The following is a 72,089-nucleotide window of genomic DNA, read 5'->3' on the forward strand; positions in this document are numbered from 1 at the left end:
ACTTGAGGTGTGGGCATCTGTTTCCTTGGCTTCACCAACATTATCCATATCTCCTTGCTCCAAGCTACTAATTAGAACCTCTAAAGCCTATTTCCTAGCCTTAGCTACCCTAATCCCAGTTTCCAACTCCTTACAGGTTTCTTTTAATTCAGCAATTAGGCCACCTTGAGAGGTTGGCTTCTTCATTGTAGATGTCATGACAATGTCATTGACATGACTGCCTTCAAATAACTTGTAATGAATTGACAATGGAGGCTTCCTTCTACTGGGAATATCACTTGTGCTTAAAATACCAGGTTGCTGGCTTAGAATTATTCCACAAATAATTGAGGGAAAGGCAATTGGCAGCTTCACTGCATTAGTGGAAGCATGTCTAACAATTTCTTCAAACATGAACCTTCCATAATCAAAGTTGAGCCTGGTTCCAATAGCATATATTATCCTTCCAAGAACATTAGAGATTGTTGATATGTGGTTTGTTGGTACCTAGTTGGCTGACCCTATCTTATGCAAGATAGCATATTTTACAGTTAATTTTCCAGCAGAGAGATGCTTTTTGCTTGGCCATTCCTTGACTTGTCCAGCAGTGATTGTTCTACAAACTTCATTGTCTGTGGCCTCTAACTCAACATCACCTTTTGTTCCTCTTCCTAGGAACTTATTGATCACAGTAGGGGAGAACCTTACACACCTTCCTCTAATAAACACTTTGCAAAACTCTTTGTTGTTCTTGTCAGCAATATCCTCCGGGATGTTCACCACAAACTCCTTCACAAGACCTTCAAAACATTGGGGTAATTCACTAATTGTTTTCTAACAGTTTGCTTTTTAATATGAGAGATGTCTGGGACATCGTCTTCAACATCATCTTCAGAATCAGAACTTTCTCTGACCTTTCTCTTCTTGACTTCCACTTTACTCCATGATTTTGAAGGACCTACAGCAGCAGCCTTCTTACTAGTTCTAGTTGTCATCATCTCAGCCACAGACCTCCCTTTACTGGTCTTCATTCTCTTTGAAACCCTTGGCTCCAAGTGATGAAGCAAGGTGTCATCTTCCTCATCTGAGCTCTCTTCTTCCAAATCAATCACATTCTCAGCAGAGTCATGCTTCTTAGACTGAGAAGCATCTACAGATTTCTTACTAGGCACGGTTTTCCCTAAAGAACACAGTCCTTCTGCAGCAATATCTTTCTCTGATCTAGATGAATCATCATCTTTCTCATTTTGAGGTTCTAGCTCAGGTGAGGGGTCCCTTCTAGATAGAGGAGTCGAAATTCCCTTGACTGAGTATCCTTTATTTAGGATCCTTGTGACCAGATTCCTAATGACACGATCAGTATAATGCATGTCATCCTTAGAGGGAGGGTTATCAGAACTGTTACCTTGATTATTTCCTACAGTGGAAGATGGACCAGGGGCGTCGCTTGGGATGACTGAAAGAGGAATAACTTCCAAAACGTCTTCATCCAGAAAATCCATGGAGGGAATTCTTGCTTTGTGAGTAGGTTTGAACCAGAAGATGAAGGATGTTGTGACATTTTGTTGAACTTGTGAAAGAATTTTTGTTGCCCTAGCAGAGATGGTCGATACAGTTTGATGAAGATGGAAGTGGTTGTGTTGAGATTGCGTGTGAAAATGGTATAGATGGTTGTTCCAATACTAGGTAATGATTTACCATAAATGGGGCACTTTCTTTTAAGTGGGCAGACAATATTTTTATTACCTTTTCCACTCCAAATTAATTGCTATAAATTCTCATGGATACAAATCCCTAATTTCCCTCTTAAACATTCAAATTGATTAGCACCCAAAGCCTTTGTAAATATGTCAGCTAATTGCATTTCAGTAGTAACATGCTCCAGGGCTATGATTTTCTCTTCCACTGGTTCTCTAATAAAGTGATGACGAATATCAATGTGCTTTGTCCTATTGTGCTAAATAGGATTCTTAGAAATATTTATAGCACTCAGGTTGTCACAGTACAATGTCATGACATCTTGTGTGACATTGTATTCAGTCAACATTTGTTTCATCCAAACCAGTTGAGAACAACTACTCCCAACAGCTATGTATTCAGCTTCAGCAGTGGATAGGGACACACAATTTTGTTTCTTACTAAACCATGATATCAAGTTGTTCCCCAAGAAGAAACATCCTCCTGATTTGCTTTTTCTATCATCAGCACTTCCAGCCCAGTCAGCATCACAGTATCCAGTCAGCATGGATCCAGAACCATGAGTATATAACATTCCATAGTCACTGGTACCATTGACATATTTCAGTATCCTCTTCACTTGGTTTATGTGACTGACTTTTGGTTCAGCTTGATATCTAGCACAAACACCTACAACAAAGGCAATGTCAGGTCTACTTGCTGTGAGATATAGCAGACTTCCTATCATGCTTCTATACAAACTTTGATCTACACTAACATCATTTTCATCTTTGGAGACTTTCAAATGTGTAGGAGCAGGTGTCTTTTTATGACTTGAATTCTCCATGCCAAACTTCTTAACAATGTTCTCGGCATATTTGCTTTGAGATAGAAAGATAGAATCTTCCATCTGCTTGACTTGTAGCCCAAGGAAATAGGTCAGCTCTCCAACAAGGCTCATCTCAAACTCAGACTGCATTTGTCTAACAAAATGTTCGACCATCTGATCTGACATCCCACCAAACACAATATCATCCACATATATTTGAGCCATCATGAATTTTCCTCCTTCATTCTTAATAAATAGGGTTTTGTCAATATCTCCCTTCCTGTATCCATTGTTAGTGAGGAACACCGTGAGTCTCTCATACCAAGCCCTAGGAGCTTATTTCAAGCCATAAAGGCATTTCTTCAATCTGTACACATGCTTTGGAAGATTTGGATCTGTGAATCCTTTAGGTTGTTCAACATATACTTCCTCATTTAAGTATCCATTCAAGAAGACACTTTTTACGTCCATTTGGAACAGTTTGAACTTCAGAATACATGCCACTCCAAGCAAAAGTCTAATGGACTCAAGGCGAGCTACAGGAGCAAATGTTTCATCAAAATCCGCTCCTTCAACTTGAGTATATCCTTGTGCTACTAATCTTGCTTTGTTTTTATTAACCACCCCTTGTTCATCAGATTTATTCTTATACACCCACTTTGTACCTATGACATTTATTCCTTCAGGTCTAGGAACCAGTTCCCATACTTCATTCCTCTTGAATTCACCTAACTCCTCCTGCATGGCATTGATCCAAAACTCATCAGTCAAGGCTTCCTTGACATTCCTAGGCTCAATCTTGGACACAAAGCAGCCATGTGAGATCACTTCCCTTGATCTAGTTGTGACCCATTTATTTGGGTCTCCTATAATGAGATCTTTGGGATGATCCTTCTGAATCCTGATGGAGGGTCCCTTATTGATTTTGTCATCTTCAGGTTCAACTTGAGGAGGTTCACTCTCATTATTTTTGTCTGAGAAATCAGCTGGGGGATCACTTGGAGATGTCTCAACATCGTCTGTGACATCAGTCTGTTGATCATCAACCATACCATTGATAGATTCCATCATTACTTTTGTTCTGGAATTAAAGACTCTATATGCCCTGCTGTTTGTTGAGTAGCCCAGAAACATTCCTTCATCACTTTTGGGATCCATATTCCTTCTTTGCTTACGATCAGTCAAGATATAGCATTTACTACCAAACACATGGAAGTATTTGGCTGTAGGTCTTGTCCCTTTCTAGACTTCATATAAGGTAGTAGGAGTCCATTTCTTCAAGGTTACTCTGTTGTGAACATAGCAAGTTGTGTTCATAGCTTCAGCCCAAAAATGGTAGGACAATTTCTTAGCATGAATCATAGCTCTGGCTGATTCTTGAAGGGTTCTATTTTTCCTTTCCACCACACCATTTTGCTGAGGAGTAATGGGAGATGAGAACTCATGATGAATTCCTTCTGAAGAATAGAATTCAGCAAATTTGCTGCTCTCAAATTCCTTCCCATGATCACTTCTAATTTTGATAACTTGACTCTCCTTTTCTCTTTGAAGTTTGAGACAAAGATCTTTGAAGTCTTCAAACACCTCAGATTTTTCTCTTATAAGATTGATCTAGGTGTATCTGGAGAAGTCATCCACCACTACATATGCATACTTCTTCCCACCAAGGCTTTCCACCTGCATGGGTCCCATCAAATCCATATGGAGGAGTTCCAGAACTTTGGAAGTGGTGTCATGTCTGAGCTTCTGGTGTGACATCCTTGTTTGTTTTCCAATCTGACATTCCCCAGAGACTTTTCCTTCACCAATCTTCAAGTTGGGAATTCCTCTAACAGCTTCAATAGATATAATCCTCTTCATACCTTTAAGATGCATATGGCCCAATCTTTGATGCCATATCTTCATTTCTTCTTCTTTGGCTAAAGTACACATTGAAGAATAACCAGTTTCTTGAGAACTCCACATGTAGCAGTTGTCTTTAGACCTGACTCCTTTCATGATCACTTCATTTTCTTTGTTAGTAATCAGACATTCAGTTTTGGTGAAGTTTACAGTTAGACCTTGGTCACATAGTTGACTGATGCTTATTAGGTTTGCAGTCAGTCCCTTAACAAGTAGGACATTGTCAAGATTAGGAACTCCATGGCAGTTGAGCTTACTAATTCCCTTGATTTCACCCTTTGCTCCATCACCAAAGGTTACATAACTGGTGGCATGAGGATGAAGACCAGTTAGCAGGTTTTTGTTTCCAGTCATGTGTCTAGAGCATCCACTGTCAAAATACCAATCTTCTTTCGCTGAGACTCTGAAGGAAGTGTGAGCTATCAGACTTGTAACATCAGTCCTAGGAACCCATTATTTTTTGTTGACAGGTCTGTGATGTTTGGGTTTAGGTTGATGATGAGAGGGACTAGGATAGCCATACAACTTATAGTATAATGGTTTTATGTGGCCAAATTTTCCACAGTAATGACATCTCCATCTTTGATGTTTCCCTTTCTGTTGTCTTCCTTTATGATGTTGTGACATATGATGTGACATCTCTGGTTTGCTCCCAGTGTGACTGCACTTGGGTTTGAACTTTGGTTTGCTACCAGTGTGGCTGCACTCAGGTTTAGATTCATTGAACCCAATGCCAGACTTGTCTCCTGTTATTTGTCCAGTCTGGAGAATTTTGTATAAGGTGTCAGATCCATTGTTTAGCATTCTTACATACTTGGTCATCTCATCTAGTTTAAAATTCAAGAATACTGCTTCAGTCTTCAACTTGGAGATGGTTTCCAAATGTTCTGCCTTCTCATTCTCCAATTGTGCTATCACTTTCTTCTGGCTTTCAACTTGTTGACACACTTCTGCACTTCTGTGACACAACTTTCTGTAGGTAGTGGCCAACTCTTCAAAGGTTACTTCATCATCACTTGAGTCTTCATCAGAACCCCATCTTCCAGTCAAGGCAGTCACAAGATTTGCAGACTCATCTGTTTCACTTTCATCAGACCAAGTGGCAGCAAGACTCCTCTTCTGTTTCTTAAGGTAGGTTTCACATTCAGTTCTAATGTGTCCATACCCATCACATTCATGGCATTGAACTCCTTTTCCTTCTTTGGGCTTTTCATTTGACCTTGTTCTTCTTCCAGCATTGTTGGATTTACTGATGTCAAGTGAGATGTTCTTGACATTAGCCTTAGATCTTACATCCATCTTTTTCAGAAGTCTGTTGAACTGTCTTCCCAACATTGCTACATTATTTGCCAGATCTTCATCAATATCTTGACCATTTTCCTCCTCTTCCTCCTCAGTGTTTGACATGAAGGTTATGCTCTTGACTTTCTTTTCAGATCCATCACACATTCCCATCTTAAATGTTTGGAGGGATCCAATTAGCTCATCAACTCTCATATTGGAAATGTCTTGAGACTCTTCTATGGCTATCACTTTCATGGCAAATCTCTTAGAGAGTGACCTGAGTATTTTCCTCACTAATTTTTCATCTGACATCTTCATACCCAGGGCTCTTGAGGCATTAGCAATTTCAAGGATGAATATTTTCATCTTCTTTCATCCTTAAATTTTCAAAGATGGTAGTGAGCAGCTGCAGTCTAGACATCTTCACTCTAGAGGTGCCTTCATGAGTGGTTTTGAGAATGTCCCAAGCATCTTTAGCCACTTCACAATTGTTTACTAATCTAAAGATATTCTTATCTACTCCATTGAATATAGCATTCAATTATTTAGAGTTCCCAAGGGCTAAATCATCCTCCTCCTTGGTCCATTGTTCTTCAGCCTTCTTATCAGTAGTAGTTTCTCCATCCGTGGTAACAATTGGATGTTCCCAGCCTGTTAAAACAGCCTTCCAAGCCTTATTATCCAGAGATTTTAGGAAGGCTACCATTCGAGGTTTCTAGTAGTCATAGTTGGATCCATCCAGAATAGGTGGTCTGTGAACGGATCCTCCATCTCTCTCCATAGTACCAGAAAGTAACGTCCCTAGATCTCACCTAGAACCAGAGCAAGATGCCGGCTCTGATACCAATTGAAATTCTAGTATCAGATATGAGATGTCGAAGGTAATGTCACGACACTAATATCTGAACAATACAAATAGGATAAAAGATAAAGAACAGTAATGCAAGAGACACAAGCAATTGTTAACCCAATTCGGTGCAAACTCACCTACGTCTGGAGGCTACCAAGCCAGGAAGGAAATCCACTAAATAGAATCAGTTCAAAGACTCTCAGTAAACAACTTCAAGTTACAGTCTTCTCACCTAATCTCTACCCGTGTGACTTCTACCTAAGAACTCTTAGATATGAGATCCCACTCATTCCCCCTCAATCACATCAGTGATATAAAACAAGAATTACAATGAAAAGAAGACACTCTTCAAAGACACACACTTGATCTTACTTAACAACTTCAATTAAGTAGACACACACTCATGCTTAAAAGCTTAGAGTGACAAATTATAACTAAAAAATCAGACTAATTCAATTGTCTATGGATGAATTGAATGGCTTACAATTCACACGACCACACAAGACTAAAACCCTTAATCTCTCTCAATATTCCGTTCGTTATTTCTTGTGTATTAAATCAGGTTTTCCTTGTCCTTTTTATAGAAGCAATTGGCTGGGCTTGGACATCATAAAACCCTAAAACTATTTTCCATTCATATCTTCTCATGACAGTTGATTAGATCTCTTTGGAAAATAAGTTAATCTCGTTGTAATTACTGATTGATAGCATGTTTAATCATCTCATCAATCAAACATAGATTTGCATTAAAAATGCAATTACATAATACATAACATTCAGACTGAATGTTCTGTATACAGATGTCATGACATCGGGTCTGACATCTCAGTAAAATCCTGCATAATCACATTTTAAACATCTAGCAGGTACATGATATCTTATGTTAAGACAACACATGTGACACCTTGTAAACACTCTAGGTTTTATCAAAATTGTTGCCAACACAAGAACCAACAAACTCCCCCTTTGGCAAATTTTGGAAAAACATATATCAGTCCATTTGTTCACAAGAGTAAACGCATATCAGCAGTTAAGTAGCAGCAGAAGCAATAAACACACAATTACTAGCTATAATAGCAACTAGTAATAAACACACATTAAACACATGTTAAGCACATATGTGTTTCTTCTCCCCCTAAGTCTGTTCAACACAAACACCTCCTTCAACAACTTCAACAACTCTTGTAACATTCAGAAACACCCCATCTGACATCTCCTTCAACATCACCTATACACCACAGAACATTATTTTGTTCAACATCAGCTGTCACTTGTTTAGCCTAGCTACTTCAGCACACTTCAGCACATATTAACTGAAGATCTCCACATTAATAGCAGACATATTAACTGCAGATCTCCACATTAACTGCAGCTCTCCACATATTAACTTCTCCCCGTTTTTAGTCAAAATAGACCAAAGTGACCAATTAGACAAAATAAATGTCAATCAGTCCAGCAGAGAATGTCACAAAGGATGTTATAACATATAAAATGTTAAAACAAAATGGCAGGTGGTACTGAACCATAATTATACACAGCTACATGAGCTGAGATAATCAGAAATCCAGAGAACTCATAAAGAGCCCAAAAATTACATCATGACATCAAAAAAGACTGCCAAAAAAAAACTATAAACAGAAAACAGAAAACATCAAAGTATCCAAGCATCCAAGCATCCAGAACACACATCATTAAAATAGGGAGACCATCATCACCACAACTTAGTTTGAGGAGGTAGCATCTTCATCACCTTCAGATCCAGAACTGCCACTAGATTGATCTTGAGAATGAGACCTCTCACTTGAGGTGTGGGCATCTGTTTCCTTGGCTTCAACAACATTATCCATATCTCCTTGCTCCAAGCTACTAATTAGAACCTCTAAAGCCTATTTCCTAGCCTTAGCTACCCTAATCCCAGTTTCCAACTCCTTACAGGTTTCTTTCAATTCAGCAATTAGGCCACCTTGAGAGGCTGGCTTCTTCATTGCAGATGTCATGACAATGTCATTGACATGACTGCCTTCAAATAACTTGTAATGAATTGACAATGGAGGCTTCCTTCTACTGGGAATATCACTTGTGCTTAAAATACCAGGTTGCTGGCTTAGAATTATTTCACAGATAATTGAGGGAAAGGCAATTGGCAGCTTCACTGCATTAGTGGAAGCATGTCTAACAATTTGTTCAAACATGAACCTTCCATAATCAAAGTTGAGCCTGGTTCCAATAGCATATATTATCCTTCCAAGAACATTAGAGATTGTTGATATGTGGTTTGTTGGTACCCAGTTGGCTGACCTTATCTTATGCAAGATAGCATATTTTACAGTTAATTTGCCAGCAGAGAGATGCTTTTTGCTTGGCCATTTCTTGACTTGTCCAGCAGTGATTGTTCTACAGACTTCATTGTCTGTGGCCTCTAACTCAACATCACTTTTTGTTCCTCTTCCTAGGAACTTATTGATCACAGTAAGGGAGAACCTTACACACCTTCCTCTAATAAACACTTTGCAAAACTCTTTGTTGTTCTTGTCAGCAATATCCTCCTGGATGTTCACCACAAACTCCTTCACAAGACCTTCAAAACATTGGGGTAATTCACTAATTGTTTTCTAACAGTTTGCTTTTTAACAGGAGAGATGTCTGGGACATCGTCTTCAACATCATCTTCAGAATCAGAACTTTCTCTGACCTTTCTCTTCTTGACTTCCAAGTGATGAAGCAAGGTGTCATCTTCCTCATCTGAGCTCTCTTCTTCTAAATCAATCACCTTCTCAGTAGTGTCGTGCTTCTTAGACTAAGAAGCATCTACGGGTTTCTTACTAGGCACGATTTTCCCTAAAGAACACAATCCTTCTGCAGCAATATCTTTCTCTGATCTAGATGAATCATCATCTTTCTCATTTTGAGGTTCTAGCTCAGGTGAGGGGTCCCTTCTAGACAGAGGAGTCGAAACTCCCTTGACTGAGTGTCCTTCATTTAGGATCCTTGTGACCAGATTCCTAATGACACGATCAGTATAATGCATGTCATCCTTAGAGGGAGGGTTATTAGAACTGTTACCTTGATTATTTCCTACAGTGGAAGATGGACCAGGGGCGTCGCTTGGGATGATTGAAAGAGGAATAACTTCCAAAACGTCTTCATCCAGAAAATCCATGGAGGGAATTCTTGCTTTGTGAGTAGGTTTGAACCAGAAGATGAAGGATGTTGTGACATTTTGTTGAACTTGTGAAAGAATTTTTGTTGCCCTAGCAGAGATGGTCGATATAGTTTGATGAAGATGGAAGTGGTTGTGTTGAGATTGCGTGTGAAAATGGTAGAGATGGTAGTTTCAATACTAGGTAATGATTTACCATAAATGGGGCACTTTCTTTTAAGTGGGCAGACAATATTTTTATTACCTTTTCCACTCCAAATTAATTGCTATAAATTCTCATGGATACAAATCCCTAATTTCCCTCTTAAACATTCAAATTGATTAGCATCCAAAGCCTTTGTAAATATGTCAGCTAATTGCATTTCAGTAGTAACATGCTCCAGGGCTATGATTTTCTCTTCCACTAGTTCTCTAATAAAGTGATGACGAATATCAATGTGCTTTGTCCTGTTGTGCTAAATAGGATTCTTAGAAATATTTATAGCACTCAGGTTGTCACAGTACAATGTCATGACATCTTGTGTGACATTGTATTCAGTCAACATTTGTTTCATCCAAACCAGTTGAGAACAACTACTCTCAGCAACTATGTATTCAGCTTCAGCAGTGGATATGGACACACAATTTTGTTTCTTGCTAAACCATGATATCAAGTTGTTCCCCAAGAAGAAACATCCTTCTGATGTGCTTTTCCTAACATCCTCCATGAGTATATAACATTCCATAGTCACTGGTGCCATTGACATATTTCAGTATCCTCTTCACTTGGTTTATGTGACTGACTTTTGGTTCAGCTTGATATCTAGCACAAACACCTACAACAAAGGCAATGTCAGGTCTACTTGCTGTGAGATATAGCAGACTTCCTATCATGCTTCTATAGAAACTTTGATCTACAATAACATCATTTTCATCTTTGGAGACTTTCAAATGTGTAGGAGCAGGTGTCTTTTTATGACTTGAATTCTCCATGCCAAACTTCTTAACAATGTTCTCGGCATATTTGCTTTGAGATAGAAAGATAGAATCTTCCATCTGCTTGACTTGTAGCCCAAGGAAATAGGTCAGCTCTCCAACAAGGCTCATCTCAAACTCAGACTGCATTTGTCTAACAAAATGTTCGACCATCTGATCTGACATCCCACCAAACACAATATCATCCACATATATTTGAGCCACCATGAGTTTTCTTCCTTCATTCTTAACAAATAGGGTTTTGTCAATACCTCCCTTTCTGTATCCATTGTTAGTGAGGAAGACAAAGTGGATACGTGATCAAATAGTACATGATACAAATCAAATATTCCTTCCACTACCTGAAAATATGAGCGAAAGACAGTACTATTCTTCACACTTGTCACTAATCCATTAGTGGACAACTGCTTTTTGGTATCCTGAAATTGCCCTTCTACGGTCCCTTTCTATGATATATAACTAAGACTTGGAGACTTGAAGAAAAAATTACAATAATTCACAAGACTGTTTTATAGGTGAAAAATCTCTCAACTTTGTTCATACTTTTCTTTAAGCGTTTGTATTTCATTTGTGTAAAATCTGCTTGTGTAGATGCAACTTGTAACATAAAAAGGTGTATTCAAACTTGTTTGTTTGTATTTCCTTAAGAAGATTAGGTTATAGTCAGATCCTTGAGAATAAAAAGAAAGTTGTTCTTTGTAATTTCCTTAACAATACTAGGTTGCAGTCGGATCCTTAAGAAGACAAAGAAAGTTCTTCTTTGTGATTTTCTGTAATCAGTTTGATTATAGTGGATTAGGTCCTTATATATAAGGCGAAATCACTTTGGCGGGTGGACTGGAGTAGCTTTGATTTCAAGCGAACTAGGATAAAAATCCTTGTGTCTTTCTCTCATTGTTCTTTTGATTGTGTGGAGTTTTTTAGTTGGTAAAAAGCTTTTATTTTTAAAAACCCAATTCAAACCCTCAATTTCTTGTGTTTTTCACACCTTCATAAAAGAGTACAATATTGATCAAGATGTCATGACATTATATTATGACAATTTAAGTGCTATTATTATTTCAAAGAATCCTATCCAACATAGTAGAACCAAGCATATTGACATTTGTCATCATTTCATCAGAGAAATTATGGAAGATAAAATTGTATACCTTGAGCATATAGCAACTGAAAAACAGTTAGCTAACATATTCACTAAAGCTTTAGATGCAACTCAGTTTAAAAAGTTGAGGGGTGCTCTTAATATTTGCATATGTGAGAATTTATAGCTGTCAATGCAAGGGATGGAAATATATTTTCTCTCTCTTATCATCATTGTTGCACGCGAAAGTAGAATGATTATTCCTATGTAAAATTCTTGTTTTAACTAGATCATTGTTACAAAAAAGAACAATCCTCATCTCTCTTTCTATTGTTCTTAGAAAACTGTTCATTCCATTTTTTTATCTAGTTCTTCAATTTCTTACAAATATGAGTAAAATTCTAATGAGGTCAGATTGCTTGAAGTTAATAATGCAACTACTAAAAAATTTAGGATTCTCGAGTCAAAGAAGGTTGACCTAGAGAAGTATGAAATAAAAGCTGAAACATATGCTGAACAATCTGTTGGAACATTTGTGACTGGGAAAAAGTCTGTAACAAAGATGAAGTCCTTGAAGAGAAAGCATGTGCAACCAAGTGACTATGACTCATATATTGATGAAGATTGGGTCAGTTGACTTTCATCGGGTGGAAGGTTTGGACGGTGAAGCAGGATGTCTTGTGTGTTTTTAGTTATTTCAATCTTGTTGTGTTTTGGCCCTTGTATTTGGGCATGTGCGATAGATCTTCTTGCACCCCGTAGAATCCGCCTATACATTTGTATTAGATATTTTAAAATTCTGCAAAAAAATTCAATAAAAACTATAAAAAAAAAAGACACGTTACTTATAAATATTCAGACAATGCTTTTTGCTATTTTCTAATAAAAAAATTGACAAATATATAATTTTTTAATACATATATAATTAAATATTAAAAAAAACATACCTAAGAAATTTAGATAAGTTTTCTCCTTTAAACAAATCATCCAAAATATATAAGGATTTAGGGTGTATAATCCTTAAAGAAACAAAAATATTTGAAGGCCTCTTTGTTTGTTTATTAAGCCCATTCTATCCATTTTAAAATTTTTATTCAATATCACTCTAAAAATATTGATTCTATAGTCAATATCACTTTATTCGAACACTGACACACATTAAAATAATAAACATATCAACGGCCAAAACTCAAACTTCACCATGAATGATACCTTTTCTCCTTCCCCATGGTATATGTCTGTCACCTTCACATGGAATCCAATTCCCATCATCTACTGCATTTTCTTGTCATTTCAGAAAAATTGAGTACAGAAAATGGCATTCTTCATGTTAAGTCACTTTGAAAATGCACACACGCTTACGTTGTTACTTGAGCTTGTCATGTAAGACTGTAAGTAAACATATGTCATATACTTTTTTTGAAGTAACATGTCATAAACAATTACTATAATGTCCCCACTGAAACCACAATGTTTATTTTAATGAGTGGTTTATTTATTCTTTTACTCAAACTTTTTTTTTCATTTTGCTTGTGGATGTGTAGATGAGCAATATGGGTTCGAATGATGATAAGTTGGCTGGTAAAGGAAAGGCCGTAGCTAAAGATGAAGATGATGGCATTGTTTATGTCAAATTTTCAATCAAAGGCTTGGTATGTATCACTCTCACTTTATTACTTATGCATTATGGATTATGGATTTAGTTTGGGTGTTATTTTTTACCTTTTTTTTTGTTGAAATTCAGGATGGAAGAGAGTTGTTTTTCAAAGTGAACCAAGATAAGTTTTTGGTAAGAGCATTTAGAAAATACTGTGAAGAGATGGAGTTGGAATATCATACCATGCACTTCATGCTTGATGATGGTCAGAGGATTAGAGGGGAACGTCAAACACCAAAAATGGTTACTTTCTTTCTTAATAAAACTTTCACAATTTCTCTTACTAATTTGTGTTTTTGATATTGATTATTGTGTTACAGTCATTAATGTAGTTTATTACTTATAGTTGTATTTTGACATTTTAATGTGATTTCAGTTGAATATTGAAAATGGTGCGGAGATTGTTGCTGCAAAACTTCAAACAGGAGGTGGGAGTTCAACTCTGTAAACTAATTGCAATTATTAAATGGTTTGTATGGAGTTATTATTATTATTATTATTGACAAATATTAATAACTAGAATATCACCTGAGCAGTTTTATTTTAACTTTTAAGACAGATTGATGATATATATCTATTGTTTTCAGTCATTATATATTATTTAAAAAGTAAATTAGCAATAAATAATATTATTTGATTAAATGAAGATATCGATAGTTAATTAAATTTAAGAAAACCTAATAATGTTCATCTTTTATTTTTATCTGTCTTATTTTTACAATGTTGTGATTTATTTGAAAACAAGTTTTGTCGAATTATATTAAATAATTATATGTTTAAGGAAAATATCAACAATGTAGAGTGCAGATTAGATGATTAACTTTTGTTTTTGACTTTTTTTTTCTACACACTTTTGTTGAAGTTTTTTTTTAAATAATCATATTTTTTTTTTAAAATTCAAAAATAACCATAATTTAAAAAAATTACAAAAATCGGCAGTTTTTTACCCTAAACTACACATGGGCGCCATCCTAGATGGCGCCTATCCTTCAATAGGAGGGCAAGTCGCCACTAGGAGTGGCGCCTTCTCCTAAATGTTTTTTTTTTTTTTTTTTATAATTTTTTTTAATATGTTTTTAAATTTTTTTAAATTTTTTTAAATTTTTTTAAATTTTTTTAATTAATTTTAAATTTATTAATTTATGTTTATTATAAATTATATTAATTTATATTAATACATATATATAAATAATATTATTTACAAGATATATATATATATATATATGAAGATTTTTTTTAAATAATCATATTTTTTTAAAAAAATTCAAAAATAACCATAATTTAAGAAAATTTATAAAAATTGGTCGTTTTTTGCCCTAAAGACACATGGGCGCCACCCTAGATGGCGCTTACGCTTTAGTTGGAGGGCAAGTCGCCACTAGGAGTGGCGCCTACTCCTAAATATTTTTTTTTTAATTTTTTTTTTGCTTTTTTTTAAATTTTTTTTAATATGTTTTTAATTATTTTTTAAATTTTTTTAAATCTTTTTTAACTTATTTTAAATTTATTAATTTATATTTATTATAAATCATATTAATTTATATTAATACATATATATAAATAATATTATTTACAAGATATATATATATATATATATATATATATATATATATATATATATATTAATTTATATATATTAATTTAATTTATAACTAAATAATATTATTTATAAATTATTAAAATATATTAATTTATATACATGTAAATAAATAATATTATGTATATATTTGTAAAATACACAAGATATATATATATAAATATATATTAATTTATATATATTATTTTTTATTAATAAACACAATATATTTATATTAAAACAATACACAAGACAAATATTATAAAATTTAATTAAAATGCATTATTAATTTGGGATTTTTTACATATTATGCGGTCCCTGGTACGATCCGCACGGAGGAGGTCTAACTACTCGTCTAGACGGCTCACATGGTGATGGTGCTTCCCTATTCCCACCCCTAGTCCTAACGCGTCCCCTTGCCCTTTGCCGTTGTGATTGGGTCGAAGTCCCTTCAATGCTGTAGGAAAGGCGGGTGCCTTCTGCGCCCTCAAAGCTTTGTCTCGGTGGGACAAACTGACTCCTGTTGGGTGCGCCCTCGAAATGTGGCCTTTGGTAGTTGAGGGTTGAATCGGGTTGGCTAAAGAACAATGTCTGTTGTGGTGTGTAGTAGTCTTGTTGGTAATCCTCTTGTATACCTGTGTCGGGGCTAAGTGGAGGACTGGAAGAGCCGGGGACATCGTCGTGATGGAAGTGTTGGGATTGGTGTTGGTGGGGGATTGAGTTTGTGGTAGGTGTTGGGACTGTTGATGGTGGTGGGAATGTTGAGGTTGGTGTTGGTAATCTTCATGATATTGGGGTTGAGTTTGTGGTATGTAGTGTTGATTTGGTTGGGGGGTGGACATGTGTTGTGGTGGTTGTTGTTGGTAATACGGTGGTGGTGGTTGTTGTTGGTAATACGGCGATGGTGGTGGTGGTTGTTGTTGGTAATATGGTGGTGGTTGTTGTTGTTGGTAATATTGTGGTGGTTGTTGTTGTTGGGAATATTGTGGTGGTTGTTGTGGTTGGAAATATGGTTGTTGCATTCGGGGATCGTCCAAATAGAACGGGTCAGACACAATCATTTCTGGATTTGTATTTGCTCTATACCAATCCACATATTCCCTTGTCGGCTTCATTTCGTTGGGCACCACCGGAAATTGTAGAACATAGTGGGCACGCTCTTTTCACATTTTACAGAACTCCTTTGCAAATGCCTTCCAATTTTGGGCATACCACTGGTGGCTAACTTTTTTAAGATGCCAAGGTTCCAAAGACATTGGGGGCCTGGGATTTCTTGATGCATTCCGAATTGCAGTTTGACACGGTCACTTTGGTGCATCTCCACAGTGGTGAACCGCATGATAGCCGTTTTTGCTGTCCAAACAGCTGCATCTTCGGGGTTGGGTTGATGTTCCAATCCCAAATATGGTCTCCAAGTAAACTGCAAAGAAAAAAATAAATATGTTATTTATTGAGAATGCTTGATATTAATAAATTAGTTAGAAGATGAATGATTTAATGGTAATACATCTTGTGCTCGGAGACGATCCAAGAGTTGACGATAAAATATTATTTTATTTTTCGGGGTAAGACTGTAATCTAGTCCAGTTGCAATGAACCTAAACAAAAAAAGATAAATAATATTATTTACAAATATTTATAAGATAAATATACAAAATGAAATAACATCATAAATTTACCTAGTTGCGTAGGGGAAGGAGTAGACGTTAGGATTTTCGGGGGCTAGCCTCGGCAATCTCCACCACCCCCATGTTTGGAGCAAAAAAGCACATCCAGAAAATGTACAGTGGTCATTTTGTGCATTTTTACACAAAGAGCTATATAGGAAAGCCAGTACAGCAAAATCCCAACTATACGTGCTTATTCTATCTATGTCCTCGAGCAAACTCAAGTACATAAAGTTTATGCTATTTCCCGTGCCTTCGGAAAATAGCAAGTTCCCAAATAATAACATAATGTAAAACCTTGTTTTATTATTTTTTCTTGTTCGGACGAATCCTCAGTCAAAATTATAGCGTCGTGGTAGAATTGGAGGCTCGAAAGTTTAATACCCTGGCCCCTTGCTTTCGCAGATCCCTCACTCTCGACTAGATCTACGCCCAACATTTGAACACATAGTTCGTTGGGCTGTTGAACATTTCCAGTCACAGGCTTACCATTTATTCGAAGACCCAAAAGCATGTAGACGTCCTCTAGTGTGACGGTACATTCACCAGTTGGTAGGTAAAAAGTGTGTGTCTCTGGTCTCCAACGTTCACACAAAGAAAGAATAAATTTCACATCAATTATGGCATTTACCACATGCATAACATGACCGAACCCCGCACGCTTTATGTAAGGTACGCACCATGGGTCTGGATAAGCCATAGGGTGTGAACGTTGACGAAATTCCTTGGGATCCTTTAAAAACAAACAATATAAACAATCATTAGATTGGAGTTTTAAAAAATAAATTATAAACATACGAAAGAGGCAATGTTCAAGAAAAACTTACGAATGAGGCAATGTTCGCCCTAGTGCCTCTGTGTTCTTGGCCCATGGTAAGAAGAGACATGATTGCAATGTAGAACGTAGGTTTGTTGATGAAAAGTTTCGTCGGTGTTCTCTGAAAAAAAAGTGTTAGTGGATGATGAAATTTTTCAAGAATGACCTGCTATTTATAACCGTATTCAAATAGTATGAATATGTAAAAAATTGGACACGTGTAACGCAGGCAAAAATTTGACACGTGTAACGCATGCAAAGTTGGATATGGCATGCATGAGAATCTTGCGGGCTAGGTGGATATGACTTTGATGGATAGGCATGCGTGAGAATCTTGCAGGCTAGGTGGATAGGTTAGCATGCATTGGTACAGGTTAGGTTGCACTTGTCTTGTCTAGGGGAAGACTTGGTGGATGTGTTGCATGCAAAAATGTGACACGTCTAACGCATGCATCACAATTGAATTTGTGTATCTAGGCATGCGTGAGAATCTTGCAGGCTAGGTGGATATGACTTTGATGGATAGGCATGCGTGAGAACCTTGCAGGCTAGGTGGATAGGTTAGCATGCATTGGTACGGGTTAGGTTGCACTTGTCTTGTCTAGGGGAAGACTTGGTGGATGTGTTGCATGCAAAAATGTGACACGTCTAACGCATGCATCACAATTGAATCCGTGTATCTAGGCATGCGTGAGAATCTTGCAGGCTAGATGGATATGACTTTGATGGATAGGCATGCGTGAGAACCTTGCAGGCTAGGTGGATAGGTTAGCATGCATTGGTACAAGTTAGGTTGCACTTGTCTTGTCTAGGGGAAGGCTTGGTGGATGTGTTGCATGCAAAAATGTGACACGTCTAACGCATGCATCACAATTGAATCCGTGTATCTAGGCATGCGTGAGTATAAGTATTCACACAAATTTTCATACAGGTATGCACAAAGTCTTCACAATATCTTCACATATTTCACACATATCTTCACATATCATGGCGTCTTCATCACAATACAAAATCAAAGCTCACGTGAATGGTGAGACTTATGAATGTGATATGTCTGGCTTCCTATTTAGAAACACCGATTGCACTCGTTTTTGTCTAAATAGAGGAGCTGACTTCTCTTATCTGAAAAAAAAGATTGAGTCCAAACTTAGACAACCTGTGTCCCAAATTTTTTATCAACAACCTTTTTTTCTGAAAATAACTCAGTCAGGTTTTATAAGTCATTGATTCAAAATGACATGGAGGCACAATACATGTTTCGTAACCATGAGTATTCTGGTTACGGTTATATAGTGTTGTACATTGTCTTGGAACAATTTCAACCAACTCAGAATATTCAGTCACAGGTTATTGATCCTGTGGTTGATGACGAATAAGATGTTGAACACCCCATTGAAGACGATGTGGTTGATGATGCAGAAGACGTGGTTGATGACTTGGTGAACCATGATTTCGAAGACGAAGACCAAGTACAAATACCTATAGCGCAACACTACTCACCGCCTGCGCACTTCACAACCCTTAACTTGCGCGAGGATGAGCCCTCGTCAGATATGTTCTACAACCCATATATGAGGTCTGATGAGGACTTAAAGAAGAGTGACCAATTTCGGACCAAGGAAGAGTGTCTGTTAGCAATAAAAAATTGGCACTTGAAAAACTGTGTTGACTACGATGTTAACAAATCAAACCCGGAAAGATACGCTATTTTATGCAAAAACCCGGAGTGTGGGTATAGGTTGATGGCATCGTACAAAAAGAAACATAATGCGTGGGTGATAGGGTCCATTTCTCAAGCTCACACTTGCGTCAACACATACATGGCACAGGATCATCGCAAACTTAGCCATGATATGATTTTCTATTCCATAATACCTCTTGTTGAAGTTGACCCGTCACTCAAGGTCAAAACTATTATCTCCCATTGCGTTGCTGTTTTCAAATATACACCGTCGTACAGAAAGGCTTGGTTAGCGAAAACCAAGGCAATTGAACTGGTATACAGTAATTGGGAGGAATCATACAAACAACTTCCATGCTACCTGGCTGCACTACATTTGTATTCACCTGGGACGGTTTCTATAATGGAGACCTTACCGACACAATCCCCTAACGGAACTCGTCTAGAAGGTAATGGAATATTCCATAGACTTTTCTGGGCATTCCGTCCCTGCATCATCGGTTTCACATTCTGCAAGCCGCTTATTCAAGTCGATGGAACTTGGCTGTATGGGAAATACAAAGGATCGTTACTGATGGCGGTCGCACAAGATGGAAATTCTAATATTTTCCCAATAGCCTTTGCATTGGTAGAAGGAGAAACGGCTGCTGCTCGGAGTTTCTTTCTTAAGAATCTCCGAACGCACGTGACTCCACAAGCTGGCATCTGTGTGATTTATGACAGGCACGCTTCTATAGAAAATGCATACAATAATCCAGCAAATGGTTGGCATGACCCCCCGTCTACGCATGTCTACTGCATCAGGCATATTGCTCAAAATTTTGTGCGGGAGTTCAAAGATAAATTCTTGAAGCAAAATTTGATAAACGCGGGGTATGCATTAAACCAACTTGGATTCCAATACTACCGCCGGGAAATAGTGTTGGCAAATTCTGATGCAGGGAGGTGGATCGATAATATTGAGAGAGCAAAGTGGACTAGGTCATACGACGATGGGGTGAGGTAGGGCCACATGACAACAAATCTTGTGGAATCAATGAACGACGTCTTTAAGGGCATACATAACCTCCCGGTAACCGTTTTGGTGAGTACGACCTATTTTCGGATGGCAACGTTGTTCGTAACAAGAGGCAAGCGCTGGCATGCAGTGTTACAGACGAGTCAAGTGTATAGTGATGCCTGCATGAAGTTTATGAGGCAGGAATCTGCCAAAGCTAGCAGCCATCGGGTTACGGAATTCGACTTGCCTCATAAACTTCATGCAGGCATCACTATACACTTGACTCGTCTGTAACACTGCATGCCAGCGCTTGCCTCTTGTTACGAACAACGTTGCCATCCGAAAATAGGTCGCACTCACCAAAGCAGTTACCGGGAGGTTACGCATGCCCTTAGAGACGTCGTTCATTGATTCCACAAGATTTGTTGTCATGTGGCCCCACCTCACCCCATCGTCGTATGACCTAGTCCACTTTGCTCTATCAATATTATCGATCCACCTCCCTGCATCAGAATTTGCCAACACTATTTCCCGGCGGTATTATTGGAATCCAGGTTGGTTTAATGCATACCCCGCGTTTATCAAATTTTGCTTCAAGAATTTATCTTTGAACTCCCGCACAAAATTTTGAGCAATATGCCTGATGCAGTAGACATGCGTAGACGGGGGGTCATGCCAACCATTTGCTGGATTATTGTATGCACTGTCTATAGAAGCGTGCCTGTCAGAAATCACACAGATGCCAGCTTGTGGAGTCACGTGCGTTTGGAGATTCTTAAGAAAGAAACTCCAAGTAGCAGCCGTTTCTCCTTCTACCAGTGCAAAGGCTATTGGGAAAATATTAGAATTTCCATCTTGTGCGACCGCCATCAGTAACGATCCTTTGTATTTCCCATACAGCCAAGTTCCACCGACTTGAATAAGCGGCTTGCAGAATATGAAACCGATGATGCAGGGACGGAATGCCCAGAAAAGTCTATGGAATATTCCATTACCTTCTAGACGAGTTCCGTCAGGGGATTGTGCCGGCAAGGTCTCCATTATAGAAACCGTCCCAGGTGAATACAAATGTAGTGCAGCTAGGTAGCGCGGAAGTTGTTTGTATGATTCCTCCCAATTACCGTATACCAGTTCAATTGCCTTGGTTTTCGCTAACCAAGCCTTTTTGTACGACGATGTATATTTGAAAACAGCAACACAATGGGAGATAATAGTTTTGACCTTGAGTGACGGGTCAGCTTCAACAAGAGGTATTATGGAATGGCATATCATATCATGGCTAAGTTTGCGATGATCCTGTGCCATGTTTGTGTTGACGCAAGTGTGAGCTTGAGAAATGGACCCTATCACCCACGCATTATGTTTCTTCTTGTACGATGCTATCAACCTATACCCACACTCTGGGTTTTTGCATAAAATAACGTATCTTTCCGGGTTTGATTTGTTAACATCGTAGTCAACACAGTTTTTCAAGTGCCAGTTTTTTATTTCTAACAGACACTCTTCCTTGGTCCAAAATTGGTCACCCTTCTTTAACTCCTCATCAGACCTCATATATGGGTTGTAGAACATATCTGACGAGGGCTCATCCTCGCGCAAGTTAAGGGTTGTGAAGTACGCAGGCGGTGAGTAGCGTTGCGCTATAGGTATTTGTACTTGGTCTTCGTCTTCGGAATCACGGTTCACCAAGTCATCAACCACGTCTTCTGCATCATCAACCACATCGTCTTCAATGGGGTGTTCAACATCTTGTTCATCATCAACCACAGGATCAATAACATGTGACTGAATATTCTGAGTTGGTTGAAATTGTTCCAAGACAATGTACAACACTATATAATCGTAACTAGAATACTCATGGTTACGAAACATGTATTGTGCCTCCATGTCATTTTGAATCAATGACTTATAAAACCTGACTGAGTTATTTTCAGAAGAAAAAAAAGGTTGTTGATAAAAAATTTGGGACACAGATTGTCTAAGTTTGGACTCAATCCTTTTTTTCAGATAAGAGAAGTCAGATCCTCTATTTAGACAAAAACGAGTGTAATCGGTGTTTCTAAATAAGAAGCCAGACATATCACATTCATAAGTCTCACCATTCACGTGAGCTTTGATTTTGTATTGTGATGAAGATGCCATGATATGTGAAGATATTGTGAAGATTTTGTGAATACCTGTGTGAATACTTATACTCACGCATGCCTAGATACACGGATTCAATTGTGATGCATGCGTTAGACGTGTCACATTTTTGCAGGCAACACATCCACCAAGCCTTCCCCTAGACAAGACAAGTGCAACCTAACCTGTACCAATGCATGCTAACCTATCCACTTAGCCTGCAAGGTTCTCACGCATGCCTATCCATCAAAGTCATATCCACCTAGCCTGCAAGATTCTCACGCATGCCTAGATACACGAATTCAATTGTGATGCATGCGTTAGACGTGTCACATTTTTGCATGCAACACATCCACCAAGCCTTCCCCTAGACAAGACAAGTGCAATCTAACCTGTACCAATGCATGCTAACCTATCCACCTAGCCTGCAAGGTTCTCACACATGCCTATCCATCAAAGTCATATCCACCTAGCCTGCAAGATTCTCACGCATGCCTAGATACACGGATTCAATTGTGATGCATGCGTTAGATGTGTCACATTTTTGCATGCAACACATCCACCAAGCCTTCCCCTAGACAAGACAAGTGCAACCTAACCTGTACCAATGCATGTTAACCTATCCACCTAGCCTGCAAGATTCTCATGTATGCCATATCCAACTTTGCATGCGTTACACGTATCAAATTTTTGCCTGCATTACACGTGTCCAATTTTTTTACATATTCATACTATTTGAATACGGTTATAAATAGCAGGTCATTCTTGAAAATTTTCATCATCCACTAACACTTTTTTTCAGAGAACACCGGAGAAACATTTCATCAACAAACCTACGTTCTACATTGCAATCATGTCTCTTCTTACCATGGGCCAAGAACACAGAGGCACTAGGGCGAACATTGCCTCATTCGAAAGTTTTTCTTGAACATTGCCTCTTTCGTATGTTTATAATTTATTTTTTAAAACTCCAATCTAATGATTGTTTATATTGTTTGTTTTTAAAGGATCCCAAGAAATTTCGTCAACTTTCACACCCTATGGCTTATCCAGACCCATGTTGCGTACCTTACATAGAGCGTGCGGGGTTCGGTCATGTTATGCATGTGGTAAATGCCACAATTGATGTGAAATTTATTCTTGCTTTGTGTGAAAGTTGGAGACCAGAGACACACACTTTTCACCTACCAACTGGTGAAGTACCGTCACACTAGAGGATGTGTACATGCTTTTGGATCTTCGAGTAGATGGTAAGCCTGTGACTGGAAATGTTCAACAGCCCAACGAACTAAGTGTTCAAATGTTGGGCGTAGATCTAGTCGAGGGTGAGGGATTTGCGAAAGCAAGGGGCCAGGGTATTAAACTATTGAGCCTCCAATTCTACCACGACGCTATAATTTTGACTGAGGATTCGTCCGAACAAGAAAAAATAATAAAAACAAGGTTTTACATTATGTTATTATTTGGGAACTTGCTATTTCCCGAAGGCACGGGAAATAGCATAAACTTTATGTACTTGAGTTTGCTCGAGGACATAGATAGAATAAGCACGTATAGTTGAGGTTCTGCTGTATTGGCTTTCCTATATAGCTCTTTGTGTAAAAATGCACAAAATGACCACTGTACATTTTCTGGATGTGCTTTTTTGCTCCAAACATGGGGGTGGTGGAGATTGCCGAGGCTAGCCCCCGGAAATCCTAACGTCTACTCTTTCTCCTACGCAACTAGATAAATTTATGATGTTATTACATTTTGTATATTTATTCTATAAATATTTGTAAATAATATTATTTATCTTTTTTTGTTTAGGTTCATTGCAACTGGACTAGATTACAGTCTTACCCCGAAAAATAAAATAATATTTTATCGTCAACTCTTGGATCGTCTCCGAGCACAAGATGTATTACCACTAAATCATTCATCTTCTAACTAATTTATTAATATCAAGCATTCTCAATAAATAACATATTTATTTTTTTCTTTGCAGTTTATTTGGAGACCATATTTGGGATTGGAACATTAACCCAACCCCGAAGATGCAGTTGTTTGGATAGCAAAAACGGCTATCATGCGGTTCACCACTGTAGAGATGCACCAAAGTGATCGTGTCAAACTGCAATTCAGAATGCATCAAGAAATCCCAGGCCCCCCAATGTCTTTGGAATCTTGGCATCTTAAAAAAGTCAGCCACCAGTGGTATGCCCAAAATTGGAAGACATTTGCAAAGGAGTTCCGTAAAATGTGGAAAGAGCGTGCCCACTATGTTCTACAATTTCCGGTGGCGCTGTTGAAAAGTATACTTTCGGCAAATACTTTAATATCGTATCCACAGAGATTGGTTGTTATTACCGCCGTTCTATAATCCAAATTGTTATAAGTTTAAAAAGTAACCAAATTGTTTTGTTTGAAAAGTTATCTTTTGAGTAAAATGTCACTAAAACAATAAAATGGTTTTAATCAAATGTAAAAGCTTGACAAGATTGGAGTTCACTATTCAAATTGCTTATGATTCTTTATTACAACTATATAGATCAAGATTATTGATGATGTTCAAGTATCCTCTCAATATCATTTATGTTTAAATGAAATTGTGATAATCACTATATTAATCTTTAGACGATTTCTCCATCTAACTATCAATATAGTAATCTTTAATGGTTGATACAAAAGAAGAGTAGTGAACGAATCTATTTCTACAACTTATTCACTACTTGAAAACATATTTTATGTCAAGACTTAAATAATCTCTTTCAATAACTACTCAAATCTAATATTCAAATTAGGGCAAAAATATCTTTCAATACATCAACAATCTTTCATCATATATAAAAGTCAAATGAAATACATAACCAAATAAGAATAGCTACTACCTTCAATCTTGACAAAATGGGGTTTAGCTCCTCATCATCATGTTGGAAAGCAAAAGGCAATGGAGAATAAAACTTTGTTTTTCTCTTACAAAATATCAAGCTATGAATGAATGAATGAACATTTTCCATTCTATTTTCTTAAAGAGTTGACGTTTTCTAAAATGCTCATTTTCATCTAAAACTGAAAAGCCCCGTAAAACAGATACAAAATTGTCAAACACAGCTGGCATTGAAAACAGCACACTTGGCAAAAACAGCTTGCTGGATTCGCAAGGTTCGCGGTGCGAAGGGAGATCGCGGCGCGAACTGAAGCTACTTCAGCTTCCTTGCCTTGCAAGCTTCATCCAATGATTCTTCCAAATGTTAATCTTCAAAAATAGGCCTCCAAATTGCATTCAACACTTCTTCCAAATTATGATTATGCATTCCGAAGCTCTCTTGTCCAAAAATTCTACAAAACTAACAAATATATGAAATAACTACTCAAAACAACATCAATTAAACCTAATTGCATTTATACAAAATAGTGAGAATAAAAGTGTGTAATCACATCAAAAATTGGTAAAAGGGACCAATAAAATTATATAAAAAGTAGTACTAATTGGTCCCTAACAACTCTCCCCAACTTAGCATTTTGTTTGTCCCTAAACAAAAGTTTCCACCAACACAACCAAAGCAATGACACAAAAGATTGAAACAAGGATTAACCAAGGACATTCAAATGGTTCAAAAGTGTATGGCACTTTCTCAATCCACCTATCTCAATGCTAGACAAAACATGAATAAGAGCAATGGTTGAGTGCAAAAATCATACCAAGGAATTCAAAGCCATATATGTCAAAATTGAATCAAACTTACACACACATCATAGTAATGATGAATAACATGAAGGGTTACTTTCACTCATCCAAGCAATTAAATTAACAACAACTCAAATCATGCGGTCATCAAAGCAAATACCAAATCATGTGAAAAATGAGAATCAAGAGGTCTTTCAAGGGTTGTAATGTGGCTTGGGTTACAAGAAAGGATATGATTAAGAGAATTTAACAAAAATGCTTATCTTAAGGGAGCATTCCCAAACATTCAACTCTACACAATTTCCATTTCTTTGATACCCGTCTTTTTTCTTCTTTTCTTTTTCTTTGCTCTATGGTTTCAAGGGTGATTTCTTTTTCTTGTTTCTTTTCATACTTTCACCCTTTCATAAATACTCACTTCTCCAAGTTTCTAATCAACCCCTTTTTTTTTTACTCTCCCCAACTTTAAATTCCACAACCAATTTTATTCACTAATGCTCCCTACTTAGACATAAGCAAAAGGCAAAATTTGCAAACAACTCGGTTTGAGGGTTCAATTGATACGAAAGAAATTTGGATTCATTTATTCACAAAATTTTCAATTGATTTTACAATTATCAATCAAATGAATCCTAAAATAAGCTCAAAGGGGGTTAACTAAGGATCACTCCTCACAAGGTTAGTTGATTCAAACTTTTTGGTCAAGTGGTTTTTCTCATACAAACAATGCCTCTATCATTTTCAAAAAAATTCACACAAAAATAGATTGATGCATGATTTAGCATGATAAGAATGAGTTGAAATAATGCTCGGTTTCCCGCATTTTAGTGTACAATGGAAAGCCTCCTCACAATTGGTTAAGTCCTATTTTGATTCAAAAATGACATATATTTCAATGAATTTATGATATGGAATTTGCAACCACCATCAAACTACTCATGTTAAGTCTAGAAAGCGATAAAGTGTACCTTGAAATTCCGACACTAATTCTTATCATCACCACTCGAAGTGTCCTATGCTTCCTTCTTTGCAAACATTTTTTGGTTGCTTTAAGTTTGACTTATGAATAAGAACAATTAAACAAACAAATGTTGGTAAACCAAATTCATTGTAACACGCTTAAATCTCACAGAATATTCATGCAATTGTCAAAACAAATTAACAAACCAAAGTTATGGCGAAACTAGAGCCACCAAAAGTATAATCATAATTAAACAAAAGCAATAATAATACAAAAAACTCAAAATAAAAACTACTCTAATTCAACAAACTCCTCAAACTTCTCCCTCATGGCCACCACCAACGGATCCAAGAACATCCTCCATCTCATCGTCATGGTTCGCACCACCTCCCGCACCCCCCATAAAAGTTGGCCTACCCTCAGGCCAATTAGCATAAGGAACGGGAAGAGAACACACATACCTTGTTGAAATTGACTTGGTTCTTTGTTAACAAGTTGGGATTTGGGAGATGGAGAGGGATTTTTTTTTTGAGTTTTGGAAGTTTTGAAAGTTTTGGAAGTGGGAGTGGAAAAGTTGATGTTTTGTGAAAATGAAAGTGGACAAAAAAATAACCTAAACAGAACTTAAGTGGTTCTGCCACGTTCAGTTCGCTAGGCGAACTTTGTTCGCAGCGCGAACTGAAGCTTTCCATTCAGTTCGCGGGGCGAACTGAAGGAATTTCTGAAAAAAAATTAATTTGCAGTGGACAGAACTCAAGTTTCACAATAAAAGACACAACAGAATATCATAACAGCAGAATTGAGAAAATTTAAAATGCAGACTTACAACGTTGGGTTGCCTCCCAACAAGCGCTTTGTTTAACGTCATTTTGAGCTCGACGATTCAATGACTCTCTTCACGATCCGGCTTTGTTGAGCAACTTACTCAAGGGCTTTGTTGTCTTCAAGAGATTCTTGATGAACCTTCGATAAAATCCAATACCACCCTTTTTCGGAACTACTTGCACCAGACTCACCCATTTACTATCGGAGATAGGACACATCATCCCGGCCTCCAATAGTTCGACAACTTCCTTCTTCTTCAGCACTCGTATCAATTGATTCTCCTCTTTTGTGGACAAGGTATTGCTAATAATCACCGGTTTAGTAAAATCATCACCAAGGAACACATACTTCAAGTGTGGATCTAGTTTTGGCTCTTCCACTTTCTTTGTCATATCCAAGCCTTCGTTTGTCTCTTCATGATAAACAAGCTCTCCACAAGACTCTAATTCATACAACATTGCTTCAATCTCTTTTCCTTCATTTTCGGTCGAAACTTTATAGACTCCGATAAGAGATCTCTCTGATGGATTAGAAACATGAACCTGGTTTGCGATCTCCACTAGTTCCTCCTTGGTGGCATCGATTCAGAAAGAATCATGCTTATCATTAGGATGCTTTTTGGCTTCAAAAAGATTGAAGGCTACCTCTTCATCTTGCACCCTTACTTTCATTAGTCCATCATCAATGTCAATCATCATTCAGGCTATTTTCATGAATGGTCTTCCAAGAATTAGAGGAACATCACGATCCTCATCCATGTCTACTATCACAAAATCTACCGAAAACAAGAATTTGTCCACTTTTACTAACATGTCTTGAGCAACTCCATATGGTGAAGTGGTAGACTTGTCGGCTAGTTGTAAAGTCATCCTTGTAGATTTGATCTCAATATTTCCCAATATTTTAACAATGGATAGAGGGATTAAATTGATGTTAGATCCCAAGTCAATCAAGCCATTACCAATGTAGGTGTCTCCAATGGTTACCGGTAAAACGACTCGGCCCAGATCGGATTCCTTCCTTGGGAGAGTCTTTTGAATGATGGCACTACAACGTGCATCAAGCAAGATGGTTTCGTCTTCCACATGTCTCCTTTTCTTTGTAAGAATATCCTTCATGAACTTTGCGTATCGTGGCATTTGCTCTAATGCATCGGCAAATGGAATATTGATTTGAAGTTGTTTGAATATATCCATGAACCGTGCATAATGTCTAGCATTGTCCTTCTTCGATGGTGCATGCGGATAAGGTAGATGTTGGGTTGGAATGACACTCACACTTTTCTCTCATTTCTTCTTCTTTCTTGGTTCGGCATCCTTTTTCACTTCCCCTTCAGTCTGCTGCTCTGTTGGCAATTCCTGCTCTTTTCGTGGCGTGAAGGGGGATCGCGGCGCGAATTGAGGAGTTCCTGCCACTTTCTCCTTTCCACAAACCATATCCTCTTTTTCCAGCACACCATCCATATCATTCTCTACTGTAATTTCCTCACTTTTTCCATTTGTCAACTCTTTACCGCTCCCCGTGACAATTGCTTAACAATGCTCCTTTGGATTGGTTTGAGTGTTAGCGGAAAAGGAAGATCCGGCGTTTTGTTCCGACAATTGCTTCGCAAGTTGGCCTACTTGATTTTCCATATTCTTAATTGCTGCCTCGTTACTCTTCTGATTTGCCATGAAAGCTTGCATGAATTGTTGAAGAGTGTCCTCTAGCTTTGAATTTCCTCCTTGCGATTGTTGGCCTTGAGCGTTTGGGTGTTGATAAGGACTTTGTTGCTGAAAATTTTGGTTATTGAACCTTTATGATTGATAACCTTGATTGTTTCTTGGATATGAGTTGTTGGGAGGTTGTCTTTGATAACCTTGATTTTGATTGTTCACATAACTCACTTCTTCTAGTGGAGGGAAAAAACTGGTTGAATGATCTCCTTGACATAATTCGCAACATGCTACTTGATGTCGAACTTGAGACCCTTGAATTTCCTTCATTTGTTATGGAAGTTTGGCCATTTGTTGAGTAAGCAACTCCACTTGTTGAGAGAGTAGCTTGTTTTGAGCAAGGATGGCATCATTGGTATTTAACTCAAGAACTCTCGGTTTACGTTGTGAAGGGCTACGGTCATGTTGACTTTGACGATCATTGAGTGTCATCCAGTCAATAATGACTTTAGCTTCTTCCGCATTCTTTGACATAAGAGAGCCACCCGCGGTAGCGTCCAAAAGTGTCTTGTGAGTTGATTGGAGCCCATTTAGAAAAATATGGATTTGAGTGAGCTCATCAAAACCATGACCCTTGCATTTCCTCAACATTGACTTGAATCTTTCCCAAGCCTCATTTAGAGACTCGTTGCTTCCTTGAGTGAATACCGCAATAGTCATTTTGGCTTCCATGAATCGGGATTGAGGAAAATATCTCTCTAAGAACTTTTCTTCTAGCAAATTCCAATCCATCATCAGTCTTGGTGCTTGATCAAGGTACCACTCTTTTGCTTTTCCCACTAAGGAGTGTGGGAACATCCTCTTGAATAATGCCTCTTTACCCGTTTCATCAATTCCCGTAGAACCTGCAATCTCATAGAATTTGATGAGATGGGTATACGGATCTTCATGGTCCATTCCGGTGAATGGATTTGCATATAGAAGTAGGAGGATTCCGGTCTTCATCTCCGTATTCCTTCCTCCACGAGCAAATTGAGCATTCCTTCTTGGACTATTAGCGGACATTTCGGTAGGATTGTCATCCGCCGTGTTTCCTTCACAAGCCTCTACAACCACTTCTTCGATTTGAACAAGTGCGGAAGTAGATGCTTCTTCTCTCCGGTTCCTCTCTTCGGCTAGTTTCCTTCTTCTTCGTGTTTTGCTATTGAGCTTTCGAAGTGTCCTTTCAATTTCAGGATCAGATTGAAATTGCTCCTCGGTAGCTTTTCCTCGCATGCACTAGAATCTACAAAACTAACAAACCAAGTGAAACACAAGAGGGATAGTAATAAAAGTAACAAAATTTTAAACAATGAATTATTGCAATGCTTCTAATATCGAACACCAATCCCCGAAAACGGCGCCAATTTGTTGAAAGTATACTTTCGGCAAATATTTTAATATCGTATCCATAGAGATTGGTTGTTATTACCGCCGTTCTATAATCCAAATTGTTATAAGTTTAAAAAGTAACCAAATTGTTTTGTTTGAAAAGTTATCTTTTGAGTAAAATGTCAATAAAACAATAAAATGGTTTTAATCAAATGTAAAAGCTTGGCAAGATTGGAGTTCACTATTCAAATTGCTTATGATTCCTTATTACAACTATATAGATTCAAGATTATTGATGATGTTCAAGTATCCTCTCAATATCATTTATGTCTAAATGATATTGTGATAATCACTATATTAATCTTTAGACGATTTCTCCACCTAAGTATCAATATAGCAATCTTTAATGGTTGATACAAAAGAAGAGTAGTGAACAAATCTATTTCTACAACTTATTCACTACTTGAAACATATTTTATGTCAAGACTTAAATAATCTCTTTCAACAACTACTCAAATCTAATATTCAAATTAGGGCAAAAATATCTTTCAATACATCAACAATCTTTCATCATATATAAAAGTCAAATGAAATACATAACCAAATAAGAATAACTACTACCTCCAATCTTGACAAAATGGGGTTTAGCTCCTCATCATCATGTTGGAAAGCAAAAGGCAATGGAGAATAAAACTCTGTTTTTCTCTTACAAAATATCAAGCTATGAATGAATGAATGAACATTTTCCATTCTGTTTTCTTAAAGGGTTGACCTTTCCTAAAATGCTCATTTTCATCTAAAACTGAAAAGCCCCCTAAAACAGATACAAAATTCTCAAACACAACTGGCATTGAAAACAGCACACTTGGCAAAAACAGCTTGCTGGATTCACAAGGTTCGCGGCGCGAACTGAAGCTACTTCAGCTTCCTTGCCTTGCAAGCTTCATCCAATGATTCTTCCAAATGTTAATCTTCAAAAATAGGCCTCCAAATTGCATTCAACACTTCTTCCAAATTATGATTATGCATTCCGAAGCTCTCTTGTCCAAAAATTCTACAAAACTAACAAATATGTGAAATAACTCAAAACAACATCAATTAAACCTAATTGCATTTATACAAAATAGTGAGAATAAAAGTGTGTAATTACATCAAAAATTGGTAAAAGGGACCAATAAAATTATATAAAAAGTAGTACTAATTGGTCCCTAACAGGCGCCCAACGAAATGAAGCCGGTAAGGGAATATGTGGATTGGTATAGAGCAAATACAAATCCAGAAATGATTGTGTCTGACCCGTTCTATTTGGACGATCCCCGAATGCAACAACCATATTTCCAACAACAACAACCACCACAATATTCCCAACAACAACAACCACCACAATATTACCAATAACAACAACCACCACCATATTACCAACAACAACCACCACCACCACCGTATTACCAACAACAACCACCACCACCGTATTACCAACAACAACCACCATAACACATGTCCACCCCCCAACCAAATCAACACTACATACCACAAACTCAACCCCAAGATCATGAAGATTACCAACACCAACCTCAACATTCCCACCACCATCAACAGTCCCAACACCTACCACAAACTCAATCCCCCCACCAACACCAATCCCAACACTTCCATCACGACGATGTCCCAGGCTCTTCCAGTCCTCCACTTAGCCCCGACACAGGTATACAAGAGGATTACCAACAAGACTACTACACACCACAACAGACATTGTTCTTTAGCCAACCCGATTCAACCCTTAACTACCAAAGGCCACATTTCGAGGGCGCACCCAACAGGAGTCAGTTTGTCCCACCGAGACAGCTTTGAGGGCGCAGAGGGCACCCGCCTTTCCTACAGCATTGAAGGGACTTCGACCCAACCACAACGGAAAAGGGCAAGGGGACACGTTAGGACTAGGGTGGGAATAGGGAAGCACCACCACCACGTGAGCCGTCTAAACGAGTAGTTAGATCTTCCCCGTGCGAATCGTACCAGGGACCGCATAATATGTAAAAAATCCCAAATTAATAATGCATTTTAATTAAACTTTATAATATTTGTCTTGTGTATTATTTTAATATAAATATATTGTGTTTATTAATATAAATTAATATATATAAATTAATATATATTTATATATATATCTTGTGTATTTTACAAATATATACATATTATTATTTATTTACATGTATATAAATTAATATATTTTAATAATTTATAAATAATATTATTTAGTTATAAATTAAATTAATATATATAAATTAATATATATATATATATATATATATATATATATATATATATATATCTTGTAAATAATATTATTTATATATGTATTAATATAAATTAATATAATTTATAATAAATATAAATTAATAAATTTAAAATAAGTTAAAAAAGATTTTAAAAAATTAAAAAAATAATTAAAAACATATTAAAAAAATTTTAAAAAAAAAAGCAAAAAAATTTTTTTTTTAAAAAACATTTAGGAGTAGGCGCCACTCCTTGTGGTGACTTGCCCTCCAACTAAAGGGTAGGCGCCATCTAGGGTGGCGCCCATGTGTCTTTAGGGCAAAAAACTGCACATTTTTGTAATTTTTTTTAAATTATGGTTATTTTTGAATTTTTAAAAAAAAATATGATTATTTAAAAAAAATCTTCACTTTTGTTTTTGACTTGTCTAAGAAAATTCATCATCATATATCCATCTAGTCTTTATGAAAACCATTCTCATAGTGAGAAAAATCACCATATATGATTCTCAAACACATCAAATACTAACGTAGAATCGACAAAGCAATCATGTCAGAATCACAGGAAATTTTATCCTTAACAATATACACATGTATGTAGGTGTATTATGAGATTAGGATTGTCTCTCGTGTGTATTTAAAATCTCATCGGTGTTTCATTTTTTCTTTTTTAATATTTTATTCTTTTTATCTCTCTTCAATGAATAGATAAGATTATACTGGAATTTTTTTTTTAAAAAAACGGGAGAGAATCCCTCCCCGTGTATTATATAATTGTATTCATAATGAGTTGATTTCTAATTCACTTATTGGACTGAAAATGAGTCGAGTCGAACTTGTCTTAAATCGGCTCGACTCAATAAGAATTGGTTCAAATCGAACTCGAGTCGAGTTTTACGCGAATCCTTTTTTAAACTCAAACTCGACTCATCTAAAGTTCACGAACAACTCAGTTCAACTCATTAGATTCAGTTCGTTAATTCATCTCGATTGTTTTACGATTTAAAATTCTTTTTTTTTTATAATTTTAAATTAGAGTAATTTGTATTAATATAATCACCAACCACTATATAATTTAGATCTAATTATTTTATTTAATAAAGATGTTTAATCTTTAATCATTATATGATGTTGATTTATTTGTATTTTATTTTTAGAAATATTTTAAGAATGTAAATGATCAATTAAAACCGTTAATTAAAAGAAAATTAATGGTTAAGATTTTGGAGGAGTTTTTAAACCTACTATTGGAATCAATATAACGCTTCTCATATATATAATCATGTTTACTCATGAACCTAACGAGTCAAACAACACATACTTCAAGTTCAGTTCACTCAGTTAACGAATTTAAATTTTGCTCATATTTGGCTCATTTGGTTCATGAACCAAGGTTAACGATTTAGTTGTCGAATCGAATTTCAAACTATGTCCGAGTTGGTTCGGTTCATTGTCAACCCTATTCACATATAATGAAAGCATTCTTCCTAATCTTTTCCTTTTTTGTTGGATATGTGTGAGATACTAAGTTGGTATCAGAGCTCAACCCTCGAGTTCTGGTTGCTCTTCATTCCTCTATCTTGTTTTTTTTCCTTTGCATGAAATTGATTGATTCTCTTTTAGTTTAATTTGGTCATCTTGTTTTTTTTTCTTTGCTTGAAATTGATTGATTCTCTTTTAGTTTAATTTGATCATCTTGTTTTTTTTCCTTTGCTTAAAATTGATTGATTTTCTTTTAATTCAATTGGATTAGTCCATTTCTTCCTTTTGTTTATGATCTTCCTCTTCGATTCTTAAATTTGTGATTTTCATCATGAAGACCACCAACCCATTCTATCTTCACCTTAATGAAACTTCTATTGTGGTTCTTGTTATGCCTTTACTCGAAGGAATGAAAAAAAATTCAATCATGGATCCTCTCATTGTGAGTGGTTTTAGTCTGCAAAAACAAGATAGAGTTTGTTGATGGCACAATCCATGCTTCTGAAAAATCAATGGCTTTAATGCAATAATGTGATTATAACTTGGTCGCAATGATCTTGTTCACCAAATGTTCAAAAATCCATTTTTTATGTACTACTTCAACTGCTTGGAAAGATATGCATGATTGTTTTAATCAAGATGACATGTGTTGGGTATGTGACTCCACACATAAGATGGGGGTAAGTTGTTGGTTTTAAATAAGCAATTTAAAAATATTTTATTATCTTTTTTAGAGTTTAAAACCATTTTAAAAAATATTTTAACAAATAGTAACGAAAAGTAAAGAGTTAAGGGTAAGAGAAATGACACTAGAGATTCATACAAGATTAAATCATGTTCTCAAGATTGATCTTGAGAGTATGTAGTAATGCTTAAGAGTTTTTAGTAGACTAAACTCTTGAGCCCCTTTATACAAGGAATAGTGAAGTTTCAGGCTAACTTCCAACCAAACAACGAACAACAAAGATAAGCAATTAATCTTCTTTCTAAACATAAACATGCAGATAAAAGTAGTTAGTCTTCCTTGCAAACCTGAACTTGAAGCGGTTAGTCCCCAAACTAAACTGGGATTTTCTACGGACTTATCTCGAACTAAGGTGAGCTTTTGAACGGGTTGAACTCACGAACTAAACTGAGGTTTTGATCAGGCTTACCACGAACCAAGATGAGGATTTAAAATATACTTATATTGAACCAAAATTAGCTTTTAAATCGAGCTTAACTCACGAGCTGAATTGAGATTTTGAATAAGATTGATCTCGAACCGAAATAAACTTTTAATAAAGTTGAGCTTACGAACTGAACCGACGACTTAGAAACTAAATCCTCAAACCCAATATTTTAGAGAGTTTAGTTTTAAAGCCAAACAAGGACTTCCTTAAGGATAATTATCCAACCAAGAGAAAAATACTCATTGGTGAGTTTACAACAATGCCCTTTCTAAAATATAATTTTCTCGCCAAACATAAAGACTTTCTAGAAGTGCTACGCCTAAATTTATGTGAGAGAAAGTAGAAAATATTTGTGTGTGTGTGTGTATGTGTGTGTGTGTGTGTGAGAGAGAGAGAGAGAGAGAGAGAGAGAGAGAGAGACTCACTTTTCTGGATGTTAAAATGTAAAGGGAGTTTCCTATATTCATATGCTAGATTTTGGCGCAAAAAGGAAATTATCATGGGCCAAAATTAATGTGTCAATCGATTGGATTTTTGCCCAATCGGTTAAAAGCCCAAAAAATAAACATATATAAATTTTTGAAAAGGAAATAATGGATTCAAAGACGTTACCCTTCATTAAGACTTTGTCACAATCTTTTAAGGATAACTTTTACACTTACCCAAATAATTGGATAAGAGTGTCAATCATTGGACAATACAAAATTTTGTCTAGAAGTTTTTCATAGTTCTTGAATCAACTGGAACGACTCTAAAACATTTTTAGGGATGTTATCTTAAGAAATAGAGGCTAAAAATTGTTTTAGCAGTGTGTGATTTAGTCGTATAACTTTACAAAAAAGCCCTTATGTTGTTACAAAATATGATTCACTCAGATGCGACAGATGGGGCTTTCACACTTTCTCTCTTTCACATTTTGAAGCTTTAAGACTTGCCAAGTAAATCAATCATATAGACACTTACTTGAATCTTCTTGGAGATGAGACTTGTCGTTTCTTTAAGTTGAGTACCATCAATAAAGGATGTTTGTAGTTATAAAAAAACCCTAACATGTCTGCTTGCATTTTCAACTTCTTGCTATACTTGAATCCTCACAGATTGTAAAGCTTTTTATGGAAGTTTCCATTGCACAATCAAAAACTCTTTTTAGTTGTCATCATCAAAATTACACTATCAAGATCTCCTTTGATTACTTCTTTAAGTGACTTTCAAAACATTGTTCTATATTCTCCCCCTTGTAGCGTGACTCCCCACACTCCGGATATTGATTCATTTTTTTATACTTTTTCTTGTATAATATGCAATCAACGCGACATGAATTTACTTTGATACATAAAAAAATCATTTGAAACAATATCTTTTTAACCTCATAATTACGGTCTGACAATGTTTTACCTTCTAAAAGCATTTCTTTCAACAATTCAAACAATTCAATGAAACTTTTATTCATCCACCCATTTTTTCCTTCAAACTAAATAGACATAATACCACTAACAATCATGTAAATTTGTGCACTCCTTATATAATGTCCCGTCCTTGTCACTACATAAAGTATCATACACACGAGCTTTCCTAAAAGAATCTTCACCAATATTATAGATCATATCTTCTAGTCAATCATTCATATCTTTATCAACTTCATCTTCACGTGATATTGAACGTTGGCTTTTATCCACTTCACCATGTCACATTCATATTGTATAATATTGACTAATACCATCATAACATAGGTGATTGATTATTACTTTCTTTTTAAAAAAAACCGTATTCTCGCACATAACACAAGAACGATAAAAGATTCTATTATTGTTAGAAAGTTTTCTTTTTGTAAATTCAATAAATTCAACAACTCTTTTTCCCATACCCTGGTCTTAATCTCTAAGCTTTCATCCAACTACGGTTTATAAATAATTCTAAGAAACAAAATCAAAAACCTTGTAAAATTGTGCATTTTGGATGAAAACTTTTCTAAGTTCAAAATTTTGATAAGTCACATTATAAAATCAAAACATTGCTAAGTCACATTGTAATTAATTTACACCTATATTAAATTAGACACATGTTAAACCTTCGATCTTAACAATAAAACAACATAAAAACTTCAATCTTAATAACAAGAACAACAACAATAATCCTTTTACTTATCTAAACAAAAACAACAACATAAAACCTTCAATCTCAACAACAATAACAACATCAACAATGAATTTTTTACTTATCTCAACAAAAATAACAACATATAACATTCAATCTCAATCTAAACAACGGAAACAACATAAAACCTTTAATCTTAATAACAACAATAACATTAAACCTTTTACTTATATCAACAAAAACATGAACATAAAACTTTTAATCTCATCTTAACAATAACATTATTGTAACATGAATGGTGGAAATGTTTCACGTACTAAAAATGTTGAAGAAGTTAAAGAAATGAGTTTTTTGTTTCCTTCTTGCAAGTTTTGTGTTTCCTTTTGTTGATTCTAAGTGTTGGCAGCAATTTTGGTAAAACAAAGAATGTTCACAAGATGTTATGTGTGATGTCTTAACATGAGATATCCTATGTACCTGCTGGAGTTCAAGAACATGTTCATGCAGGATTGTTTCAGAATGCCACATACAATGCCATGGCTTCTGATATTGGATGTACCTGCTGAAGCTTAAATGAAAGACATGTTCACGCAGGATTGTTTCAAGATGTCATACACAAGGTCATGGCATCTGATATGGTTGTACCTGCTGGAAGTTGTAAAAGGAATTATTGGATTATGCAGGATTTTTCCAGGATGTCAGACCCGATGTCATGACATCCTGTACACAGAACATTTAGTGTGAATGTCTGGTGTTTTGTGATTACACAATTAATGGCAATCTTTGTATGATTGAAGATCTGATTAGCTGGCGCATTCAATCATGGATTACAACCAGATTTACTTATTTTCCAAGGAGATCTAACCAGCTGTTATAAAAAGATTTGATTGGAAAATAGATTTAGGGTTTTCAAGATGTCCAAGCCCAATTGGATGCTTCTATAAAAAGGGACTTAGAAAACCTGTTTGAACACACAACCAATATTGAGCGAAATATAGAGAGAAAGCTAGGGTTTGTGTCTGTTTAGTCGTGAGACTTGTAGGTCATTCAAGTCATCCATTGATGATTGAATTGGACTGATTTGTGGTTGTAATTTGTCACTCTAAAGTTGTTAAGCAAGAGTGTGTGTCTACTTGATCGAAGCTGTGAAGCAAGATCAAGTGTGTGTCTTCTTGATTGAAACTGTGAAGTAAAATCAAGAGTGTGTAATTGAAAAGTATTTTCTTTTCACAAGGGATTGTTGTTTAAAATCATTGGTGTATGATTGTAGGGAAGTGAGCGGGTTCTCATATCTAAGAGTGCTTAGGTAGAAATTGCACAGGTAGAGATTAGGTGAGAAAGATTGTAACTTGTTGAAGTGTACGGAGAGTCTTTGAACTAATTCTATTTTAGTGAATTTCCTTCCTGGCTTGGTAGCCCCCAGACGTAGGTGAGTTGCACCGAACTGGGTTAACAATTGCTTGTGTCATTTGCTTTACCATTCTGTATCTTTATCCTATTTGTGTTAACAGATATTAGTGTCGTGACATTACCTTCAACATCTTATATCTGATACCAGAATTTCAATTGGTATCAGAGCAGGCATCCTACTCTGGTTCTGGGTGAGATCTAGGGACAATACTTTCTGGTACAATGGAGAGAGATGGAGGATCTGTTCATAGGCCCCCAATTTTGGATGGTTCTAACTATGACTATTGGAAACCTCGAATGGTAGCTTTTTTAAAATCTCTTGATAACAAGGCTTGGAAAGCTGTGTTAACAGGTTGGGTGCATCCTGTCATTATTAAAGAAGGAGAAGCCACTGAGAAGAAGCCTGAAGAGCAATGGTCCAAGGAGGAGGATGATCTAGCCCTTGGAAATTCTAAAGCTTTGAATGCCTTATTTAACGGAGTAGACAAAAATATTTTCAGGTTTGTAAACAACTGTGAAGTGGCCAAAGGTGCTTGGGACATTCTCAAGACCACTCATGAAGGCACCTCTAGGGTTAAGATGTCTAGGCTTCAGCTGCTCACCTCCAAGTTTGAAAACTTAAGAATGAAAGAAGATGAAAACATTCATGAATTTCACATGAGTATCCTTGAAATTGCTAATGCCTCAGGAGCCTTGGGAGAGAAGATGACAGATGAAAAGCTGGTAAGAAAATACTCAGGTCACTCCCTAAGAGATTTGCAATGAAGGTGACTGCCATAGAAGAGTCTCAAGACATTTCCAACATGAGGGTAGATGAGCTAATTGGTTCCCTCCAAACCTTTGAGATGGGATTGAATGATGGTTTTGAAAAGAAAACAAAGAGCATGGCCTTTATGTCAAACACAGAAGAGGAAAAGAGTCAGAAGGTTGATGAAGATTTGGTCAATGAAGTAGCAATGCTGGGAAGACAGTTCAATAAACTGTTGAAAAAGATGGATGTAAGATCTAAGACAAATGTCAAGAACATCTCATCTGACATCAGTAAATCCAATAATGCTGGAAGAAGAGTAAGATCAGATGAGAAGCTCAAAGAGGTACAATGCTATGAATGTGATGGGCATGGACACATCAGGACTGAATATGGAACCTACCTCAAGAAACAGAAGATGAGTCTTGCTGCCACTTGGTCTGATGAGAGTGAAATAGAGGAGGTTGCAAATCTTGTGACTGCTTTGACAGGAAGATGGGGATCTGATGAAGACTCAAGTGATGGTGAAGTAACCTTTGAAGAATTGGCCTCTACCTACAGAAAGTTGTGTCACAAAAGTGTAGAGCTGAGCAAACAGGTTGAAAACCAGAAGAAAGAAATAACTCAACTTGAGAATGAGAAGGTAGAATACTTGGAAACCATCTCCAATTTACAAACAGAAGCAGTGGTTCTGAATGCCAAGCTTGTTGAAAATCCACAAGCTGAGAGTCAAAAGATAGCACAGCTGGAAAGAGAGAAGGCAGACCATGTGAAAACCATCTCTAAGTTTAAAACTGAAGTCATGTTTCTAAATTCTAAACTAGAAGAGATGACCAAGTATGTAAGGATGTTAAGCAATGGATCTGACTCCTTAGACAAGATTCTCCAAACTGGATAAGTAACAGGAGACAAATCTGGCATTGGGTATAATGACTCAAAGCCTTAGAGCAGTTACACTGGTGCCAAATCTCAAGCCAAACCTAAGTGCATCCATAATAAAAGTAAACCTGTGATGTCACATCATATGTTCCAACATCAAAGGAGAAAACAGCAGAAAGGGAAACACCAAAGATGGAGATGCCATCACTGTGGGAAATTTGGTCATCTGAAGCCGTTCTGCTATAAACTGTATGGTTATCATAGGCATACTCATCATCAGAATCACTATCAATCCAGACCCAAATAGCACAGGCCTATAATTAAGAAACAATGGATTCCTAAGACTAATGTTACTGGTCTGATAGCTCACATTCCACTCAGAATCTCAGCCAAAGAAGAATTGTACTTTGATAGTGGATGTTCCAGACACATGACTGGAAACCAAGACCTGCTAACTGATCTGCATCATCATACCATAAGCCATGTAACCTTTGGAGATGGAGCAAAAGGTGAAATCAAGGGAACATGTAAGCTTGGTTGTCTTGGAGTTCCTAAACTTGACAAGGTTCTACTAGTTAAGGGCTTGACTGCAAATCTAATAAGCATCAGTCAACTATGTGATAAAGGTCTGAATGTTAACTTCACCAAAACTGAATGTCTAATCTTTGACATAAATAGTGAAGTGATTATGAAAGGAATCAGGACCAAAGACAACTGCTACATATGGAGCTCTCAAATGGATTATCCCTTAAAGTATTGGATGAGTATAGATGCTCTCAAGAGTGATGAAAAACAAGTCTGTGGGAAATGTCAGACAAAGATGTCACACCAGAAGCTCAGAGGAGAAAAGGTTATGATGACTCAAACAACTGAGAGGTTAGATCAAATAGGTGGACATATGACCAGTCATAGGCAGAATGGAACTGTTGGGACTAGGCCACAAGGGACTTTATGTTTATCTCGAAGCAAAAAGGCCAAGAACAATGTGGAGAAGATTGGAATGACACCTGCTTCTACACATGTGAATGGTATAGAAGATGGAAGCAGTTGGGCTCAATTGGGTTTGATGAAACTATTGATGATTGCATACAATGTCACACACGATGTCATGACATTGTATTATGACAACCTGAATGCTGAAACTAGGTCCAAAAATCAGACTCAGCACAGATGGACAAAGTACTATTTTTGCTATTATCACGTCATTAGAAAATTCGTGGAAGACAAATTCAGAGGTCTAAAGCATGGACGGGAACTAGCAGACAGGGTTGCAAGGAATTTGGGTGAAATTCAAATTGAATATGAGGGAGGAAAATTAGGGATTTGGACTCTTGTGAAATTATGGCAATTAAAGTGGCAAAATAAAAGAAATAAAAATAGTGTCTGCCCTTTTAAAAGAAAGAGCCACATTAATGATAAATCATTCCCTAACATTGAAAATAATATCTATTCCTTTAACACACGCTACCTAAACACAACAATCTCCATTTCCATTCAACTTCTCAGAGAAGCTCAGCTAGGGCAAAGAAACTTTTCTCAAAAGTCCTACAACATGTCTTAATATCCATCATCATCTGGTTCAAAATCCCCTCACCATGCAAAGACTCCCTCCATGGAGTTTGTAGATGAAGACGTGATGGACGTTACTCCACTTTACATGATACCAGGCGACACCCCAGGTCCCTCCTCCAAGGCTGGAGATAAGCAAGGTAATACCTCTAGTAACTCCTCTCTTTCAAAAGACATGCATTATGCTGATTGTGCCATAAGGAACCTAGTCACTAGGATTCTAAGTGAAGGGCATGAAGTCAAAGGGGTTTCTACCCCTCTGTCCAGAAGGGACCCCTCTCCTGAGGAGGAACCTCATGCTGATAAAGATGATGACTCATCTAGATCAGAAAAGGAAGTTGCTGATGAAGGGCTATGCTCTCTAGGTAAAACCCTACCTAGCAAGAAACCAAATGTGTCTCAGGAGAAGGTTATTGACCTAGAGGAAGAAAGCTCTGAAGAAGAGGATGATCCTTTGGTTCATCTTGTAAAACCTAGTGTAGCTGAGAAACTGAGAACTAGGAAAGGGAAAAGTGTGGCTAAAATGAGAACAGCAAGAGTGAAAAAGGCTGCTGGTGTAGGACCCTCAAAATCCTGGAGCAAAGTTAAGGTTCGAAAAAGGAAAGAAAGAGACAGCTCTGACTCTGAGGAGGATGTCAAAGACGATGTCCCAGACATCTCCCCTGCAAAAAGGCAGGCTGTTCAGAAGTCTCCTGGCAAAGCTGCTGCTGTGTACCTTGATAATATCTCCTTTCATTTAGAATATGGTGCTACAAAATGGAAATTTGTCATTCAGAAAGAGTAGCCGTTGAAAGAGAGCTTGGTAAAGAGGCTATAGAGGTAAAGGAAGTAATTGATTTGATCAAAAATGCTGGACTAATGAAGACTGTGGCAGCTCTACCTCAATGTTATGAGGGGTTGGTAAAAGAGTTTGTTGTTAATATCCCTGAGGATATTTATGAAAAGAGCAGCAGGGAGTTCTGCAAGGTGTTTGTAAGGGGAAAATGTGTGAAATTCTCACCAAGTATTATCAACAAGTTCCTAGGAAGAGGAACTGATGGAGGAGTGGACCTAGAGACCACAGACAATGAGGTCTGTAGGGTTATTACAGCTGGCCAAGTTAAGGAATGGCCTAGTAGGAATCACTTATCAGCTGGGAAGCTCACTGTTAAATATGCCATCTTACACAAGACTGGTTCAGCTAATTGGGTGCCTACTAATCATATCTCTGCCATCTCCATTAGTCTTGGAAGAATCATTCATGCAATTGGAATAAGGGTTAACTATGATTTTGGCAAGTTTATATTTGATCAAACCATCAAACATGCCTCTACAAATGCTGTGAAGTTACCCATTGCCTTCCCATCCACTATTTGTGGGATTATCTTGAGTCAACACCCAGGCATTCTTAATACAAAGGACATGCCAAGCAGAAGAAAACCCCCTCTATCCATTCATTATAAGCTGTTTGAAGGAAGTCATGTAAATGATGTTGTCATGACATCTGCTAGAAGAGAGCCTGTATCTCAAGGAAGCTTAATTGATCAACTGAAAGATACCTGTAAGGAATTAGAGAATGGTATAAAGGTGGCCAAGGCAAGAAAAGAAGCTTTGGAAGTTCTTATTTGTAGCCTGGAAAAAGAGGAAATAGAGAAGGCTGGTAAGGATTCAGATGCAAAAGCACAATCCAGTAACAACTCTGAAAGCTCTGAAGGCTCTGAAGGTGTAGGTGAAGGTGAAGGTGATACTTCTTCCTCTAATTGATGGTTCCCCCTCTTGTGTGTTGAGGACTGAAGACTGTATGAGGTGTGTTGTGAAGACTGTGAAGCTGTTGTGTTGTTCTGCTGTTGCTATTTGGAAGACTAAAGTTTTATTGTTTTTTTGAAAAAAAAATGTGTAATGTGTGGCAGTCCTCATTGATATCTGTTTTGTAATTTTTAGGGCTCTTAAAGAGTTCCTTGGATTTGTTCATTATCTCAGCTATCACAACTGTGTATAGTGATGGTTTGTACTTCCTGAATATTATGTTTTAACATTCTTAATGATATAATATCTGATCTAACATTCTCTTCTAGACTAATAGACATTTATTTTGTCTGATTGGTCACCTTTGGTCAATTTTGACTAAAAAGGGGGAGAATTGCTGATATGGAAGCTATTATGGAAGTTGTGAGATGTATATAGCTGGAGGACAACTATTATTAAAGGAAGTGCACAGGTGTTAAAATAGAATGTTGTTTTGTTTACAGATGTCAAAGAGGATGTCTGATATGGTGCACAAGTGGTGTTGTTGAAGCAGATGTCAGAATGACATTCTGGCTGGTACAGGTGCTGGAGTTACAGTAGCTGTTATGTTCATGGAGACTGTTTGGTGTGTGCACAGATTTAGGGAGAGAAGGAGTACCCTTGTGCATTTGTGTGTCTTACTAGTTGCATCCATAACTAGTAATTCTGTTTGTGTTACACAAATTTAGGGGGAGGAGAAGTACCCTTGTGCATGTGTGTATTACTAGTAGCTATAACTAGTAATTGTTTTGCTTCTGCTGCTGTTTAAACTATTGTTAAGTTGTTTAACTGTTGATAGTTTACCTTGTGAACAAAAAGGACAGATATATGTTTTAGCCAAAATTTGCCAAAGGGGGAGTTTGTTGATTCTAAGTGTTGGCAGCAATTTTGGTAAAATAAAGAATGTTCACAAGATGTTATGTGTGATGTCTTAACATGAGATATCCTATGTACCTGCTGGAGTTCAAGAACATGTTCATGCAGGATTGTTTCAGAATGCCACATACAATGCCATGGCTTCTGATATTGGATGTACCTGTTGGAGCTTAAATGAAAGACATGTTCATGCAGGATTGTTTCAAGATGTCATACACAAGGTCATGGCATCTGATATGGTTGTACCTGCTGGAAGTTATAAAAGGAATTATTGGATTATGCAGGATTTTTCCAGGATGTCAGACCCGATGTCATGACATCCTGTACACAGAACATTCAGTGTGAATGTCTGGTGTTTTGTGATTGCACAATTAATGGCAATCTTTGTATGATTGAAGATCTGATTAGCTGGCGCATTCAATCATGGATTACAACCAGATTTACTTATTTTCCAAGGAGATCTAACTAGCTGTTATAAAAAGATTTGATTGGAAAATAGATTTAGGGTTTTCAAGATGTCCAAGCCCAACTGGATGCTTCTATAAAAAGGGACTTAAAAAACATGTTTGAACACACAACCAATATTGAGCGAAATATAGAGAGAGAGCTAGGGTTTGTGTCTGTTTAGTCGTGAGACTTGTAGGTCATTCAAGTCATCCATTGATGATTGAATTGGACTGATTTGTGGTTGTAATTTGTCACTCTAAAGCTGTTAAGCAAGAGTGTGTGTCTACTTGATCGAAGCTGTGAAGCAAGATCAAGTGTGTGTCTTCTTGATTGAAACTGTGAAGTAAAATCAAGAGTGTGTAATTGAAAAGTATTTTCTTTTCACAAGGGATTGTTGTTTAAAATCACTGGTGTGTGATTGTAGGGAAGTGAGTGGGTTCTCATATCTAAGAGTGCTTAGGTAGAAATTGCACAGGTAGAGATTAGGTGAGAAAGACTGTAACTTGTTGAAGTGTACGGAGAGTCTTTGAACTAATTCTATTTTAGTGAACTTCCTTCCTGGCTTGGTAGCCCCCAGACGTAGGTGAGTTGCACCGAACTGGGTTAACAATTGCTTGTGTCATTTGCTTTACCATTTTGTATCTTTATCCTATTTGTGTTAACAGATATTAGTGTCGTGACATTACCTTCGACATCTTATATCTGATACCAGAATTTCACCTTTCCTTGCTTCTACAAGTTGGAGAAGTGTGATGGAGGTTAGTGAAGAAATGATGTTTCATACATTTATGGAGATGGGATTTTGCTAGGGTATTGTTCTATTCTGAAGGGAAAAAAGCTATAATTTTGTTTATGTAATTTTTTTTATTTAAAATTAAAAAATGAGTGGAACATTTCACCTCAATCTATTTTACACACTGTGGTGAAAGGTGATATGTTTTAATTTAAAATGAAAAAAAAAGAGTGGAAAAACTTTTCACCTCGCTCAATTTTACCAATCGGGAAAAAAGGTTAGACAGTTTTGTCTAAAAAAAGCTCCACCACTACTAGAAAACAATGTTTAATGTCGGACACAAACCAACACAAATGCATATTTAAGTCAGCTTAGCGTCGGTGTTGAGTCTAGGCTAAAACACTTGAAGCTAAAATTTAGTGTCGGTCATAAACAGTCGTGGCTAAGTTAGACTTTGAAAGGTTAGGTGCAGGTCGACTCCAAACTGAGGTAAATGCTAATGCACACACAAACAAAATTAAGAAGCTTCGGCTCATTTGACGCTATAATCAAATTGTAAAAGTCAACAAAATTAAGAAGCTTCGGTCCAACCGACAGTAAAGCCAACATTTGAAAGTCAACAAATTAGTTAACTTCAACCTAACCGACCTAAAGTCAACTTTAAAAGTCAACAAAAATATGTAGCTTTATCTCAACTATCCTGAAGTCAATGTCACAAAAATGTTAGTGTTGGCTTGTACGACGCTAAAGTCATGCTCATAAAAGTCAACAGCGTTGCAAAACAATAATCTGGCCCTGCATTTTGTAAGCATAGACCTCCTGGCCAACATCGAAAGGACCAATATGCAATTACTCAACTATAAAGTTAAGACAAGGATAAGAAAATAAGATGCTATATGACCTTACTTGAAAGTGCAAAGAAAGCCATAACAATTTATTACAAGACAAGCATTATGTAAGGAAAATTTATAACTAGATTTATGGTATAAGTGGATCAAATATTATACTTCTCTTTTCATTATGACCAAAGTTACTATTAAATTCATACTAATGTTTAAACCAAAAAACTTTCCAATCATTGTCATCAAAGTCACAACAAATGCAATCACCTTAGATCTTACCCTCTTATTAGAAAAATATGCATAAGTTTAAGATTTAAAATTTACAGTAAAAATCACAAGCATGACATGGGCATCCCTTATAAAGTTCAAACACGAGGTGTTTGCTGAATTTAAGAAATTCAGAATCAAAGCTAAGAAACAGAATGGTCAGACTCTGAAGATTCTCAGAACTGATGGTGGAGGTGAGTATAAGTCTACATAGTTCAAGAAGTTCTATGAGGAGAATGGAATTGAGCATGAAGTGATTGTTCCATATACTCCTTAACACAATGGTCTTGCTGAAAGGAGAAACCAAACTTTGCTTGATATGGTAAGGAACATGCTGAAGAAGAAGAAGCTTTCTAACACTTTATGGGGAAAAGTTGTTGCCACTACATCATTTGTGCTTAACAAGTGTCCAACCAAGAAGCTGAAGTAAATTGTTCCTTTTGAGAGGTGGAGATAAGCAAAGTGTGAGTCACTTCAGAGTATTTGGTTCTATGTGTTATAAGCATGTTCCAAATGCTACTAAAAAGAAACTGGATGATAGAAGCAAGGTGATGTTACTGGTGGGGTATCACAATACAAGTGCTCATAAGATTTATTATCCATTCACTTATAAGGTTGAAGTCAGCAGAGATGTGGTTGTGAAAGAGTCAAAAGCATGGGATTGGAGTAAGTCTCAACCCAACTCTATTGCAGAGTTAACTTCTAAAGATATTGATTTTGATTATGAAGATGAGTCAGAGCCTAAAAATGATTTTGAGAGTGAGTCAAGATCAAAAGATGAGATTGATTCTGAGGGATAATCTGCTCTTGATGGTGATTCAGATTCTGGGGATCCAGATTCTGATGATGATTCAGATTCTGGTGGCAGTCCAGATTCTGTTATGGGAATATTCCAGATTCTGAAGGTGGTTATGCTTATGAAATCGGTACTTCTGGAGTTCCAACATCTGATATTGCTCCAGAATCAGAAGGTTTTGAACAAGTTCAAAGGCCACAAAGAATCAGAAACATTCCAAGAAGGTTTATAGAGTTTGACATACTACAAGACATTGAAGTAGATTCTGAAGAGGAAGTTATTTAGTGTGACATGTTAGTAGACTCTGAACCCGTGAGTACGAAAGAAGCTCTAAAGTAGAAAGTCTGGATGAAGGCCATGAAAGAAGAACTTGATGCCATAAAGAGAAACAAGACTTGGAAGTTGACAAAAATTCCAAAGAACAAGAAAGCCATCAACGTGAGATAGGTTTATAAGGTGAAGCTAAAGCCATATGGATCAATTGGTAAACACAAAGAAAAGTTAGTTATGATAGGTTTTCTGCAGAAACCTAAGTTAGATTCCTTTAAAGTGTTTGCGCCTGTAGCAAGACATGAAACAATCATGTTGGTGATTGCGATAGTTGATAACGTGAATTGGCCTATGATGCATTTAGATGTGAAATCTGCATTTCTGAGCGGTCAATTAGAAGAAGAGATTTATGTGTCACAAGCTTCTGAATTTGAGAAAAAGAATCAGGAAGGGATAATGTACAGATTACACAAAGCCTTGTATAGACTGAAACAAGCCCCTAGAGCTTGGAATCTGAAAAATGATTCATTTTTTAAGAAGCAGGGGTTTCAAAAATGTGAGATGGAGTATGGTGTCTATGTTCAATGTACTTCTGAAGGCAATATCATTCTGGTGTGTCTGTATGTTGATGACATATTGCTAATAGGAAGTTGTGAACATGCGATAACTAAGTTCAAGAAGGAGCCGATGAATGAGTTTGAGATGACTAATATAGGAAATATGGTTTATTTTATAGGGATGAAGATTGTGTACTCTGAGAAAGACATAATTTTACATCAGGTGAAACATGAACTTGAGCTTCTGAAGAGATTTGAGCTGCTGAAATATAAAGTTGTTGTCACACCTGCTGATACAAATCAGAAATTGGATTCTAATTCTGATGGTGATGATATAGATGCAACAACATTCAAGCAATTGGTAGGGTCTCTGAGGTATTTGTGTAATACCAGACCTGCTATTTGGTATGCAGTTGGAATAGTGAGTAGATTTGTGAGTAAACCAAAGTGGTCTCATTACCAAGCTGATGTCAGAATTCTGAGGTATATAAAGGGAACTCTAAAGTATGGAGTTTTGTTCCCTTATGGTACTAAAACTGGCTCAAAACTTTTGAGTTACTCAGATTCTGATTGGTGTGGAGACAGAGTTGACAGAAGAAGTACTTTTTGGATACTTGTTTAAGTTTATGGGAAATCTTATTTCTCGGTGTTCCAAGAAGCAACCAGTTGTTGCTTTGTCAACATGTGAAGCAGAATATATTGTAGGTGATGTGAATGCATGTCAAGCCGTGTGACTTCTAAATTTACTGAAGGATCTGAAGATCAAGGTAAACAAGCCTCTAAAGCTGATGATCGATAACAAGTCTGCAATCAATCTCAATCTTGCCAAGAACCAAATGCTGCATGGGAGAAACAAACATATTGAGACTAAGTATCACTTTCTGAGAAATCAGGTTCATAATGGAGTGCTAGAAGTTGTGCATTGTAACACCCAGAAGTAGCTGACAGATGTTTTGATGAAGGAGATCAAGACTGATCAATTTCTCCGCTTTAGGGATGAAATTGGTGTTGTTAATTTTGGTTAAGCTGAATATGAATTAAGGGATGTTATTATAATTAATTGATATTTTTAGAAACTTGTAGACAAAGTTTGTTAGAGGGTATTTTAGTATTTCTCCTAAAGTCCCACTTGTATTTAAGCAACTGAGTGGTGTGAACAAATTGTATCTTTTATTCCTTTTACAGTGTGTGTGTGCATTTTCTGTGTAACCGTTTTGAGTAATAGAAGTTTGTTATTATTATATCTTCTCTCTCTTGTTCATTGTTCATCTTTATCACCTTGTGCACCAACGAAAAACAACAATAAATTTACCTAGTTATTAACAATCTGGCCATAGCCATAATGAAAAACAAAAGAGGAGATGGATAGATCGACATCGAAGTCATGGCAACATGTTGTTTTCTCTGATATCCATTTTACTGCAACAATCAAATATATAAATAAATTGAGTTAGACTAGTTCATACTTTGGGAAAAGAGTTCGAAGGTAGATTCATACAGAGAGATGCAAGATTGAAAAAGAGTGAGAACACATTTTGATTCTATGAAACATGTGATTTGAATCGAGTGAAATCACACCATAAAAAGGTGTAAACCATCACCAAAAACAAAACCTATTTGTTTCTTATATATTTTTTTGAAAGTAATCAATTAGGTTCAAATGTAGGCATCTATGTGCATTTTGAGATTATGAAAAGACCAAAATTAATTATCCAATGCACTGGCATCAAAACACAAATAAAGAGCACATGAGATTTGATCACGAATTTCAACCACATATTTAAGTGAAACAAATAAAAGGAACATATGCATTTGAAGATTTTCTTACCTTGTGACCAAACTTCATGTTTGATGCAAGAAAGTAATGTTGCGAGAGTTAATGAAAAATCATCAAGTACTAATTTAGAGAAAAATATGAAATTTCCGTGGTCTTGAAATCACTTTCTTCTATGTTGTTATCACAAATCAACATATGATAAAATAAATGTCCTTCAATACCTTGAAAAAGCTTATGAGCAAAATGGAAATTTCCTTGGCACGTCTTACAACAACCATCAATCAACGCATTATAAGCAACAACATCGGGAACAATACCTTCAAAAAATATATGAAAATGAAATGAAAGTTCTAAAAAATATGGAATGAAATAAAATTGTGTGATTGAAATAAGTTAGATTAAGAAAACTCAATAATTAGATCATAATTAAATATAGTTATATAAAATATTTGTAACATTTAAATTATAATTAAATAAAGTTTTATTTTATTTTATCATAGTTAAATTGAATTCTTTTACAATTATTGGATAGATACATATTGGATGATGCTTGAAATTGAATTCGCATATCATTATTTAGCCCCAAACACTTTTCATTTAATATTTTGATCATTTTAACGAAAATATACAAATTTCTGACGTGGCATTTTATATGACGTCAATAAAGAATACCAAAACTCCACGTGTACAAGCCATTTGTACTTTGTCGTATATAACAAGTCTTTTTGTTCGGTCTCAAAAGTAACTTAGAAAGAAAGGAAAAAAAAGGGTTTAAGCTTTGAGGTACGGTAACTGTTGCGTGGTTTTTGTTCTTTATTCATGGTGGTAGGGTTTTCTTTTTCATTTTTTTTTTCTTAAATTAAAAAAAAAACTCTATATTCTATTATATCCATCAATCATTCTCACAACAAATTAATATTTAAAATGAAAACGTGAAAAGGAAGAGAATTTATTTGAGTTGGGATTTGTAGTTTCTTTTCATAGATAGATTTCTTTTACATTTTTCGTCACTTCCAATGTTTTGATTTTTTCCTTTTCCCAAATTATTGCATTCTCCAACCCAAATTCTGTTACTTTATCGTAATTTTTCAACCAAAAAATAAAGGGAGGTTAGTTGTATATGTTATTGATGATTCTTAATTCTTAATTTTTGTTCTTCATGTTGAGATCCGATCGGGTTAGGGTAAATTTATAGGGTGTTGTGGTGTTGAGTTTTGAGTTTTCTTCTTCATGTTATTGATTTGGTTTTGAATTTGAGATTATTATTTTTTTATGACAGATAGGTTCTGATACATTTGTGCTTTGGTGAATTGATGAGTTATAAATGTTCATGCTATGGTGTTGAAGAAGAGGCTGGGTAATGGACTTAGGGGATTTCAGGTCCCTGAGATACCTAAATGTCCAAGATCTACCAGAGTAAGTTACTGCTGCGATTATTGAAATTGTTTTTTTATGTGTGTTTTGTTTGAAGTTGAATTTGAAATTGTTTAGACGAGGGTTCCGATCGAGAAACCGGCTGAGGATGGTGGCGCGTGTGCTTTTGAACTACTTGCATCTTTAGCCGGGAAGTTGCTGCAGGAGAGTGAAAGTTCCAATTCTAGTAATGTGTCTGAAGGTAGGCTGTTAACCGAAGAGCAATATCGAGATGGAAGTTGTGATGAAAAGAGCTGTGAGAAACGCGTTGAGATTAGTGAGAGTGATTGTTTACTAGAATGCATTTCAGCTAGTGATAATGTGAAGTCTGAGATTTTAAAATTGGAGAATAAGTTTGGGAATCATTCTAATACTAATAGACTCGTGGAATTACCGAACAATCACGAGGTTGGAAGTTCTGGCTTCGAGCGATTATCTGCGGATGATAAGTTTAGTTTGAAGGATCCGTTGGAGTTACGTGTTAACTCTCCTTCATTAGTCGATTTGAACAGTAATGTTGTTAAATCTCCATTTCGTGGGGAGTTGTTTCCCAATGCTTCCTTTTCGAGGCACGGGAATGATAATAAGTTACATTTTATTGATGATGACGAAAAATTTATTAGGTGCAACAAAGTTTGCACCAAACCGAAGGCTTTTAGACCTTCACGGTGCATTGCTCGCAAAATAATCAGGAAGCGGTTGACTTCCAAACACTGGAAGGTTGCTCCAAAGTTGAAGGATTATGAACGTTCTAGATATGGTAAGGTTTTTAGTAAATTATCTTCTATATGTGCTTTGTTATCTTTCACATATGTATTGTTCTTACTGCTCCTCTCACTAAGATAGTTTTACTAAAGAATGTGTAATTTGTAGATAAGGGAATAAAACCCTCAAGTCGCAAAAGGAAGACTTATTACAATTTCGAAAGATCTCAGTGTTACACTCTTTCAAAGAGGAAGAAATTATCAGAGAAGGGTTCAATGGTAACTCATTGTGGAGGATTCAGCAGTGAGAGTGTATCTGATTTACCTAAGAAAGGAATTTGTGGAAATAACCGAAGCTCTTCTACAAAAGCTCATGTCTCTAAAGATTCTCATGGTAAAATTTCGGAGTGTTCATTTGTTTTGATTAGCATATGTTCTTTGCATCTTATTGGAGTTGATGATTTATATCCTTTGGTACAGTCAAGTTTAGAATCAAGTCATTCAGGATTCCAGAGCTTTATGTTGAAGTTCCCGAAACCGCAACTGTGGGTTCATTAAAGGTATGAAAAGATAGATTGTTTTTTATTTTATTTTATGTTAAATTTTAAACTATTACGGTTTCCATTGAGCCTTATTAACAGATTGAAGGCAAGGCAAAACATATTTTGTTAATACATTTTGATTGCTTACAAATTTTTATAGAGGACAGTCATGGAGGCAGTGATGACTCTAATAGGAGGTGGAGTGCATGTTGGTGTTCTTGCTCAGGGGAAGAAAGTTAGAGATGACAACAGAACTCTTCGGCAAACTGGTATATCTTGTAAAGAAAATCTAGATAAACTCGGTTTTGTTTTGGAGCCTAGTTCTTCTCAAGCTTCTCCAGTTGTTTGCGCCGGTGATACTTCTCACTGTGAAGCGTCTGAGCCAACTATGTGAGTCAATGTTTCTTTTGTTCACCATAGCTCAGGTTCTGTTTGGATAAGCAACTTAAATAAGGGCTTACGGTAGAGCCTACCATATAAGAGCTTATGTTTGAACTATTTCTATAACAAAGTATAAAATTAAATCAAACTGTTTTCTTATAAGCTATACGTTGTTTTCATAACATATCCGGAAGAGTTTTATGGAAATAAGCGGAAAAAATGTTCATAAGCTATTTCTATAAGCTTGTTCAAACAGTCTCACAATTAATTATGCTACTAGATAAACTCAAATTGACAATTGTAATAAATTAGCATCATTTATTTAATGGTGAGAAATTAACTGTTTTGGTCATCTTGATGAAATTAACTTTTCAGCTCCATTCAATTGAATGTTTCTTTCATCTGTATAACTAATTTCATAATTGGATTTTTCTAGGTCTCTAAGAACTCCCTCCATAGAATCAGGGGTTTCTGTTACCAAGCAAGATTCTTCCTTGATTACAAATACCGGTGACCTTGTTGAAAATAACCATGAATCAGCTTCTTCCCTGGATGACACTATGTCTGATAAACTAACACAAGATTCTGGAGCGCTAGTTCCTGTTCCAGATAATAGCTCAGAGGTATTAGCTGCCGTTCCCGTGAGTCACAACACCGGACACTCTGAGATTGTACAGCGTCGAACCAGGAGACCGTTTTCTGTTTCTGAAGTGGAAGCACTTGTTCATGCAGTTGAAGAAGTTGGAACTGGAAGGTTTGATGAAAATCTGCTTCACCAGCAGTTTTGGAAGAAAAATTGGGTTGCTGACATTGTTTTAACTATGCAGGTGGCGTGATGTAAAGTTGCGATGTTTTGAGAATGCAGATCATAGGACTTATGTAGACTTAAAGGTACTCCCTTCTATTATATTTATTGAATCGAAGCACACTTTACTTCGGTCTATGTAGTCGACTTATTGTGAAAAAACTCTAGTTGCTATTGATTGCACAAATCATTTCCACAAAATTTTGCTTATTTTAATCTTAGTTGCATTATTACTTCCAAGAGTCTCAGGTCTGTCGAAACATGGCTTTACAATGTGTCAATAGGGTAGTCATTACCTTATAAGTCAATTTTGTACGGATTGAGTTAAATTAAACCTAAATTCTAATATGGTATCAAAGCTTATACAATTGTTGGGCCACTTAGGTCTCACACACCAGATGTCTAGTGATGGGCATGAAGAGGTGTGTTGAGAGTTCACATTGTTAGATGAAATATGATCTAAAAATGTTTTTTTTTAAAAGAAACTTCTCATTCAATGATCAAAAACTTAGAATTGGGCCTTAAGCCCACTAGGGCTACCCGGTTTACCAACAGTGCGCCGCTTCGTGGTTGTCTAACACAAAACCTAACAAGATTGTGCGCCGCTTCGTGGTTGTCTAACACAAAACCTAACAAGATTGTGCGTCGCTTCGTTGTTGTCTAACACAAGCCAATTTTGTAAGGGTTGAGGAAGTCATAACCGAAATCTAACAATGTGTTATAAATGGTTGAATAGTCCTCAGCTTTACAAGCCAATTTTGTAAGGGTTGAGTAAGTCATAACCAAAAGCATTGTTAATGGCTAATGACTCCACCTTTTGGTGTTTGCAGGATAAATGGAAAACTTTAGTACACACTGCCAAAATCTCCCCTCAACAAAGGAGAGGACAGCCAGTTCCTCAGGAGCTGTTGGATAGGGTTTTGGCTGCTCATGCCTTTTGGTCTATCCACCAAACCAAACATCATGTCAAGCATCAAACCAATGGTGACCAACCACTTGTGATTATGTAGAAAAGACATTTAACGTGATTGACTTGTAACTGTGGTAAACAAACTTGTACATTTGTTTCATATTCATGTAATATCTTCCTTACCAAATTCTTTACTGGCCTTCAATTTAAACAGGTTGGCATTTGTAAATTAAATAAGGAATAGGGTTGATGTAAGGTGTAATAGAAACTTGTTTTCTATTATTTTTGTAATTTTCATTTAACTTCATGAATGTATGTAGTTTTGTCAATACCATGACAACATTATGACAAAGGAAAATATTCTCCTTATCTGTTGGATATTTTATTTTCATTATTTATTTATTAGTATTGATATATGAACTATGAACACATTCTCTATTAGTCCAAAACAAGGAAGAAGTACCATTTTCAATAGCGGGATTTTCTTTGGGAATGGGGAAAGGATATTGTATTGGATGGACCCTTGGCCTAAGGGGGCAGATTTTGCTGTAGGTTATGTCGTCTTTAGTTAGCGGTTGATGAAAGTATTTCTATAGCTGAGATGGAAATATTAAATTTGGAGTCAGGGGTCTAGGTTGGAGGTGGCAAAAGAGACTTTTCACTTAGCAGGAGGGGCATGTGAGAGAGTGTAGGTCTTAGATAACATTCTCTTGTAAGATAAAGTGTTTTTGTTTGCGTGGAAGTTAATCGACAATAAGATCTATCCGACTTAAAGTGTTTTTGTTTGCGTGGAAGTTAATCGACAATAGGATCTATATGTTGAAAAATGAAAACTCTTGCATCTATTCTTATAATGTGATATTTATGGACACAGATTCTTTCCCGCTGCCCTTACATATTTTTCATGCTGATCAAATCTTAGCCATTTATGCGGTAATTAATATTAATTACTTTTTATATTATATTTGATCAAAATAAGTGACTGAGATGGAGCAAGACCATTCAATCACGACAGAAGATTCATGTCCGATATTTATGGACAAATTTGGAGTAGTGTCATGCATTGGTTAAGAATTATGTGTCCATTTAAATAACATCAATCCGTGTCCATTTGAATAACATCAATCCTCACGCCCTTCAATTTTGTGGATTACATTCTTTTACTAAGAAGACTCAATGCTTTGAAATCATCTATTGACAAATTTCGCAAGTCAAACAATAAATATTTAGATAAGAGGCTTTAATCAATCTAAGTTCTTGTTAAAATAATCCATCTAAATTCTTTATGAAATAAACCATCCATTAATATTTGATATTCATTTCTATTTCTTTTCTCTTTGTGATTGATTCTAGTGAATCTTCATTTTTGAATTTACCTTATCCCACATTGTGCTTATGAGGATTAGTTTGAATATATATATATATATATATATATATATATATATATATATATATATATATATATATATATATATATATATATATATATATATATATATATATATATATATATATATATATATATATATATATATATATATATATATATATATATATATATATATATATATATATATATATATATATATATATATATATATATATATATATATATAAGATTAATTGTTATGTCCTCTCGGTGTAAAAGATTTTACATTGTCAATGCATCACAATCATCCGTTTATATTACTTTTTAAGTGGTTAAAATAAAAGTCAAACATTTTAAATAAATCAATGGTTCTGATTAATTGACTTACACTGTCAGTGTATATCAATTAAATTCTTTATATATTTTATTTAAAATCTTTATATATTTGGTTTTTTATAAAAAAAAAAAAGGAATTTTGTTAAAAACTTTATGGTTTTATAAAAAATTTCTAAAATTTCCATTCTCAAAAAAAAAAAAAAATCCATTTTTTTTCTATTGATAATAACAATTCCCACTCTTAAACCTCGGGCAGGGTATAGCGGTAAAAAAAGGCTACGGCGGAGGAGGGAGGGGGCGGAAAGAAGTGAATGGAGAAATGGTTGGGAGCGGAGCGCCTGATTTCTTCTACAAAGAGGCTCAACGCCTCGGCTACGTTGCTCGCTCGGCGTTCAAATTGGCTCAGATACAGAGACAGCATAAATTAATCAAACCCGGTTCTTCCGTTCTCGACTTGGGCTGCGCTCCCGGTTCATGGCTTCAGGTCGCTTGTCAGAGCTTGGGCCCATTCCACAACGGTGGCTCCGTTCTCGGCATCGACCATAAGAAAGTTAAAGTCCCTCCTCTTCATTGTGATTCCAGGGTTCAAACTATTTCAGCTGATGTCATGACCCTCCCTAAACACCAACTCAGAGACCTTTCTCCTAAGGTTAGTTTTCATAAGCACTAACACACTTTTTTTCAGGGCGTCGGTGCTACAAAGGTTTTCATTGCTTACTTGCTCTATGTAGTTACAACAACATACAGTTAGTTAGTTACATCATAGTTAGTTAGTTACAACATAGTTAGTTAGTTAGTTACTTACAACATAATTAGTTAGTTCTAACAATGTGTCTTTGCCAATTAGTTAGTTAGTTATAACATAGTTAGTTACAATTACAACATAATTAGTTAGTTAGTTACAATTACATGATAGTTAGTTAGTTCTAACAATGTGTCTTTGATTTTCCTTTCTGCAGCAAAAAGGATTTTCTGTAATACTCTCGGACATGTGTCCATTGGTTTCTGGAATCACGACTAAAGATGCTGCTTTGTCATTTGAGCTAGGGATGCGAGCGATAGATTTGGCTGTTGGCAGGGTTGCTTCTGTTTGTAATTCTGATGCTGATAATCGGGACGAGGAGCCATGTGATGATCTGTCAAGTTCAGATGACAGAGGAGTGTTGCGAGTTGGAGGCCATCTTGTTATCAAGCTTTTGGAAAGTGAAGACGCCAAAGGTGGTTTTGTGGTTTCATTTTTTCCCGAGCAAACTTGTGTTGGTTTATTTGGTTGTGTATATGTTATTTAATGAACCGGTTTGATATCTTTGTTGCAGAAATAAACCAAATTTGTAAACCATTGTTTGCGAAGTCGTCGTGGTTGAGACCTAAAGCCACTAGACCTTCATCGAGAGAGATCTATTTGATATGTCAAGGTTTAAAGCCGGAAATCAAGATATAGGTTGTTTCATGTGGTTTGTCCTGATGAATGTTTTGTGTGAGCAGAATACAAATTCATGTAAGTTGCAACCTTGGTTCGTTTTTTTTTACTCTGTAATGCAGTGTTGTCTAATAGTTACTATAGCAGCTTTATTGAGTGCTATAGTTTAGAGACTATAGCACTGCAGCATAGGAAAAATTTGAATAAACCGCTATTTTCCACAATCTAGTATTTCAAAATGTGTAAATGGGAAGTTCATGAATTTACATCCAAGTTTTGATGCTAACATTATTCTCGAGCTTGAACTATGCAATGCCTTCTGATTTGTTAAGGGTGGTAAGACATAGTGTATTTATTGTTGGAAAAATAACATTTTATTGTTTGTTGCTGTTGCTCATTCAAAATCCGATGAGATTGAAACACTAGCTTGCATCTCTCAATTATCTTTGTACCTCTCTTTTGCAATGATGCATGTTTCTTGTGAATTTTTAGCTCTCTTCTAAATTCTCTACCAGCTACGGTTCATAATCTTATTTTCAAAGGTGATCAAATCTGAATTTTCCTCCCTTTCTCTCTCTGATACAACCGTTCTTCCTCTAAATTTGCTGCATTTGTGCTTGGAATTGATTTGTCAACAACTTATGTATTGGTAATAGTTTTGTTATTCAACAATGACTTGAAACTTTCTTTCTTTTTTTGTCTTTATAATTTTAGGAACACTGTTTTCTCTGTTTCTAAGCTCAAGTGAGCTTCAATTCAAGCTCATTTTTGGATTTTACAGGAACTTCTTATTCAGGTATCGCCTTCTCATATTCATTGTTAGATGAGGATAGTTAATTTGTTTGTAAAATGCTGAGTAAGTTGTGGTGGAACGTGATCATGTACTTTTATGCTCAGCATATTCTCAATCTGATTGTCATATCAGGATTATCTCAAAGGACGAGGTTTGGATAGTTGGTTCTTTGTGAGCAATGAAATCAGTTTCATCGAGTGTTATTTGCTACATTCTAGCGAGTTAAAATGTGATTTTTGTAACAAGCTTCTAAAGAGTAAAATCCAAGATTTTGATCAGAATATAGTCACCCATCTTAGCTTACAGTGTAGTAGTTAGTCCCTCGTTTGTGTTCATCTTTTCTTCTCTTGCTTTAGAAAACAAAAACCACCACCATCCATCATGAACCATCAAACCCTTTTTTCCTGTAGATATCTTATTTTTGGGGCTGCTGCAAAATTAAGAATAGATGGAGATGAAAATAGAGAAATAAATTTGTTCGATAAAATTCTAAAACGTATGTTTTCACACTAAGTTTAAAGAACAATTCGTCTCCACCAATCTTTGTATGTTGGATGCAAAAGGGTTTACCGGCGAATTTCCTGCGGGATACTTTGGAAACCTTAAACATAATTGCACAATCTCTCTAAGCACAATCTCTCTAAGCGTATCTTTGATAATATTTTTCAGAAGAATGTTTCTTTTAGTTACTAGTATGAGAAAATAATTTGATATTGGTTTATTTTTTCATCTTGCCAAAAACCTCTTATTTATAATGAAGTTCACACATCTTTTAGAAAATGTATGGCACCGTTTTGATTATAACGTACTACTCCGATATAATTTATAAGTAAAAAAATATAACTTTTACGTTTATAAAGAATGATAGTAAGTGCATTTAATTTTCTTGGATTGATGTAAAAAAGATAACACAATTATTAATATATCCTTATTAAATTGTCATTCATTAACAACATTAAGTAATTAATGGTAGAATAGTTTTGAAATAAAGACAATAAATAAGATTAGATTTGGTGACATTTGCTTATATTTAAAGCAAAAATTTATAAAAGACTTTTGTTTATAAATAAGGTCGGAGGAAGTATGAAAAGTAACAAATCACCACGGACCATTCAATTGAGAGATAAAAAATCTGAATGATTGTATTATTTGATTTAATAATATAAATGTTACATTCGGACTTTTCATCTCTCAATTGAATGGTCCGTGGTGATTATTCTTGGTGTAACGTGCTATGTGATTGATTACCTTTTATTAGGAACAATTGCAACTTATCAACAAACCATTGCTAATTTTATGCAAACCGTTGTTATTTTTCATACGTTATAATCAAAACGGTACAATACCTTTTCTAAGAGATGTTTCTGTTTTCAAACAGGTTCATTATAGATAAGAGGTTCTTGGCACGATGAAAATAAATAAATAAACCGGTCTCAAGATTTTTTGTCATACTAAATCATCTTTCTCTTCTCTAATGCATGAGAGCATGTAAAAGATATATTCTTCTGTAAAATACTATCAAAGATACGCTTAGAGAGATTGTGCAATTTTCTTTAAAATTCCAAAGTATCCGGCAGGAAATTCGCCGATAAACCCTTTTGCATCCAACATAAAAAAAAATTGGTGGACGTGAATTGTTCCTTAAACTTAGTGTGGAAACATGCGTTTTTGAATTTTATCGAGCAAATTAATTTCTCTATTTTTATCTCCATTTATTCGTAGTTTTGCAGCAACCCAAAAACAAGATATCCTTTTAGAATGTCAGGTATCTCTCCGACGCATCTTACCTGACTAGTAAAGATCAAATAATTGTATCAATAACGGGATATTTTTCTAAAAAATCTTAAACCCATATCAAATGGGATATTGCGGTACAAAACTCATTACCAAACATATGCATATACTCTATTTCTCTTGTGATCTCAAGATTTAAAAAAAGAACGAAAATAGAAGACTATCAACCGTCTAAATCATAATGAAAATTAAATTTTTCATTTAAAATGAATTTCTACCATTTAGATTGGAATTAGGATCAATGTATTCATTAATTTTTTGGATAAAAATAATTTGTTTGTGGATATCACATACATGCGGATATGAATTTTTTTTGTCGCTCTTAATCCCAACTATATTTTATGAGAAATGCTTTATGTTACAAAACGAAATTTCACAGATCAACGTGACAATAGCTTGATCATGTCTCCTATATTCCACCAAATCTGAAACTTATACGTACCCAACATTAAACACATAAGTTTTCTTGTGCTTCAGGAATAATTATTGGCGTACTAAATAGCAATACTCATGTTTTATTCATCTACAAGTCTCGAATTTCAAACATTGTTTAAAAAATATGAATTCTAGTTTAATTTTTTTTTTTAAGTTACACTTAAAAATAAAAAGAGGGAGTAGTGGAGAAGGTTATTACAAAAATTAGTTACTAAAACCACGAGTGTGTAACTCAAATGCTAGAAATTCCCAAGGACAAAGGACAAAAAGTAAAATGACAGTGGAACATCGACGATCAAGATTGTTTAGAGGGCGATATTAAAAAATTTATGACTTTATATCAGAATTTTCTTAAAAATCTGTGTAAAATTATATTTTTTATATCGGATTTTTCCAAAACCTATATGAAATCATAGTTTTATGGAAAAAATATGATTCTTATCAGTTTTTTCAAATATACCAATTTTTTTTTAAATCTAAAAAATTATAAAACGTATCAAATTTATCAAAAAAAATAAAAAATGTTAAATTCATTTGTGAAAAAAGTGGTAAAAATGCATACCGAACTTTTTAAATATACTACTGAATTGTTCCATTCATATCAGATATTTAACTTATTCTACCAAATTTTTCGTGCGAACTTTTAAATAAATCTTTGTCAAAAATAATATTGGTACTAACAAAATATAAGGGGTGCCAGAATAAATTTGGAGAGAAACATGGGCCAAGCCCATTAATCTTATAAATCTCTCCCGCCAAACCATGTGCCCAAAATTTAAAAACAACACAGAAACTTTTCTCGTGCACTTTCGATTCGGAAACAACAACTAGTATAAGAGAATCCTATGTCTTTTAAACTTGGGTCCCACACCCCATACAATCCCAAAAACACGATCTTTTGCCACGTGGATTCGATCTCATTAGATTCCAACACAAGCTTACGCGTTTTTCCCCCAAAAAAACAAAACCTCACTATCGACTTCCTCAGCAAGTAACTCAAATTACCCCTAAAACAATGCCGCTATAAATAACATCTAACCACCCTTATTTCATATTTTCAAATATACAAAACAAGAAAAAGAAAAAGAAAACACTCTAAGAAAGAAGATGGCTATGAAATTGGACAAGGAAGAAGGTTGTCGGACACCAAGACACAGCGGATCTCGGATACCGGCAGCCGTGGCATGTCCGGCAGCACCGAGAAAGAAGCCGGTGGTTAATTCAACGAAGAAGAAGATCCTACCAAAGAATGGTTACTTCATACCCCCTGACCTGGAGCTAATTTTTAGTGCTCTTCCTACAAGGGAGTCTTTTGCTTAGTTCTTCAAAGTTCTAAATATATACTTTTCTTTCATCAAATTGGAGCTTTGAGAATCACACTAATTTAACCTAGTTGTTTTCATGTAAATGTAGATTATGGGTACACAAGTGAAGTGATGATTTCACCATCGATGGAGATTTTCTAGAACTTGATCTATTTTATTTTACGAGATCGAGCTCAACTGTCTTGAAGTTCTAGAGAAAAAAAAAACAGATTTTAACTACATAATAGTAGTTTTTACTTATTTATTATGTTATTTTTAATATTTATTTGAAAAAAATAGTATTTAAGATCTTTGATGACATGATTTTATTGAGGTGAGTATAATGAAGAAGGTGATGAGTAAAGATAAGATATGGATGAAGATAATGATGATTAATTGTTAAAATTGTTTTATCAAAATTAGTTGGTTGTATAATTGTTTATGAATACTTTTATGTTGAATAATAAATTTTTTAAGCGGATTGATTTTGTAATCTAAAAAAAAAGATAGCGAGATATATAGCGTTCAAACGGGTATTTTCGGGTCTGTCTATCCGTTTTTTTAATGCGCGCAATAGAAAAAATATAAATGTGTTTTTTTATGAGATTCCTATTGTATGTCGCATAAAAATAATATTATTATATTTTGAAAATGATAAACAAAAATATTCAAAATTATATTGAAGAATGCAAAGTATTATTAATATTGTGTAATGAATGATATTCTTTAAGAGTAATGTTGAACATGAAATCTTTATTCAAAGTATTTTCTTTTTTCCTGCAATTGTTTTCCGTAATAAAAGAAAAAAAAAATGTAAGTTTCTCAAATTAGAAATTTTTTAGATTACATTTTTTGTGTAGTCACCATCTTCTCCTTTCAATTTTCTTTCCCTAGTTAAAACTCTTGTCACATATAATTGTCCATGACTAAAAATATGTCGTGGAAGATATATTCCAACATTTGAAATGGTTTGTCCTTCTGATTCATTTATTGTAATTACAAAACTTAGTTGTATAGGAAACTGCTATCTACTAAGGACAAAAGATAACATATCACATGCATATGTATTTATTTACCTGTTCCTCCTGGGCCATCAACAAAAAATACCCTAATGTGTTTTTGAACAATTACATTCATAATGGTTTTGAATGCAATCATTTGATCATTATTTAACTTAGCAACAAATTCAATATCTTCGTTGGGGATATCGACCGCTAACTCCTCTTGTATGAGACTTGGAATTGCATCTCCGTCTATTGTATTAGGGGGTAAAGATGGGAGATCATAATCTTAATTTTTTTTACCATGCAGGTTTAAGAGTTCATTCAAGTCCTTCAACAACATATTAGTCAAGTCTGATTCCACGACATTGTTAGTTGTTTGATAATCCTCTGCCATATGTGTAAAAAAACTCATTCAAAAGGCCTCTAACATCAGTAGGTTCACAAAATATTAAAATTGTCATGAATAACCTCCTTAAAGCATATGGCATTTAGAGACTCGTAGCCTTAACCAAACAATCACGAATACTATGATCAGTCTATAGAAATCCCCTATCCTCGGCTGATTTTTGGAATGTATTGAAAGTCATGCCATAATTTGTAAGAAGATATTCCCAATTGGTTGGACATGTGACATGAGATAACAACAGTCGCAAGTAAAACTTATCTCCCTCTAAAGGTGATACCGTATAGATTCTCCCGATAACATTTCTTTATGACCGCCTGCGATGGCATTCCATGTCCCGCTTGTTCCAACAATAATGCTCTGGAATATCTCTATACAGATAATTTCTTTCTTGTGGATCTCGTAGATTCAATGCAAAGAATTGTGTGAGCATTGTTTTGGAGTTACGTTCATTATTTAACACATCTGCAATTCGATGATGATCATAAAAGCACACTTGATGGCGGTTCGACAAGTGGATCTGCAATCTTTCAACCGAAGGATATAATCGGTAAAGAGTGAATCAAAATATTTTCCATAATGCCTCGGGAGCACAAATCCATCTTGCATCAACATATTACTTAACTTCATCCATGTGTGATCCTTTATGAACCTCCATAGTCACATGATCATGGCCCTTGTACACATATTTGAACATATACTTGATACTTTTAATGCTACTGCAAACCTATACATTAATGTGACAATCATACTTTAACAGTAACCAAGGGTTATAAGGAACTACCCATCTATTATCGACATACATATCTCTACCTAACAATATAGATTCATCAAACCTTCTCCTATATTCTGGATATGAGTCAGTGCCTTGACGTGTTTCATCCAAGAATTGTTTGAGATACCTTTTTTTACAATGTTCATCTTTCGTACATGGATACTTTTGGATGATTATGCCGCAAGGTCCGTGGATCATATGTTTTACAACAGCTTCATGCAACCATGGTTCATATTCTAATTTAGGTATTTCTGCTCTTACCTTACTATCATAGTCTTTTGGGTCATGCAACTTATCGTTACTTTCTAAGACCAACAACATATGCACATGTGACAGTCATCGCTTTTGAAATTCAGTGACATACATGTAGCTTTTAACTTTTCCCAAGACTCCTTTATTAATAACATCATCCTTCAATTTCTCGAATCTCGAACAAAATATTCTTGTTAGCAAATCTGGATGATCTTGTGGTGTTTGAAAAGGAAAAGGTTCGGATGTTATCTCACTCCAAGAAGGGTTGCATGTTATTGTTAGAAAAATATCTGGTTTACTGCCATTAAGAACAATAGCCATGCCATCTTCATAACGTTGTGTCATGTCTCGACGACCGCCAATAAATGATGATGGCAAAATTGTTCTTTTTCCAATGTTTTCTACAATGATTCATGAAATGCATTAGTATTAGAATACATGAATAATTAGCATTAGAAGTACAACTAATTATTAATCTAAAACTGTATATCTATACTATATGGATTTGAACCCGCATTAGTTTCACCAACATGCATAACATCCTGTAAACCTTGGTACAATTCAACATGTATATCACTTTGGTGCTCTTTAATCCATCTTAACCTTCCTGATTCAATTTTGACATAATTATCTACAACATATTATTGCAATAGTCGACCCGCATTTAACAACATTGATTGATCATTTGGGCGAATCTACAGTTGATTGAAAAAAATGTCGATGCTAAATGTAAAGTTTTTTAAATAATGCTTAGCCAAGTATATTATCTACTAAAATGAATCTAAATTTACCTGAAGCATGTAACTGTAATATGCTCGACATGACTCTTTTCGTCCAATACAATTTATTGTGTTGATGTCCCAACTATGCGTCTCAAATAGAAACAATATAGGGTATTGCAAAGGATCATAATATCCCTTTGTCTCTTGAACTTTCTTGAGATTTCCACCATGACTAATGACATTAATATCCCTTTCATATTCCATAGAATTTACATCACATCCAACAATAATTGCCTCAACTTGTTATGCAGTTGGAAGATTGTATTGATCGTGATTACTTGGACACTCCTTAAGTATGATGCTACATTCACTTATATTTGGAATTAGTGACAGTTGCTTGAACCTAATTACAAAAAAATTAAACTGATGGAGCATTTTCTGTAATTTGTGAACTACATTTTAGTGCAGCTGTGGATTTTCCTGCATTCTATTATGTAGCTCATTATCGGTGTCGTAGATGTATAGTTGTAAGAAACTTGGTCTGACACCCTCATTTGGATAGAAATCTCATATGTTATGGTAAAAAGAACCTTGAGCACGAAATATAGATATACCACGACCAGATGCAAGAATATTCTCATCAACGTGAACACCAATTAAAGTGAATGAGAGCACATGGTTATAACTTCAAATATGTTGCCTAAAATGTTTTCCTTCAGCTGAACCATCCAAAAATAATTGTTACAATTCTATAGGAGCATTAAATCGTGAAAATTATATCTTTCTACCAGTACAACACATGTCACGTGATTCATGATGAAACAATGTTGCATTGCAGTGTTTATAGGTAATTGGATAAGGCAACCAGGATTTTTCCATCATCATGTTATTTTTGAAATTTCGAGCAATATTGTGCTTTGCTCAAAAAGCATGTCCCGATTCTACAAGCAGGAGTTTGATATTGATTACTAAATATTATATAAAATCTAAAATACTAATAAAAAATGTATGCAAGATGCCTCAATTAGAATATTTTAATATTGCATGATTTTAAATTTTATGTCACTTGAGTAAAAGCTACATTTATTTGACACAAAATGTTTATGAACACACCTTAAGGTCGACATGATAATGCACCATTTTCTCTGGCATCCATGTTAACATATGATATTACTGCATCCTCCAAAGCTTCACCAACATCCATATCATCTGATACAATAATAATAATTAATATATATATATATATATATATATATATATATATATATATATATATATATATATATATATATATATATATATATATATATATATATATATATATATATATATATATATATATATATATATATATATATATTATATATATATATATATATATATATATATATATATATATTATATATATATATATATATATTATATATAATATATATATATATATATATATATATATATATATATATATATATATATATATATTATATATATATATATATATATATATACATGTGTAAAAATTACTACTCGCATACTTAGAACAATACCCCTTATACATGTATCGGATTGACTCATATTGTTTCGTTGATTAGGTGATGTGCAATTACAATCTACGGGTTTAAATACATAAAATGAGATTGGACGAAAGCGAATAAAGTTATACAATGTAATATATAATGTACATATTGATCATTACCAACAAAGTGCAATATCATTAAAATGTGTAATTCTACTTAGATCGACTTCACTGTCATGAGTTCCTTGAAAGTGTGATCTTGAAAAAGTCATATTTATAAAATTTTGAAATGGAACTCTCAACTAACTGTTTATAGGGCAAGATGTTTGAGCTTGTTTCTCTTGCTTTTTTCACCGTCTATAATTTTCACTTTGTCTCGACAAATGGTTTTCTCTCTGCTCGTTGCTCATATTTTGTCTCCTCTTCCTTTCATTTTCGGTCCTTCTTGACCTTTGTTGTTGACTTGATATTTGACCGGCATTATTTTCCATTTTGTTAATATAACTTCCAAACATGTATGTAATTTATAAGCAACATAAACTCAATAATTATGTTGAAAATAGTAGTAAAATATAGATTTGCTTTAAAATAAATATATCTTTTTAAAAAAAGTTACTCCAAAAATGATATTTGTAAAACATATATTAAAAATATAAATCTAAACTAAAAAATGAAAAATACGAAGAAGAAAGTATGCAAAATAAATTAAAAATGGATAATCAATAAAAAGAAACATGTTGAAAAAATAAATAAAAATATTTCATATTAACTAAGCATTGAAATGTAAAATGTTGTAAGAAATTGAGTCAATGTAACTTAATTATATAAAAAACCAAGTTAATTTTTTTATAGATAGATTGTAGATATAAATTAATTAAAAAATATAGTGAGAAAATATAGTGTTTTGATAAAAAAAATAGTATTTACTTTGATCATATGTCACAGATAAATATTTAACATCTCTTTTCATATCTCACTCAATTTCTCTCACTCTCTTGCCATATCTCTATCTCTTTATACCAAAAAAATCAAAGTCTTATGTTAAAAGCATTGTTGTCTTTAGATATTTTCAACGCATATAGTGATATTTCCCGGTTGAGTGATGAAATAAAGAACTAAGAAATAAAAACCGATGAGCAATACAGAACCATAGCATATCAAAGAAAGCATCATCACAATTTTCCAAAACAGTAAATTCTATTGATGTAACAAACATCGTACAAATGCGATGCAATATTCTTTTCATACATTGTTCAAATTGTAAGAAGAATTGGAATATGTACAAAGTATTGAAACAAAATCTATAATACCAGAAAAACATCAAAGAACGATGTAAAGAGAAAAACAAAATGTATGTACCTGAAATCTTCAAGTCGAAGATATCGAAATAACGCAAACTGGGAACTATACCGAATCCTTTGCAGAAACAATTGATCAAAAATCGACATATCATCCGAAGATGACCTGACATAAATTTTATTCTTCATTCACTGCCAATTGGGAACTATACCGAATCCGCTGTAGAAACAATTGATCAAAAACCGATATATCATCAAAAGATGATTTGACATAAATTTTCTTCTTCAATCACTATATATCATAGACTAAATAAAATTAATTATGCACGTTATAAGTTATCTATGCCTATACATAAAAGGGATAATTTACCTTTAGTTTCTTTTTAAATAAATAACACAATATAATTAAAAAAGTTGTGTACTTATCACTATTTTCATACTATATACTAATTTAACTTGATAAATAATTTGATCATGATAAATTAAAATAAAAACAAAAATTTAAAGGCCTATTCAGGTGACACTTTAACTATGAAATGAAAATTCTTAAAGATGAGAGAAAGTGGAGTTAATCTTGAATTTTGCTTCAATAAAATATCACAATAAAATAAGTCACGGCGATCTATTATATAAATGAATGGTAGGGTTTATGTTTTTAAATTTGAATATTTATGAGATATGAATTAACTAATCATCGTAAATATAACCTAGATTTAGATTTGATTCGTAAAATCACATAATGTGGAATGTTTAGAAAAAATATCTTACTCAGTGCCATAAATGTAGTTTAGATTTGATAGAACTGAAAATATTTAATATTTAAAAAACAATTATAAAATAATTGTTGAAAATATAACTGTTTCCTTTTATGCATTTATTGTCATTAACTAAATTGCACACTTTTTGCCTTAGTGTAACATTCTCATGGACATTGATTGTCCATAATTTCGAACAAAAATTTACCACAATATTTTTGTGGCGATATTACAGCTGAATCGGTAGAATACATAAACTCAGGACTAAAATTTTGCTACCTTTTAGCAAAATTATATAAGATAATTAATCACACAATCTATACTATAACATGTATCATACTAAATCCAAAATAATTTTTCAACTAACTATATAACATAGAGTTTAGCTACAAACTAGCATCTATAATTATCGTAGCCAATCACATATTTTTTTGTAGTGATCCATTCATCAATGCTATTTTAACGAAAACATAAAAATCTAAAAGAAAAAAAAATTGAGAGTTATGTTTTGTTGTTGCTTTGTGAAAATGATCTTTATATTTTGTGTTAATGTATAATTATGTTGTAAATTGTTGATTTTTTCTATGAAAATTATACACATTTACTCTTTAATAAAAGTTTGAAATTCATATAAAAACACTTATCATACTAAATAGGAGACTCTATCAATACCTTACTAATAATAATAGTTCTTTTTTAAGATGAAAAAGTGACTAAATGACCTAAATATATTTTTAAAAGAATTTGTTATCCTTTCTTTAACGACAACCCCCTCATAAACAAATAAATCATTGACATGTTCTTCAAATTTATTAAAATTTCATTAATTAAATTTTTGGTTTTCATATTTTTATGAAGGAAAATCTTGCATATTATCGTCCTCCAAAAATTTGCCCTACCTTTTGCAGTTTTTTGTCTGGCTTATTTCCCATTGCATCTGCATATCCATCCCTCATAGCACATTCATTTATAATTGTATTTTATCATTAATTCATAGGTTTTACTAAAGTGGTACCGATACAACAATATCGGTTGGCTCACTCCTTAATGGATCAAGTCATGTGGGACTCCAATCTATGGTATACGTTGGTACTTGTATTGATTTCATCATGACATTGGATTGGGGTTACTAGGGGCTATCTCGGTCTTTGATTTATTCGATTCATGGTACACATTTTCATTCAAGTTAAAGAAATCGGATTCAAGATTGGTTTGAATTTACTCAAGTACAAAACGTAGTTCAAACAACCGTTGTAGTACAAAATGTTCAAATAGGCCGAAATCAACAAGTACACCAAGCCTTGATCATACCAATCCGGAAGAATCACACACAAAGAAAAAATCCAAGCCATTATGCCTCACACATGAGCCCATGCATCAAAACAAAGGAAAAAACCTTTTTTACTTGATGTTAATCGGTTACAATATATTGGTTAATCGATTAACCTGAGACAGTAGCCAAAAAAGACCATTTTGCATGATGTTAATCAGTAAACATATATTGGTTAATCAATTAACCTGTTTCTAGTAGCCAAAAAAGATCATTTTACGTGATGTTAATCTGTTAGCATATATTGGTTAATCGATTAACATGGGAAAATGAGCCAAAATATTGCATTTTTCAGCAGTAATGCAATATCTTTTGCACCCCAAACCAGTCCAAATGTTTGCATCAATACACACTGTAACCTTTACATAATTATGCAACAACTAAACATATTATTCATGCATTGAACCAAGCTCCTAACACTTCAATTTACCAAACTTCTCAACATTTGTGAGTTACTCATAACAGTCCCAAGCTAACTCCAAACCTCTTCAAACTAATTCCAAACCATTTCAACTAACTCCAAGTCTTATTTAACCAATTCCAAGCCTCATAAACCTAAATCCGAACCTCCATTTGATCTAAACCAATAATCTATATAAACTCATCATTCTCATCAAATCAAGGGCATTAACAAAAATCAGAATTCTCTCAAATTACTCATTGCAAATTCAATCTTCACTCTCTCACTTCATATTCTCCAATTCCTCTCCCTACACCAAAGCTCAAACCACCATTGGAGCAAGCTTCACATTGAAGTTTGTTATCAATTGAACTAAACCTCTTGCACTCAACAATCATCCCTACATTCACATAATCAACATCAATAACAATAATTCAATTCAGAATTTTTCAAAGTTGATTCTTGAAGAGGAGGAATTCACAGTAGAAGTAGAAGATTAAAGAGTCCAAGTAGCATACCTCTGGTTTTCTCTTTTTCATCTTCATCACCTCCAAATTTCAACAAGTTCCAAGACAATCCTCTGTCTTGCAGGTCAGTGAATTTTCATCTTTACTTGTTTGCTGAATTTTTGATACCACAATGTAGCTTATATAGTGGAGAATCAAAACCCCAAGGTTTGGTGGTTTGATTCCCCTCCATCTCCATTTAATTTTAGATTTTGTGCTTAG

General features: G+C 35.1%; 4 protein-coding genes across 15 annotated transcripts; 3 read left to right on the plus strand and 1 right to left on the minus strand.

Annotated features, from left to right (window-relative positions):
• The first annotated feature begins 12,976 nt into the window (after nt 1–12,976).
• LOC127121161 (small ubiquitin-related modifier 1) lies at nt 12,977–14,040 on the plus strand. Its single transcript, XM_051051748.1, has 4 exons — nt 12,977–13,128; nt 13,282–13,389; nt 13,482–13,637; nt 13,771–14,040. Exons 1-4 carry the CDS (start codon nt 13,084–13,086, stop codon nt 13,840–13,842), a joined length of 381 nt encoding a protein of 126 aa, XP_050907705.1. The 5' UTR covers nt 12,977–13,083; the 3' UTR covers nt 13,843–14,040.
• Nucleotides 14,041–51,421: 37,381 nt separating this feature from the next.
• On the plus strand, nt 51,422–55,824 carry LOC127118278 (telomere repeat-binding protein 4). 7 transcript variants are annotated; one of them, XM_051048442.1, is made up of 9 exons: nt 51,422–51,483; nt 51,980–52,116; nt 52,192–52,873; nt 52,987–53,211; nt 53,298–53,377; nt 53,520–53,749; nt 54,177–54,494; nt 54,568–54,631; nt 55,376–55,824. In XM_051048442.1, exons 2-9 carry the CDS (start codon nt 52,036–52,038, stop codon nt 55,553–55,555), a joined length of 1,860 nt encoding a protein of 619 aa, XP_050904399.1. In that variant the 5' UTR covers nt 51,422–51,483; nt 51,980–52,035; the 3' UTR covers nt 55,556–55,824. The 7 variants fall into 7 exon arrangements, with proteins under 7 accessions (XP_050904399.1, XP_050904400.1, XP_050904403.1 ...); XM_051048443.1 differs by having other exon boundaries at nt 51,457–51,525; XM_051048446.1 differs by having other exon boundaries at nt 51,465–51,483; nt 51,984–52,116.
• Nucleotides 55,825–57,393: 1,569 nt separating this feature from the next.
• LOC127118279 (uncharacterized) lies at nt 57,394–63,348 on the plus strand. Of its 6 annotated transcripts, none has more exons than XR_007802169.1 (5): nt 57,394–57,809; nt 58,120–58,378; nt 58,477–58,658; nt 59,295–59,376; nt 63,016–63,348. XR_007802169.1 is itself a non-coding variant. In XM_051048448.1 (3 exons), exons 1-3 carry the CDS (start codon nt 57,480–57,482, stop codon nt 58,599–58,601), a joined length of 714 nt encoding a protein of 237 aa, XP_050904405.1. In that variant the 5' UTR covers nt 57,394–57,479; the 3' UTR covers nt 58,602–58,866. The 6 variants fall into 6 exon arrangements, 1 of the variants encoding a protein (XP_050904405.1); XR_007802168.1 differs by lacking the exon at nt 63,016–63,348 and adding an exon at nt 59,478–59,654; XR_007802167.1 differs by lacking the exon at nt 63,016–63,348 and adding an exon at nt 59,506–59,654.
• Nucleotides 63,349–64,929: 1,581 nt separating this feature from the next.
• Nucleotides 64,930–66,326, minus strand: LOC127122068 (uncharacterized). The gene is made up of 6 exons (XM_051052475.1): nt 66,132–66,326; nt 65,999–66,035; nt 65,852–65,947; nt 65,453–65,741; nt 65,098–65,215; nt 64,930–65,040 (listed from the first exon to the last, which is right to left on the minus strand). Exons 1-6 carry the CDS (start codon nt 66,324–66,326, stop codon nt 64,930–64,932), a joined length of 846 nt encoding a protein of 281 aa, XP_050908432.1.
• Between the last annotated feature and the right edge of the window lie 5,763 nt (nt 66,327–72,089).

The sequence above is a fragment of the Lathyrus oleraceus genome, chromosome 2 (assembly GCF_024323335.1).
Source record: "Lathyrus oleraceus cultivar Zhongwan6 chromosome 2, CAAS_Psat_ZW6_1.0, whole genome shotgun sequence".
NCBI classification, from domain to species: Eukaryota; Viridiplantae; Streptophyta; class Magnoliopsida; order Fabales; family Fabaceae; genus Lathyrus; species Lathyrus oleraceus.

Excerpts from the sequence above, each read along its gene's own strand:
- LOC127121161 (XM_051051748.1), top strand. The coding sequence starts at position 13,084 with ATGCACACACGCTTACGTTGTTACTTGAGCTTGTCATGTAAGACT. Across the intron at positions 13,129-13,281 it reads TGAGCTTGTCATGTAAGACT|ATGAGCAATATGGGTTCGAA; the intron begins GTAAGTAAACAT and ends GTGGATGTGTAG. Across the intron at positions 13,638-13,770 it reads AACGTCAAACACCAAAAATG|TTGAATATTGAAAATGGTGC; the intron begins GTTACTTTCTTT and ends ATGTGATTTCAG.
- LOC127118278 (XM_051048442.1), top strand. The coding sequence starts at position 52,036 with ATGGTGTTGAAGAAGAGGCTGGGTAATGGACTTAGGGGATTTCAGGTC. Across the intron at positions 52,874-52,986 it reads TTATGAACGTTCTAGATATG|ATAAGGGAATAAAACCCTCA; the intron begins GTAAGGTTTTTA and ends TGTAATTTGTAG. Across the intron at positions 54,632-55,375 it reads GGACTTATGTAGACTTAAAG|GATAAATGGAAAACTTTAGT; the intron begins GTACTCCCTTCT and ends TGGTGTTTGCAG.
- LOC127118279 (XM_051048448.1), top strand. The coding sequence starts at position 57,480 with ATGGTTGGGAGCGGAGCGCCTGATTTCTTCTACAAAGAGGCTCAACGC. Across the intron at positions 57,810-58,119 it reads TCAGAGACCTTTCTCCTAAG|CAAAAAGGATTTTCTGTAAT; the intron begins GTTAGTTTTCAT and ends TCCTTTCTGCAG. Across the intron at positions 58,379-58,476 it reads GGAAAGTGAAGACGCCAAAG|AAATAAACCAAATTTGTAAA; the intron begins GTGGTTTTGTGG and ends TCTTTGTTGCAG.
- LOC127122068 (XM_051052475.1), bottom strand. The coding sequence starts at position 66,326 with ATGGAATATGAAAGGGATATTAATGTCATTAGTCATGGTGGAAATCTC. Across the intron at positions 66,036-66,131 it reads ATTACAGTTACATGCTTCAG|ATTCGCCCAAATGATCAATC; the intron begins GTAAATTTAGAT and ends AATCAACTGTAG. Across the intron at positions 65,216-65,452 it reads GGAAAAGTTAAAAGCTACAT|GTATCTCAAACAATTCTTGG; the intron begins GTATGTCACTGA and ends TTGTAAAAAAAG.